General features: G+C 45.4%; 1 protein-coding gene and 1 pseudogene across 2 annotated transcripts; one reads left to right on the top strand and one right to left on the bottom strand.

Moving 5' to 3' along the window:
- Positions 1 to 47,573: 47,573 nt before the first annotated feature.
- On the bottom strand, positions 47,574 to 48,680 carry LOC306663720 (diphthine methyl ester synthase-like; annotated as a pseudogene). Its single transcript has one exon. The product of its transcript is annotated as a diphthine methyl ester synthase-like (transcript).
- An 11,369-nt stretch (positions 48,681 to 60,049) lies between these two features.
- Positions 60,050 to 60,997, top strand: LOC306664285 (olfactory receptor 2V1-like; the record flags this gene model as incomplete). The annotated part of the gene is made up of 1 exon (XM_079145129.1): positions 60,050 to 60,997. The coding sequence occupies one exon, from the start codon at positions 60,050 to 60,052 to the stop codon at positions 60,995 to 60,997; it is 948 nt and encodes a 315-aa protein (XP_079001255.1).
- Between the last annotated feature and the right edge of the window lie 11,092 nt (positions 60,998 to 72,089).

Raw genomic sequence — 72,089 nt, 5'->3', positions numbered from 1 at the left:
TCTTATCGGGAGAGGTGATGGAATCAACACTGGCTCTGAGGGCCAGAAAGTCAGGACTCAAGACTGAGCTTTGTACCTATAGGGACCATCTTTACTTCTCCCTCATTCTGTACCAGCAGCCCTGGGCTAGGCCCTAGAAGCTGTATCCAGTGACTCCAGCAGAGGGCTCTAGTCCTGACAGTCTGGCCAAATTCTGTCCTGGGCCCAGGCCAAAGCATGAACCTGAGGTCCCCACAAACTGGACTCTGTGGTTGCCCTGTATCAGGAACAAGAGAAAAAGAACATAAGGGAAACCAAATTGCAATGCAGGTTGCTCTTCCCAGGGGGACTGTGAATCTGCTCTAACCTCATAGGAGGGGCATTTAAGGTGGAGTCTGCTGTCTGGAGGAGCAGAGAGTAGCTGGGTATTCAGTCCCATGAGTTCTGTGGCCAGGGCTCTCATCCTCAGCATGTGGGCATTGCCTGGCAGAGTCAAGAAGAAGCAGGTCACTGGCACAATGCTTAAGACTGGGAAAAGCTATTTGAGGTTTCTTGAAAATTCCGTTTTAAAGGAACTTGGATGAAATGTAGTCAGGCGCAGAGTTCTTGTCAGATGTGACCTGAGAAACCAGCAGTCTATGGCAAGACCCCAAAGAGCACAAGCCTCCCTATGACCTATCAGGGTCAAAAGCAGGAGAACTCTCAGCAGAGCAGGCACCTGGCAACCAAGCCCTGCCAGCACAACACTGGTCTCTGCCCTGCGGAGATTTAGTGGGAGAGTTCTTCAGAGGAACAACACAGTAAGCCCTCTCTGTCTCTCCTAGGAGATATTGCAGGGGTCTTGTTGGCCAGGGGAGCCTCTGAGTTTATGTTACAGACTGTGGAAGGTAGGCCACCCTGGGGGCTGGCTCTGGGAGGGAAGGAACCAAGCCACAGACATGTCCTCTGCCTACCAGCACCTGCCTGTGCTGAGGGGCCTCCCCACAACTGCCTCTTCCATGTGATCTAACATGAAGAGTCCCATGGAGTGTCTAGGTTGGGCTCTTGGAGGAGGTCTGGGGAGGAAACAGCCCTGTCAGGTTTCCAAAGAATAACAGGAAATCCCTCAAGCTGGCAGAGCTGGGTAGAATCCTGAGGAGTAGGTCTGCTGCCTCTGTTGGGATCCTCTAACTGGGTCACCTGATGCCAGGAGCCTAGATGGTGGTGCATTTTAGAACAGAGACATGATGGTGCAGAACCCAGACAGGAAAGAATTTCTAACTTACCAGCATTCTTTCGCAGCTGCAGAGAGGCCCACCTCAGAGAACCCTCATTGCATGCACTGGGCCTTCCTCCTTTCTGGTGCCCAAGACCAGTGTATGGAGTTTTGTGTGACCAGGCTGACCAGGCCACTCCAGCTTGGAGCTCCCTCTGGTGGGGGCTGAAAGATGGGGTGGCAGCCACTTGAGCCCCTGGAGCTCTGCTAGGGTTGGGTATCTCTTCAGGGTTCTGGGCTCTGATCTCTCAACGTGGGACTGATCCGACTTCAGTCTTAGCACACAAGTGATTATGAGTGTGTGTGACCTTAGACCCACTGTGCTTCCTGGCTGGCTTCAGTGTGGGTCTGCCTCTTATGGCTTCCCTGACACCAGGCCCTTGTGAAGGAAAGTCTCCTGTTAAACAAGAAGGGGGATGAGTCTGGCAGGGTGCCCCACTGATGATACCAGCTACTCAAGAGCCTGAGGCAGAAGGATCAAATTTGAAAACACCCTGGGCATCTTAGAGAGACTATCTTTCAATATAAAACAAAAAGAAGGCTGGGGATAGCTCAGAAGAAGGGGGTCTCAGTCCCAGAGCTCTTCCCACCCTGACAAGGGAAGGAGCAGAATGGGAGAAGTACTTAGGAAAGGGTCCAGGCACAGGCTACCCCTGGGACATAAATATACCGTGAGCTTGGTACTTGAGGATTTGTGGTTTGGAAAAACTGCCCCCCTAATCTTCACCAGGCTTCCTGCACTTCTTGGAAAGTCCCATAATTTCTGAGCGAGGAGGACAGGGAGTGAGGAGGAGAATGTACCTGAACCCCTATGCACCAGGCACCCCAGATGTACTGCTGTCCTGCAGTCACACAGGGTCAATTACCCTACCCAGGGGCCCTTCATATTAGTCTCCTTTAGAACCCCAAGCCTCTGGGGAAGTCTGTGATGGAGATAGGTTGATAATAATGCCATGCCCTGTTCTGTAGCACTGGGGACCCTTTGTGGGTCTATCGTGGAGGGGCAGGCTCACTCTGGTCACTGGTGACCCTTGTGAGGAGCCCTAGGTAAAAGAACATATTCAGGTCCTGTGGTCAGCTTTCTTCCCACCTGTAAATCAGAACCTCACAAGAGCCTGTGGGACTCCTGCTTTCAGGATCAAAAGACCCAGTATATCATGTCTGCATGGGGTTCCAGAGGGCTAGGCACCAAGCAGTGTGTACCTGCCAGGTAAGTGCTGAAAAAGGGGAGGGAGAAGGGGAGACCCAGGGGTCCCAGGGCTGAGCATGAGGAAACAAGTTTTGGAGAGCAAGCCTGGGGTCCCTATGGACAAAGTGGAGCAAAGAGTCCCCTGGATCCAGCAGGTACTGGATGGGAAACTAAGACTCTGTTACCCATTCTCTTTGGTCACATTGTGACATCACCCCTGATGCTTGGAACAGCAGTCCCAAACCAGACATTTGTAAACTCGGGAACGACAGGGTCAGAAACAGAACTAGAGCCAAACTCTTCAGACTTCTGACTGCAGCCAGTGGAGGCAGAGGTCATTAGGTTCAAGAAAAGCTTACACTGGGGGACACAGTTAGTCCTGAGGGCCCCAAACTGTCTCCAAGTCCTTGCAAGCAAATACAAAAGGGTCTGCCCCTCCTCCTAGGCCATTATGACATCAAAAACTTATGGGAGTTAGAGGCTGGGCAGAGCACCACACACTGGTGGATGCTGTTGTGAGACCACAAGAGGGAGAGGATACTCTGGAGCAGAGGAGGCAGAGAAGATCTTCTGAGTCTAAAGATCAGCACCAAGTTCACATCAGAAGAGCAGACAACTGGAGAAGAGTGAATGCTACATTCTCATGAGTAATAAGGACATAAAATGTCCCCAGGCCAGCAGTACTCAGTCTCCTGTGCCCTGTGGTTGAGCACTCCTCACCTAGGAGTTCTCAGTCTTCTCTGTATCATGTGTTTAAGCTCCTCTCACATATCATTGCTCAGGGTATTCTGTATCCTTGGGGACAATGCCCCTCTCTCACCAGTGCTCAGTCTTTTCATATTCCTGTCCTTAATCTCCCTTTCCCACCATTGCTCAGGGTCTTCTGAGTCCTGTGGGTGAGTGCCCCTCTCCCACCAGTGCTCATTTTCCTGTGTGTATTGCAGGTGGGCACATTTGCATCACCAGTGCTCCCTCTCCACTAAGACCTAGGCAACCCAGTTCTATAAGTGAATTCTGTGGGTGAGTCCCATTCTTGTTCATGTCAGTACACTATCTCTGGACTTTTCTGTATGTCTAGGCCAACATTATTGTGGAAATTTTCCAAGGTATGAATACTTCCTCTTTCCAACAACCTCAATAGGCCTTTGGTGCTGCCATGGAGACAGGTTCCTCAGTAATGCTGAAAACCTAAGAAAATTTAAATGGATGTCAATTCTCACAACATTGAGGACCTCGTTCCACACTCATTGTCCATCCTTTCCAGACCATTCCTCGAGTGGCTGAGGTCTTATGGGTGATGTAGCTTGCCCAGAATTTCTGACATCTTTCTGAACAGTGAATGTAAAGCATATATTTAAGTATTTTCAGGATCTTCTCTGGTATGTCATTGACTGCTCTCTTTTGACAAGACAGGAACCCTCCTAGGACCTCTGAGCCAGGCACAATGCACACCTTCAAAACACAGTGTGAAATGTGACCTAGGATAATTTTCCATCATCTTGGAGGATTTCCCCCAGACCTTTGAAAATGCACCACTGTCACACCAGCCCTGAAGTAACTGAGACCATGGCCTGAGGGACTTTCTCCGTAAGGATCCAAAGGCTGTGGGTCATCTTGATGAGCGCCTCTTTTCCAACAGGAGTCTGTCTCCTCTGGCTCCTGTGGTAAAGCACACCTCACATAAATCTGCTCCAGCTTCTTTGGGTCCTGCCCTATGTCTCCACACCCCCACCATTGCTCAAGGTCTTCTGTGTCCTATGGGTGAATGCCCCTCTCCCACTACTGCTCAGTTTTCTCAGGATTCTGCCCAATATCTCCCCTCACCAATCATTGCTGAGGGAGCTCTGAGTTCTGTGGGTGAGCACCCACTAGTGCTTTGATTCCATCGGGTCCTAACATGGCTCAGCCTTCTTTGTTTAAGCTGCTAAATTCACCTAACCTGGCATTTTCAGTCTCCTTTGGGTACTGTGGGTGAGCCCCCCTTACCTAACTGTGCTCAGTCATCTCTGTTTCTTTTTTCTGAGTTCCCTATCAATTCCTTGATCATTCTTCTCTGGGTACTTTGGGTGAACACCCTAACCTAATACTGCTCAGTCTTCTCTCTGTCTTATTCTATTTTCCCAAGGCAATTCTTGCTCAGACTCTTCTGGGTCCTGTGAGTGAGCACCTCTCACATGACCATGCCCACTCTTTTCTATGTCCCATCTTTAATCTCCCTTCACACAACATTGCATGTTGTCATCTGAGTTCTCTGGTGAGTGCCCCTTGCACACAGGTGCTCAATTTTCTCTGAATATTGTTATGGAGTGTCCTTTACCCTCCAGTACCCTGTACCCTCTGTGTCCTCTGGGTGATTGCACCTCTTCCAGCATGGTTCAGTATACTCTGGGACCTCTGGGTGAGTGCCCTCATCCAGCAGTGCTCAGTCTCCTCTGAGCCATGGGCTAAGTTCCCCTACCCAATCTTTTCTCAGCCTCATCTGGCTCCTAAGTGTTAGCATGTATAACCTAACAGTGCTCAGGCTTCTCTGGGTTCTGTCTTAACCTCACTTACCCCACCATTGCTCAGGGTCTTTTGAGTCCTGTGGTGAGTGCCGCTCAAGCACAGTTGCTCATTTTAACTGAATATTACTACCTAGCACCCCTTCACTTTCTTTTCTGTCTTCTCTGCATCATCTGGTAAGGGCCCATTGCCCTCCATTACTCAGACTGCTCTGGGTCTTCTGGGTTTATGCCCCTCATACACCAGTGCTCAGTATCCTCTGGGTCTGGGGTGAACCCTAGCCCAGCAGAGCCCAGGATCCTCCCTGACCTGTGCACAGTCCTATTTGTACTTTATTGCAGTTGATCCTTGGTTGCCTGTTTGTGAGTTCCATCCTCTCTCTAGTGTTACTTCTTTATGAAAATATGGTGAGGATCTTCCTCCAGTTCCCTGGGCACCCTTGGTCTTTGTGGTTGAGCGAGTCTTCCTTTCTTGTCTGTCCCTGGTTCAGCTAGTAGGGGTTGTTTCTGGGCTCCTGTTTGAATTTCTGTGCTGCCTCCTCCATGTGTGGTGCAGAAGTGCTTCTGAACCATGGTGGCCTTCATGACTCAACTTTTGGTAGTTTATGGGGATGCTGTCTGCACTAGCTGGGCTGTTCTGTCCTCTCACTTAGAAGATAGATCTGAGGCTGCTGTCAGTCTTTCTGTATGATGTCTTCCTAGCTGTGCTAGAGCTGGCAGTGCTTAGGTTCAGAAGCCCTGAAACAGAGATGTCCTGCACCCACCTCTGAGCCTCCCTCTGCAAAGGCAGCCTCCATCCCAGAGCTCTCTCTGAGAAAGGCTGGGAGAAGGGTCTCTCTCCTCCTGGCATGTCCTCTTGTGGTCATTCCATGGCTCTGATTCATGCTGATGAGGGCCACTGTCCTCCTCATGACTTGCTTCCTCATTTACCTGAACTCTTTCCCAGATTGGTCAGTTGTTCACTGCAGAAAGTGCTGGGAATTGAGTGCGGGTTCTCCTTTTTCATGGTTAGTTCCAGTATTTTGGAGTCATACCCTTCTTGTTCTGCTCTGTACCCAGTGGTAGGAGAAGAATTGAGGAGAACTACAGAAGTCCAGGCCAAGCAGGTTTGTGGGGGAAAGTTGTGAGTGGGTTGGGCAGAGGCCCTGCTTGGGACCTGGCCATCTCCTTGTGCTGCTCCATATCCCATAGCCCTCCTGGGACATCAGAGGTCCCTAAGGGCTCTCACTGCACCTACCTGGGGGTGCCAGTGAATGGCAATCAGCAGGCTCTCTGAGAGGAGTCACGAGCTCATTATTAACTTCCCTGGTGCAGAAGATGTGTGACCTGTGCTTCACTAATTATCTATAAACACCTTCTCTCCTTGGTGAATTCCATGAATCAAGTGCTACTCATCACCTGCTTTCCTGTTGGCTGGACACCTGAGTCTGTCATCAGTAGATGGTGGCTGTGGACACAACCTGGACAAGTTCAGTTTCCTAGGAAGTTTTCACTGCTCTCTATTTACAGACTTTCCCCAAGTGGTCACTGACTGTTAGGTGAGTTGATGGAAGAATGTTGGTGGGAAATATTGTTCATAAATAACACAATACAAATCAAAGAGAACATTTGTTGTACTAAGCTCCTTTGTGACCACAAGCAGGACAGTGGGTGTTTCTGTTGGAATGGATGCTAGTTTTGAGTACAGGAAGCAAGTTCCACACATACTTGTAGCTCTTCACATGATGGAATGGCTACATAGATACACAACCCTGCATTATCAGTCTTTGCATGTTCACTGCATTAAACTGAGTCAATGGACCAAACAACACACCAGTCCACAGCAGGCAGTGGCTGCCTATTTCTGTGTTATAGATGCCTCATGCGACCTGAGCTAGGCATGGCCAGGAAGGAAACTGGAATAGAGCAGTGCCATGTTTCCCTATGAACATGACTCAGGTGAGTCATGAGCAGGGGTGATAGCAAGACTGGGTGCATATGAACAAGACTCAGGTGAGGCCTGAGCACGGGTGATAGCAAGATTGGGTGCAGTCTTTCTCAGGTCACAGGTGGAAGAATAGCAGTCTAGGGGGCACCTCACTCAGTTCCTGGCTCTGGAAGTCAGGGTGAGTTAACAGGTCCAAGGGCCCAGCCCTGCACATGGACAGCCCTGGCTTATGCACAATGGTTCCCAGGCACATATGGTGCCTAGGAAGGTGCAGCAGAAATGGCATGGTTTGGGGCAGAGCTGGCTCTGTCTACATTCCAGCTGTGGAGTCTCCTCCAGTCACTTCCTTTCCTGCTCCCCTCCAGGACCCAGGCTGCTGTCTTCTCCAGCTCCTCCTGCCCTCTGAACCCTCCCATTGCTCTTCTCCTGTGCTTCCCTATGCATCCCTCTTAAGGAATCCAAACCCCTGGGCAGAGCTGGGCTTTGGCACTTCTCAACTCCTCTGGACCTTAAGTCAGAGCTTTAGGATATCACACTTGCCTCCATGCAGAGCAGTCCACAGGCACTTTAAGGAGTAAGAAAATCCACTGAATGCCAAGAGGGAGGGCACAGGCATCTACCCTTATGAGGACTGTGAACTGGCCCTCAGCAAAATAAATAAAGTCAGGGACTGAAAGTCAGATGACACCCTCCTGGTGGATGAAAACCTTTCTTAAAATGAAAATACCAAGTGCCAGTGAGGAGGAATCGAAAGTGAGGTTTCCAAACATACCACAAGTCCTATGAGACAGTGGGAAGAACTTGGAAAGCTCATTGGAAATGGGACAAGCTCATGCCCCAGACCCAATCTCACCATCCTGGGGTCACTGATGCAGGCTGAGCAATCAGAGGACGCTCTGCTGCTGGACCAATTTAGAAATTGTGAAGCACTTGAAAGGGGAGGAGGAGGTGCTCGTGCAGTAAGGCAGGAGGGGCCCATGAAACATGCAGGGCAACGTGATGTGGAAATTGTTTTTCAGACCAGGTTGGAAGTGTTCCAGTATTCAAGAGTAAAGGTGAAGCAGCAGAGTAGCTGGGCACAGTGAAGGGTCACAGTATAGCTGCAGAGAATGCCTCAAGAGTGGGAGCAGGTGCTGTGGGATGGACTCAACTTAGGTGTACCTGACTCGGCCCCTGTGTGGTTCTAAAGTTTACCATGGGATCATGTGCATTTGTGCACAGGTAGATGATTGTGGAATATTGTGGCATTCCTCAGTTGTGTCTCTGGGAAACATCTGCTTGTGTGCTGAACACTAGTCAACTGTCCTCCCACACAGGGAGGACAGTTCTGCTCTGTCTGCTTGCCTCTTCATGCAGAGCCCTGCACTGCTGCCTCCCCATCTCTGCAGCACTCTCTCAGCAGCCCTTTAGCTTCCTTCACAAGGCCCCTTCCCTCAGCTCTACTCAGGCCAGTCCTGCATGCCAACCCCAAGAGGGCATGGCCACAGACATGGCAACATCACCCTCAGGGCCAGGCTGGGCCCTCTCTGAACTGTAAGAGTCACCTCCTCCCAAAGACCAGCCCAACCAGTGGAACTGAACCTCCTTTGGGGTGTTCTGGAGAGTCCAGGGGGAGCCAGGCTGTGGGGGTTGTGTGGAGAGGCAAAGAATGTGAGTAAACAGCAAGGGGAGTTGTGGGGATGGATGGGCAGGGTGCTGGGAGGAGTCACCCATTTGGGCTCTGACATGAGGGTGTGAGGGCAGGCTGGACTCTTGGATCAATCCTTCTGGGGAGCCAAGAGGGCAGATCTTCCATAGCTGAGAGCACCTGTTCTGTCCTGAGTTCTGCAGGATGCTCCACACACCTGGGATCATGGACCATCTGCCTTAAGTCTGTAAGGGAGCAGTGATCACCTCAGCTTCCAAATGGCACAGGAGGCTTAGGAGGTTGATGTCCCTTGGCCAGTGGTAACCAAGCAATACGGGGCAAGCCAGGTACCAGATCCCAAGCCCATCTGCTCAGGACCATGCTCTGCTTGCTACAGTCAGTACCCTCCATGGGAGATGCAGACAAGAGCCAGTCAAGGAGAGGTCATGTCCAATTCCTGTCCTATGGCCTATGAGGTTGATCTGCCTGGATGTTCCAGTGAGATGACAGGTACAGTCTGCCAAGCAGTTGTCCCTAAGGGAGCTCCATGGGGTGCTAGCCCATTCAGAGACATGGGCATTCTTAGCTTTAACTCCAGAAGCACAGATAAGCCTGTATGTACAGAGGAGATGAGGCACAAGGCCAGGGGTTAGTTCTAGACCTCATCAAGGGCTGAGCCCAGCCACTACAAGATGAGGCAAAAGCCCAAGGCAACCCCATCTAGACACACCTAGCCAAGATCAGGTGGCAGCTGTGTCCCAGGCAGGGTCAGGCATATGAGGCAGGGTGAGGCTGGTGTTTCTGGGAACTCACCTTCTACATAAGAGTTCTGGGATCATCCTGGGTCCTGACGCTGCATTTTTACACACCCATCTATGGGTGTTTCAGTACATACAAACATATGTTGATTTGAGGTACTACGTGTGGAACCCAGGAATTCCCTGCCAGGCTTTTTTTTTTTTTAATTTAAACACAGGGTGTCACTAAGTGGCCCAGGCTGGCTTCAAACATGGAATCATGGAGCCTCAGCCTCCTGGTACCTGGCATTCCAGGCATGGCCACTTCACCAGGCTCTGTGGATATTGTAAACTAATGATCACACTCAGAGGAAGACTAGTGCACACTGCAGGGTAGATCCAAGGTCTCTTCTGCAGTGACCTTCTGGCAGGATCTGGATCTCCTGAGTCTTTGGAGGACAGTGGGGTCGTGGGACAGTTTTTGTCTTTGACTGGGAATACAGCTGCAGATTGTGCTGCTTACTGGGGCTGAGAAGGTGTATCCAGTCCATAGGTAAAAGGTACAGAATGATGGGGAGGAAAAGATCTGACTCTGGTGGTTTGAGTAAGAACCCTGACTTGAGGCACTTCTGCCCCCACAGGGTAGAAAGGATTGTAGTGAACCGTCAATAGAAACATACTTTCTTTCAGGTGAAAGGCAGTATAGGCTATTTAGGAAAACCCAGATGGCAGGTGTATTTGGCCTTCCTTGACAATGGCCTGGCACAGCCCTGCCAAGTGGAGAGGTCAGGTCCATGTCAGCCTGGTTAGAGATGGAGTGAAGGGTCTGCCATATACCATTCTGCTCAATGTTGGCAGTGGAAAGTGTGAGAATTTGCTGTTTCCTCTGGCCTCCATCTCCCTGATGACACACACAGAGGTGTCGCATGGTTCAGGGTGAAATCTTGGGTGGGTTCCATGCAGGCCATCGGTTCCTCCTGCTCTCATCTTCTCCACCTTCCCCAATGCTTCCATGGCAATTGGTGCTGTTTTGTAAAAATATAAAGAAAGAGTTTAATTGCAGGTAGAATGCTTTCCAATGGCCCTGGGCTTGAGGTAGTAGCCAGGGTCATCTGGTCACTGTGTTGATGCCTCATTGTCTCCAAAGGTGGGCCACCTGGGAGCCTGCCCCCATCACAGATGGAGTCCCAACTAGAACTGAATTAGTCACATGATTGAAGGAGTAGATGAGGAACAGGAAATGTGGGAACTCTCAGCTCCACCTGTAGAGAAAGGGTCTGGGTTTTGGGACCATGCCCAGGTGCATGTACAACAGGAGTGAGTGAGGAAGGGGGAGTTCAGGTAGGAAATCTCTTGATGCACACAGGGTCAGGATGATAGGGAGCAAGACAGGAGGTAGTTCTGTGCACTTGCTGTGAGCCCCATGTCCTCACAGATATCCCAGGAAACTTCACCCTGGACACCTACAGAGCCCTGAGAGAAGGGCAGCTCCATAAGGTGAAAGGGGGTCCTGGGAACTTGGACAGGATAGAGACTTCAGCCAGGAAAACTGGAGTCTGAGCTGAGCAGGAAGAAAGTGCTGACCTGGGCTGCTCTCCACTGCAAGCCCACCTGCTGCTTCACCTGGTGCACCCCAGGCACGGGCTTCAGGACTCCAGGTAAAAGTTGATCCAAGGAACCACTCTCTATGAGCATTTTGGTGCTCCCTTTGTCTTAAAGTGTCTTTTCCAATGACTTCTACTTCTCCTTTGAGCAGGGACCCAATAAGACCAAATGACAGTACACATCCAAACTGACAACACAGGTCCAGACAACGTGGTGGACAATCAGCAATGTCTTCTGAAACAGTTCCTCGGAAGGAATTGTCAGAGTGAAGTTGGCCATGTGCCAACCCTATGAAACCAGGAGCTGCCCAGGCTTCCGAACAGTTTCCATTGTTATCCACTATGGAAGCTGATGGGCAGCTCCGCTTGCTGGTTCTTCTCACTCACAAACTTTGGGTGTCCTTGAGGGGATTTCCACACCAATCCCACATACAAGGCCTTATGACAGGGAGCCCCACACCCCTCAAGAATGGGGACTGCACTAGATGGGGGACCATGAGAGGGCCCAATTAAAATGAGAGAATTTCAAAGAAGCTCCAAATTACATTTTTCTCAGTGCCTGCCATTTTCTGCCAAGATCCCAGCTCCCTGCAGGCAGCTGTCCATGCCCACAAGGGGAACTTGGCCAGGCAACAGCCTGGCCCAGGAAGGAATTCAAGGCTGGGGCACTTACCATGTTCCTTCCCTGAGAGTCTCCTGACTCAGTGCCTGTGGATGGCAATGCTGCCATGGATGGTGCTGATGTATCAGCTTCTTCCTTGCTTTGGCCAGACTGCAATAAAATCCATTTTTCCCTTATTTCTGATGCTGGCGAAGGCCCCAGTCCCATCAGCAGGCACTCCAGATTCTTGGGCCCCAGGAAGACAAAAGGTCCTCCCCAGGGCCTACTCCCGTGGGGAGCACTGCTAAGGGTCCCCAGCCTGCTGACACTTGGCCCCTCACTGAGGCACTGTTCATGTCCCCTGCACATGGTGACCATAAGCAGCCTGGGCCTTCCGTGTCCCAGCTGCCAGGGTCTTCTCAGTCACTTCCTGGACTCCCCACCATCCTTCTGTTCTCCCCTGTGTCAGGTCCCACAGCAAGTCCTGCTAAGGACATGGAGCCCCCACCTGCTCAGCCCACCCCAAGCTGCTCCGGGCTTCAGGGCAGGTCACTGGGCACTGTCAAGGCTGTAGAGAGAGTCCAGAGAGGAGGGCCTGTGGGCCTGGAGGCCCACCCCATGTTTAATCTCCCTTCCCCAATTCTGCATTGTGGGAGGCCACAGCTGTAGCCCAGCCCAGGGGAGAAATGGAAGGACTTGGAGCAGAGGCCTTGAGGTGTCCAGTAGATGGACAAGTCATGCAAATGAGCAGTGGAGGGAGCCCACAGTTCTAGGGCCGGGTACACTGAGTCGTGGGGCTTGGCTGCCATCCTGTGGGTGCCCAGGTGTGGCCTGTGCTGAGTGGCAGCACCTGGGCTGAGCCCTGGGCCCTTAGTGTATCATCAGAGACCACTGATGGGGACAGACTCAGTAGGGCCAGGAAGGGAGCCCCAGGGGAGCCAAGCCATTCCTTCAGAGCCCAAGGCCTTCCAGTGCCTCCCTACAGAAAAGGAACCTGGTCTGCAGTCGAGGACACAGGACACATGGCACACATCTTTCCCAACACTGACCATGTAATGAGCCATGAAAATCACCAGTAAAGTCAAAGAATATTTTGGGTGTGTATTGAAGTGTGTGTACATTATGTGCATAAAGTGTGTGAGTGAGTGTGCATGTAGAATGTGTGCTTTGTGAACACATGGGTGCTGTGCATGTTGTATATCATTTGTGTGTAAGGTGTGCTTCCTGTGCAGGGAATTTAGTGTAGTGATTGCCTGTGTGTGATGTGTATGGAGGTATGTGTGTACATGGTGAGTTCAGAGTGTTGTATTATGAGTACATTGTATATGAAAATGTGTTTGCATGTGGGGTATGCTGTGTTTTGGAGTGTGTGCTGTGTGATGTGTAAGGGATGGGTGTACACCTAGTGTGTGCTGTGTGTTATGATGTGTGTTTTGTGATGTGCAAGGTTTGTGTGCACTTGCTGTATGCTGTGTTACATTTTGTGTGTTATGTGATATGTAAGGAGGTTGTTTACATGTGGCGTGTGCTGTGCATTGTGTTATGTGTGTTGTGTGATGTGTAAGGTGTGTGTGTGCTTTGTATTGCATTGGGAGTGTGCTGTGTGATGTATAAAGAGATGTGTGTGCCTGTGGTATGTGGCGTGTTTTGCACTATGTGTGTTTTTTGTGATATGTAAGGAGGTATGTGTGCATATAAGATATGCTGTTTATTGTGTAGTGGTTGTGTCATGTGAGGTATAAGGAGGTTATACATGTGTTGTGTGCTGTGTTGCATTGTGTTTTTTAAAGTGAAGGAAATGTGTGTACATGTGGTGTGTTGTGTGATGTGTAAGAGAGTGTGTGTGGCCATGGTATGTGCTTGTCATGTTGTGGTTGTTGTGTGATATGTAAGGAGGTGTGTGCATGTCATGAGTGCTGTGTTTCATTCTACGTATTGGGTGATGTGTAAGGAGTTGTGCATGCAGATGGTGTGTGCTATGTTGAGTTGTGTGTGTTATGTTATATATAATGAGTTGTGTGTGCTTTTGGAGTGTGCTGTGTGTTGCATGGTATGTTTTGTGTGATGTGTAAAGAGGTGTGTTTGCAAGTGGTGTGGGCTGTGTGTTTTGTCCCTCAATTACAGGTGACTGAGCCTTGCAGAACCAGGCCCTCAGGATCACCCAGTGCTGGTGCCACCCTACCCTCTGAAGGCCAGGGGCAGTTATGGAGACGACATGATCCCTATGTGCATATGACAGACAAGGATGCTTGGGGCATCCTTGGGATAAGGAAACCTTGAGCTTGGCATATAAGCCAAAGCCTGAGCCTCCTCCACAGAATCCCATTGTACAGATGGCAGTGTTGGTGGGGCCTGTTCCCAGCAGAAATCTGCCTAACTGCCCAGTGCAGGACAGGCTGGAAGCTCCATGTCCTCCCTGTGGTAGCCCAAGGAATGACACCCACAGATGGGCTCACACCACATTCAGGGAGCCCAGGAGTCAGCTCATGTGGCACCTGGAAAGCCACAGGGGTGATGACCACGTTGCGTGCTCTGTGGCCATGTTTGTAGTGCATGGATTCTGAGGCTGCAGCCTCGAGTGCCCACACACAGGAGAAAAAGCTGGGGTAGAAAGTCAGGGTGCTTGCCACTGGCCAGTGGCTCTGGCAGAGGCCTTGCACAGACCAGGGGTCTCTCTCCAAATCCTCCTTCTCTTGTTCCACCACTAAAGCCTCCCAGCTGTATGGAGGGTGGTCCTGGTCCAGGTCCCAGGAGGGTGTCCCCCAGGTCTGTCCAGCCTGTAAGTGTTCTCCACAGCGTCCTGGGCAACACCTGCTCAAGGTAAGTATCCTTACCAGGACAGGGCTACATGGTCTCTTTTCTGGGCTTCTGGGCCAGGGTTGTTTCTAATGAAAGCAGTGCCTTTCTTCTCAATGTTTATTCTTGGTGTCTCCTGGGCAGCCCAGAACACCTACATGCTAGGATTACCATGGAGTTTGAAGAAGAGATAGGGTCATGACTCCCTGCCTGACACCTCAACAATGGTTCACCTGCTCTGCATCTTTTCTTTCATGATTTCTGCTGTCTCCAAGGCCTGCAGTCTTCATGTGGCCTTGGCAGAGAGGATGCCCTGGCTGAAAGTGGAGCCATGCTATTGCCCAGAAGAGAGGCTGAGACCCCATCCAGGTGGTAGTGTGGACTCTGGCCCAGACATCACGGTATCCACCCAGGGGCTGCTGGAGCATGATGAGGACAGTGGGTGAGTCAGTGGCCTGGCCACACCCCAGAGGCCTCTGGACCGTCCCTTAGATCCACACCCTCCTGATATGGTGATCCTTTCATCTTGTCCCAGGATGAAGGTGGGGAACCAGACAGACAGCCCTGGGCCTGCCTTGTAGACAGAGTGCAGGTCAGAATGAGTCTCAGGGAAACCTAGTGATTGTCTCAGCATGGGTGTGTTTCATGCAGCACCAGGAGTGAAGCCCAGTAGGACTGCCTGGAGGACAGAGAACCCACAGGCCACCTGTTCAAGGCCAGTCACTGAATGGTACTTCTGGAAAGGGGAGTGATGTAGGAGGTAGGGCACTGTGGGGGTACACAATCCTGAGGTGTGTCCATGAAGAGGACTGTGTGACCCAGTCTTGTCCTGCTTCTCTACTGCATCCCAGACATGAGTTGGGGGAGCTTGTACTTCCATGCACTCCTCTATGATGTATTGCCTCACCCCAGGCCCCAAGCACCCATGGACTGAGGCCTTTTAATCTCAGAAACAAAGCAAACCCTTCCTCCTGCAGGCTTCTGGCATTTTGTTACAGCCTAGGAAGCTGGCTTTTTCCCTTCACAGCAGTCTCCCTTTGTCCAGCACCTGCTGCCCCAGCCACATAGCCAGAAGAAAAGAAAGGACCTGGAGGACCCTTGAAGGTGGGTCATGCTGAATCTATCTATCAACAGGAGAGAGGAGGAGTCTCTGTGACTCACTCTTCATCATCAGGTCACTCAGCAGCACAGAGCAGAGTGTGGACAGGCCCTGGACACAGATGCACAGCACTGAGCCCTCTCTAGTTCAAAGCAGCTCCCACTCCTGAATCTACTCATGAAAGTTTCCAAAATGGAGAAGACATGGGCTGGTGCTAGATCCTGAGAAGGTTTTACTGGGCAGGATTAGCACAGGTACTTCAGGAGACTGTTGCAGGGTGTATCCTGGTGAAGGTGCAGGGTGCCCTTAATGGAGGGTTTTCCAGTGTTTCCCATTCCTTGTTACTATTTCTTCTCCATGGTGAGAAGCAGGAACCATGGCAGCAGCAGAGCATTCAGAGACATGTCCAGAGATGAGGGAAACAGGCTCGGGTCTCAGAGGGGTTTGGAATTTGGAGAGATCCTGGAGTTTTGGCTCATTGTGGTAGGAGGCAGAAATTTTATGGGGAGGAGCCCTGTAGTACAGCAGGGCAGTGACCTGGTCAGAGGTGCCCTGCATCAGAGCCAGGAGGGTGGAGGCAGGACAGATGGCAAGTGGCTGGAGACTTGGCCAGGGCAGCATATTGGAGTGCTGAAGAGAAGGGAGGCCCAGTGCATTAGGATCAGCCCACCAATGGCAGCTCTGAAGCTGGGGCATCAGAGGGCTGCTGCTGAGGTCAGCTCCATAGGTAAGTGAGGGTGCCTGGGGAGCAGCAGGCTTGCAACAGGAGAAAGTCAACACCATTTGTTAGAGTTGATGAGGCCACATGAAAGAGGGGAGGATCTCAGAACAAATTTGGAGGACCTGAAGGACAAGAGACTGATGGAAGGGTCAGATCAGGAGGGGAGAGAGCAGAGTCTCAGGGGCGGTAGGGTCCATACAACAGGGACCCTGGAAAGAGAGAGGGAGAAAGAGGTAGTGAGGAGGGAGGAGCCATGGCTGGGGTGGAAGGGGAAGAAGAGCCTCCATGGTCAACTCTCTGCATCTAGGAACAGCGCCCATGTCCAAGGCTTGAGTTTGCCATGCTCCCTATGGGACGCCTGCTTCTCCAGTCTGCCTAGTCTCCTAGATTCTGTGTCGCCTCCAGTTCCCAAGTGAAACAACACAGTATTCAAGTACACGGGAGCAGTTGACTGTCCAGGATGGGACCCGGGGTGGCCCAATCTCTGTACTCCTGGTCTCTGGACTGCTCTTCTCCTCCAGGAGGTGGGGATGAGTTGTGCAGTGTGGGAAGAAGGTCGGGTAGGCATGAGGGCTCTGTTGTCCTGGAAGGGACTGTGCTATGGTTATGCAGTGGGAACTTTAGGGCCTGTGGTTTGTTGCCTGCTTCCCATGCCTCATTTTTCATCCCAAGGAGAGGGCACATCCCCAGACACATGGAAAGCCCCACTATCTGATGTTCCCTGGACAGACGAGGATGTGCTGAGTTTCCTATGGCACTGCCAGGATCCAGTGTCCTCTGGGCCTGTGCTCAGCAGTAGGATGGTAAGAATGGCCAGGATTCAGAGGAAAAGGGAAAGTGCCTGGGGCAGCTGACCTCAAGTTCTGCCCTGGAGCTGTGAAGAGGCTGTGCCTGTCTGGCACAGAAGTGACTCAGGGGCCAAGGTTGCATGTGAAGATGTTCCATGGACTCTTGGATGCTGCTGGGCATGCAGGGTGGCAGGCTTTTGTGTGGCATGCTGAAGACACTCCTCCAGGGTGAGAGCTGTGCTGGACCTGGAACCTCAAGTGGTTCATTCAGAGTCTGTGCTCATCACAGTGTGACCAGGGCCACAGCAGACAAACCAGCCTGCAACAACCTGGGCAAGCAGGGAGTCCAGGAAGACACTTGCACCACTACAAAGATGGTCAGTCTGCAGCAGACCATCAGAATTTGGGAGACTGTCAGTCACATAGTGGCAAAGGAACTGCAGACCTTGTATAGGGCATACCAGGGGACGGTGACACCCCACGAGGATTTTTTTTTTTTTTTTTTTTTTTGCATCATACATACTTCCCAAACCCTAGGAAGTAGATATTGACATAAGACCCTGTTTACACATAAGGCCGTTGAGGCCCAGGGAAGTTCAATGACCAACCTGAGTTCACACAGTGAATAAGTGGCAGACCTGGTAGAACCAAGCACCCTGGATCTGGGTGTCCATCTCATGAAATGTTCATGAAATGAACCAGAACTTCAAGCATGCAGAAAAAGTGGTGGACCCTGTGCCCTGAATGGGGCACTGGTAGGCTCTGGGCCAGTGTGACTGAGGTCATGGGTCTGTAGTGCAGAAAGAGGCAGGGGTACAGAGACAAAAACAGGAGGGACCCAGCCACACCACACCTGCTCTGAGCAGACCCAGCAGCAGAGTGTGGAGCTGTGATTCCAGGTGGGAGAAATTTTGGAACCAACTTGATGACCAGAGAGTGAGGACCAGGCACATCTGCTAAAATGACATCAGGGCCTCTGGGTCTCCTGGATCACCTCCCATTATCCAGACTCTTTGGTTCATTCCATCTGCAAAGTCCCCTTGTGTTGCCAGGTGATGTACCGCAGGTCCCCAGGATCAGAACCAGGATGTCTGTGGGGCATTTTTCTGCTTGCACAACTGTGAGCTGCCTGCTGTACTGTGCAAGTGACCTGGGGTGAAGCTCAGTCACAACAGAGATGACAAGCAGAACTTGCGGGTTGGTCACTATGACAAGTCCAGTTCTTGTTCTTACTCCCATACAGGAGTGTGCTGTTCCTCCTGGCTGACCCTTGGACTTTTCTGCTGGTCCATACACAGCAGGGTGGATGGAACTCCCTCTTTGGGAAGGCCAGCCCTCCTCCTGGGATACTTGGAAGACTCAGGGAGATGGGTTGGTGCTGGGAGTAGGTCTGCCCATCCCATCACCATTGAGCCTGGCTGCTAGCAAAGGTCAAGGTTCCCTCACGTGAGGTACACCCTGTCTGCTCCCAGGACTCTTGACTGTCCATCAGCACATGGCAGGCTGGGTTGGGGTCTGATACCACCATTGTTCCTATTGCAACTGGGTTCCAGGAGAGTGGTGACTCTCCCCACACAAAACAGACTTGAGCCCATAACACCAAAGAACTCTGTCTTCTTAGAGAGTGGACAATTCAGTCCCCTGAATGGAGGGCAGGCCTCACCACAATGTGACCTGGCTGGTGACATCCCCCAGGTCCTCAGTTTACTTTCCCATGAAATGGGGTCATTGCTCTCATGCAGAATTCTGGTACTTGGAAAGAAATATCAAATTCCCACACTCTGTACCTGTAATATTTGTTTGATTGACAGAACTAGAACCTGGTCAGGCCACATATGACTGGTGGAAACTGAAACACTTCCAGGAACCCTTGCTCCTAGCACCCTAGTCAAGGCTGCCCCACATCCCTATTTACCCTCTCATTGTGGAGGCCATGTGTTCCTGGACTCATCTCAGCCCCTCACTGGCCAGGAGAAATAACCCTGTGTTGGGAGAACTGAGGACCTGGGTTACACAAGTCCACTCACCTCTTCCTGTTGTTGGGCCTAGGGCAAGATCTCAGTCCATGGAGTACTTGGTGAGGTGACAGCACCCAGGGCCAAGGACTCCTTGCTAGGAATTATGACTTCAAGAGGGGACCCTGGAGGTAAGGAGAAAAGACCCTTCAGCAGTCCAGGCAGGTACTTCCTTCCAGCCCTTTGGCACCAAGCAGAACACAGCTTAGGACCCAGCCAGCCTTGAGAGTCTGAGCAAGACCCAAGAGTGTAGAAATACTCAAGGTCACACAGAAAAACAGCCATGATGTGCAGTTCATTCCCAGAGCCTCCAAATGCAGCAAGGGTCCCTGGAGAGAAAGGCTGACTGGGCTCACTGACAGCTTCTACTCTCAGCAGCAGGTAAGCCACCTCTATACTCTAGGCTCCTGAACTGGACTAGATCTGGCCAGTAGTGGTCAGCAGGGTGGCATCAACCAAGATCCTGAACCCTGGGTCCTGAGTCAATGGCTTAGATACCCTTGCAGCCTGTGGAATCCAGGTAAACAACCGAAGTGTTCATCATCTGACAATACCTGGAAGCCACACATGTGGTAGCCAGGAGAAAGCTGGGACCCCAACCCCACCCACGAGAGCTGTGGGCCCTGTGAAAGTCAGCTGAACTCAGGCAGTCCAGACATGTGTTTTGCATAACCACACACCTGCCTGTCCAGACCCAGGTTGAGATGCCTGCTCTGTTTTCTGCCTCTGTTCCAGCTGGGCAGGGTCAGGTGAGCCCTGGGGGGCACTGCCTTGTGTGCCCAGGGCTTCTGAGGACCATTTCTGACATGCTGAGGTTCTGGGTTGACCAAGGTGGACATGTCCCCTAGAATGAAATGCATCTGCTGCCCAGGGGAGGATCAGGGCACAGGATGGGCCTTACTTAGGGACTCAGTTTCCTGCCCTGGAGAGAGGGCAGGCTGCCATGATGGTGACTTGTGGGATCCCAGAATCATCAGCAGACTGTCTACAAGGCAGGCAGGCAGGTGGGTGGGCAGGCAGGTGGGTGGCCAGGACCAATTGGAAGGCTTGGTAGGTTGGTGCTTTCAAACACCAGGGTGCATGCCTGTGGTTGGATGGCTGTGGAATGGGATGCCTGTGTCTCTGAACAAAAGCTTGTCTCTCCCAGCCCAGTGCTGAGGTGTCAAGAGTGCTTGGTGTCAGGTAATCAATTGCTTCCAACTCCTCTTGCCAGCCTGATGTGTGGCATTGCCCAAACACCTGAAAAATTCAGTGCCTGCTCTCCTGGAGGTGGGGACATGTGGTGAGGCATGAAATGTGCATCTGGCACCAGGGCCTCCAGCAGCAGGGCAGGTCCAGGAAGACTCCATTTCTAATCTGGGCAGTGAGATTGGCCATAACTGCTCAGCAAACACTGTATCTGCTGTGGACCTGTTCCCCCCTGCAACATGGGAACAGCAGAGCTGCCTCCTTCCAGAAGGCTTCATAGGGGCAGATGAATCTTCTGTCAACTCCACACACTGCATGGAAATGCTGGACTCAGATTGTTCCCAAGGGCACCATCTACTCAGAAAGGAAAGCAGGGAAATCTGGGTAGCAGGTAGAAGCCATGGTGGTACTCACAGGTGTGCCCTGGCCCAGTCAAAACTGGGCCCTGCCTGGTCACAACAGGGTCCTGACATCGTCAAACACAGGGCCCTGACCTGGTCACAGTGCACCTGACTCTGGTTACATTTGGGCCCTTATCTGGTCATACTCTATATTCTGACATGGTCACACATGGGTCCCTGGCCTTTGTCACCCTCTGGGCCCTTACTCTGGTCATAAATTGGGCCCTGAACTGGTCACAACAGGGCCCTGCACTAGTCACACGCTGGGCACTGACCCTGATCACACTCTATTCCCTTACCTTGGTCACACACTGGCCCCTGACCCTGGTCACATTTTGGGCCCTGATCCTTGTCACATTCTGGGTTCTGACCAAGGACATACTCTGGATTCTGACCTTAGTCACCCTCTAGGCCCAGGCTCTGGTCACAATTTGGGCCTTGACCATGGCCACACTCATGGCTCTTACCCTGGTCACACTCTGTACACTGACCTTGGTCACACCCTGGTTTCTTGTCCAGATCACACTCTGTACACTGGCCCTGGTCACACACTGGGCTGTGACCATGGTCAAAATCTGTACCCTGACCCAGTCACACTCTGTGCACTGGCCCTGGTCACACTCTGGGCCCTGACCAAGGTATAAATCTGGACTCTGGCCCTGGTCACACTCTGGGCCTTGACCTTGGTCACATTTGGGCCCTGGCCCTGTAACATTATGGGCCCTGAACTTGGCCACATTCTGGGGTCTGGCCCTAGTAATCCCTGCTGCATTTCCCCATGGCATGGGAGAATGAGGAGGAAGCATCAAGCAGGCTGTCAGGAGGCCTGAGTGTGCTGGGAGGACAGGAGAGCACCCCACAGGTCTCAATGAACAGCTGTATGTTTTGCTCCTTCCAGGTCCCCCAGAACAGCAAGCACTTGTCATGAAGTTCTTGCTTACACCTGCCCTGGAATCCATGGGAGCCTGGCTGACTCCATAACCTTCCGTTGCAACACATTTCTTTGCATCAGCACTGAAAGACAGTGCCATCTAGGGTGCATCTGGGCACCTGCTTCAACAGGGAGTGGTAGGGCTCAGGACAAGGCATGCTCCAAAGTGCAGGGCTAAGCATCTAGAGCCAGGTCCCCCTGGTAGCCAACATGCTTTGTGGCGCTTGCACACTTCCAACCACAAGGATACCAGGAGAGAACGGACACCCAAGTGGGTCTTTCTGGACACTAGACAGAGTGAAGTGGTCATGGCTGCTGTCCAGGGTTCACCAGCCAAGAGCTGAACCTCTTCAGCCTCCAGGGGCCATGCAATTATTTGGTACTGTTTGTAGATGTGTTGCCAAGCCTGCTGAGACAGGAGCCTCTGGGAATCTCAGTCACTGCTTCACTTGACTGGCATTCCAGGACTCAAGCCCAGAGCACCCTCAGAGAACCTGGGCCTAGGGCACCAGCCCAGATGAGCAGGATCCTGGGTGGACACCAGTGCTGTGTATCAGCACTTGAGAGAGCTAGGGTGAGGGTCAGAGGCCAGAGACCATCAGGTTTCACCAAACCTTCCAGTGGCTAGAGAAGTGTGTTGCCCATGTAGGGACAGACATACCCTGACTGTCACAGGGGTCATGGTCACAGGGGTCATGGTCACAGAGGAAGCACAGGTGGCACATGCAGCCCCAGCATCCCCTGTGCTTCAGACTGGGCCTGCCCAACCCCAACAGAATTTCAGCTGCCAGGAATCCATTACAAACTGGATCTAAGGACTTTAGGATAAGGAGGGCAAGGGCCACTTGGCTGAGAGGCCCCTTCAAAGCCAGCCTGAGGTCTCCCTCCCTCAGGTTCTGCAGATGTGGTGATGCCTGGATCAGCTTATCCACCCTCAGGAACCATCCCAGCCTCAGGAACAATCCCAGCCAACCATGTAGTCAGCTCTCTTGTCAGAGACCTGAAGGCCCCGACAGCACCTGCCCTAATCCCTCCACTGGGTCCTCCAAGGCTTTGATCAGAACAACAGGCCAGGGAGGAAGTTTTGGAAGACCCCAGCATGCCCAGTGGTCCCTAGCTTCTCACTGACTCTCCTCACCACCTACCTTCCCTTTTTCTCCTCTCAGGGAGGGATGGGTGCACAGACTCCTCACTTGCTGCTATCATGGGGCTAGGCTGGGGTCACTCAGACACAGAGCGCTTACCAGCACCTCCTTCCTAGCAAAGTTGGGTTCTTTTGCAACCAGGTCTCTCACTTCACCCATCCTGGGGACCTAGCCTGGAAAGACTGGAATCTGCAGCCATCTCTCAACCACGGTTGACCCTCACCCAAGGGCAGGCCTCAAGATCAGCTTTGTTCCATCATCCCAGAGGTGGGACATCTATAAAAACATAAATTGAGCAAGAAATATAACCCTCGTCATACATTCAAAATGCCATTTGAGTTTTTATTGTGTTCACAGAATTGGAAATTTATTGGGTTAAAGAGACTTTCCAACCTTCAATACCTAGGGAGTAATCAGTGCCCAGCCCAGCCTTCAGCCAACATTCACTCCTCTTTTCCCCAAGAGTTGTGAAATTCTCTTGCCCTGAGACCAACAAGCGGGGCACTTCAGGTGTCAACAGTGACCATCTTGTGAATCCAGTGTGTGCCCATGGGTGGCAGGTGCAGAAAACATCCCATAGTACACTGTCTGTGAATGCCAGGTGCTGATGTTCAGGTCCCTGGCTCCAGCCACAGGGCCAAGCTGGGTGGTGGGGAGGGGTGGGCTCACCTGTTTGCAGGTGCCCTCTGAACTCACCTATCAGAAGTCAGGACTTCCTGGGAAGTTGACAGCAGATTCCCCCAGGATGGCTTCCCATTGCACCCAGTCAGGGGCACAGACCCACCTAATCTAGCCCCATAGGGGAGGCAGAAGATGTGCCCAGCCTCAGACACAGCCTGTAATGAGTAATACCCTCTGCTCTGGGTCAGAAGTGGCCCTTGGTGAGTGTGCAACCTGGTACAAGGTCACTGTAGCCTGTGCCCCAGCTCCAAGCTCAGTGTTGGGGGTCAGCAAGTCATGCAGAATGTTGTGGGCTCATGTAGGGTAAGCCACTAGCACATAGGGAGCATCCAGGCCTTGGGGGACAAGCTAGCAAGCGTCATGACCTCCTCTGGATCAGTTCAGACTCATTACGGGCCTGAGAACAACAGTGTGGCAGGATTTGTGGACACCCTCCTTCAGGAAGTTTAGTCTCAGGGGTGAATACTGGAGACTGGCAAAGAATATCTGGCACTGATCCTGTTTTAGAGCAGAAGGCCTGGCACCAGGGGTCAAAAGGACACAACCTTCTCAACTATACATTGTCTGCTGTGAAGGTCCTGCCCTGGCCTGCCTGGCCTGGAAGCCCCAGGTCAATGTGTGTTAGAAAAAAACATTTGGTTTCAAAGTCAGCCTATGCCCAGCATGCCTGATGGCTCTGGCATCCTCTCTATATCTCACAAATGAACAAGTCATATTCAAAGAGTAGCTAAGCAAATGAGAAAGAGGAATAAATTAAACATTAGAAATAAATCAAAATGGAAGGAATCAATAAACACTTCTTTACATTAACATGTAATGTAAATGGCCTCAACCTGCCAATTAAAAGGCACAGAGTGCCAGAATAAAGAAAGTTAACAGAAAATAAGTCCCAACTATGTATTATTTTCAAGGGATGCACTTTAGAGGTAGAGTCACACACAAAAAATGAAGGATGGAAATTTGTATACCATATGAAGAGAACTCCAAAGAAACAGGAGTATCTACTCTCCTATCTGACAAACAGATTTCAAACCAAAATTAAACAGAAGAGTCAAGGAAGATCATTTCATACAGTAGAGGGAACAATACAACAAAATGATATAACAATAAGACATATTTATGGCCCACGCATGGGTGCAGTTAAGTACCTAAAAGATACACTGCTTGCATCATAGCCTCGGCCAGACCCCAGTACAATACCACTGGGCAATTTCAGCACCCCTCTCTCACCAATAGCTTGATTATCCAGAAATAATACAGCAAAAACTCTTGGACATGAAAAATATTATGAATCAAAAGATTTAACAGACCTCTAAAAATATTTCATCCTAAAATGGCTCTAAAAATACTGCCTTCTCAAAACTCATGGTACTTTCTCCAAAATAGACCATATTTTATGTGATAAGGCAACATTTAGGAAATGCAAAATACTGATGTAATTTCTTGCATCCCTGGCTCTGCACATGTGTGTTTCTGCAGTTTATCATGGGGTGGTGTGCATTTGTGCACAGGTATGTGATCATGGAATACTGTGGCATTCACAGGTGGGTCTTTGGGGAACATCTGTGTGCTGGATGTTAGACAGTGGTCTTCCACATGAGGCTCTGCTCTGGCTGCTTGCCTCTTCCTGCAGTGCCCTGCACTACTGTCTCCCAGTCCCTGCAGCACTCTCCCAGCAGCCCTGTACCTTCCTCCAGAAGGCCCCATCCCTCAGCCCTGCCTGAGACAGGCCTGCGTGCCAACCTCCAGGGGCACAGCAACAGAGCTGGCACCTTCACCTTCGAGGCCAGGCTGGGCCCTCTCTGAGCTGTAAGACTAGCCTCCTCCCTAGAACCAGCACAAGCAGTGGGACTGAGCCTTCTTTGGTGTGTTCTGGAGGCTCCAGGGGGAGCCAAGTTGTGAAGGTTGGGTGAAAAGGCAGAGAAGGTGAGTAAACAGCACGTGGGTGGTATGGAGCAGGATGGGCAGGGTGCTGAGAGTGGGTCACCAATGTGGAGTCCATCCTGAGGGTGTGAGGGCAGAAGGGTCTCCTGGCTTCAACCTGCTGGGTAGCCAGGAGGGAAGAGCTTCCTAAGAGCATCTGTTCTGCTCTGAGTCCTGCAGGATGCTTCACACACCTGGGATCATGGACAATGTGCTTCAAGTCTGTAAGGGTGCAGTGACCATCTCAGCTTCCAAATGGCACAGGAGGCTCAGGGAGTTGACGTCCCTTGGACAGTGGTACCCAAGCAATGAGGGGCAGGCCAGGTACCAGATCTCAGGCCCATCTGCCATGGGGCCATGCTCTGCCTGCTGCAGCCAGCACCCGCCAGGGGAGGATGCAGACAGGAACCAGTCAAGGAGGAACCAGGTCCTGTCCTATGGCCTGTGAGGCTGTTCTACCTGGGTGTTTCAAGTGAGATGACAGAAACAGTCTACCAAGCAGTTGTCCTAAAGGAAGCCCCACTGGGTGGTGGGCTCATTCAGAGACTTTGACGTTCCTAACTTTATCTCCAGGAGCACAGATAAGCCTGTGTGTACAGAGGAGATGAGGCACAAGGCCAGTGGTCAGTTCCAGACCTCATCCAGGGCTGAGTCCAGCCAGGAAAAGATGAGGGGAAGGCCAAGATAAAGACCAGGCCAACTCCATCTAGACATACCTAGCCAAGCTCAGGTGACAGATGTGTTAGTGACAGGGCCAGGCTTGAGAAGCAGGGTGAGGCTGGTGCTGCCAAAACTCACCTTTTCCACAGGAAGTCTGGGATCATCCCGGGCCCTGATGTTGGCTCTTGGCACATCCATTTATGGATGTTTAAAAACATGCATACGTTTGTTGATTTGAGGAACCCAGGGGAATGTGGAACCCAGGGGTTCTTCTCTTCCAGGCTTTTTTTTTTTTTTTTTTAATTTAAACATAGGGTCTCACTTAATGACTCAGACTGGCTTCAAATATGGGATTCTGGAGCCTCAGCCTCCCAGTAGTTGGCATTCCACGTGTGGCCACTTCACCAGGCCCTGTGGATATTGTAACCCAGTGACCTCACTCAGGGAAAGACTCATGTACTCTGTGGGGTTAGGTTCAAGATTTCTTCTGTAGTGACCTTCTGGTAGGTTCAGAATCTCCTGAGTCTTTGGAGGACAGTGGAGGCCTGGGGTAGTTTTTGTGTTTGCCTGGGAATGTGCAAGCTGCCAATTGTGCTGCTGACTAAGGCTGAGATGATGTGTCCAGTCCATAGGTGAAAGGGACAGAATGATAGAGACTGTAACTGGAGAAAAGAATCTGACCCTGGTTTGAGGGATGACCCTGACCTGAGGAACTTCTGTCCCTGCAGGGAGGAAAGGGTTGTAGTGAAAGGTCAACAAAAATATATGCTTCCTTCCAGGAGCAAAGCAGCATGGGCTCTTTTGGAAAACCCAGATGGCAGGTGTACTTGGCTCTCCGTGACAATGGTCTGGCTCAGCCCTGCCACGTGTAGAGGTAAGGTCTTTGTCCAGCCTAGTCAGAGGTGGAGTGGAGGGTCTGCCTTGTGCCTTTCTGCTCAGCGTTGGCAGTGGAATGTGTAAGGCTTTGCTGCTTCCACTGGCCTCCATCTCCCTGCTCCCAGATCACAGAGATGCTGTGTGGTTCAGGAAGAAGGTCTTGGGTGGGTTTCATTAAGGCCATCTGTTCCTCCTGCCCTTCTTCACCTTCTTCAAGGCTTCCATGGCAATGGGTTTTATAACAAAATAAAGAAAGAATTTAATTGAAGGTAGAATGCTTTCCAACCACCCTGGGCATGTGGTTGCAGCCAGTGTCACCTGGTCACTGTGCTGATGCCTCATTGATCCCACAGATGGGCCACCTGTGAGCCTGTCCCCATCACAGAGGGACTTGAAACTAGAACTGCAGGAGTCACATGATTGAAGGGGTCGATGAGGAAGAGGAAATGTGGGAACTCTCAGCTCCACCTTTAGAGAAAGGGTCTGTGTATTTGTACCCTAGTGGTAGATGAGGAGAGGTGAGAGCTGGGACAGCAAATGTTTGTACACATATGGGGTCAGGAGGATTGGGAGTGAGACAGGAGGTAGGTCTGAGCACCTTCTATGAGCCCCATTTCCTCACAGACATCCCAGAGACCTCCATGCTGGACACCAATAGAGCCCTGGGAGAAGGGCAGCCACATGAGGTGAAAGGGGGTCTTGGGAACTTGGACAGGAGAGCAACTGCAGCCAGTGAACCTGGAGTCCGGGCTAGGCAGGAAGCAGGTGCTGACCTGGGCCACTCTCCACTGCAAAACTACCTGCTGCACCTGGTGCACCCCAGGCAGGTTCTTCAGGACTCCAGGTGAAGCTCAGCTGAAGAATCACTCTCCCTGAGCCTGTTTTGGTTCTCACTTTGGCTCAAAGTGTCTTTTCCACTGACTCCTATAGTCTGTCGCTTCCCCTCTGAGCAGGGAACTGATTAGACCAAAGGATGGGACATGTTCAACCTGGCAACTTGGGCCCAGATCACTTGGTGGACAATCAGCAATGTCTTCCGAAAGAGTTGCTCAGGAGGGAGGAATTTTCAGAGTGAGGCTGACCAGGTGACAACCCTACCAAACCAGGCCCTGCCTAGGCTTCTAAGCAGGTTCTGCTGTCGTCCACTAGGGGAGCCAATGGGCAGTTCTGCATGCAGACTCTTCTCACTGGTGGGGATCTCCACAGCAAAGCCACATACAGGGCCAGAAACAGGGAGCCCCACACCCCTCAAGACTGCAGAATACACTAGACACAGTGTCATGCAGAATACACTAGACACAGACTAGGAACAGTGCCATGGCTCAATGGTGGCTGGAGACACTGACCACACTCCCTCCAGGGGTCTGAGTCTCCACCTGCTTGTCTCCTGGCTCAGTGCCTATGAAGGGCAGTGCTGCTGTGCATGGTGTTGGTAGATCTGCTTCCTCCTCCTCAAATTACATTAAGTTCATTTTCTCTTATTTCTGATGCTGGCAAAGGCCCCAGCCTCATCAGCAGGCACTCCAGATTCTTGGACCTCAGGAAGACAAAATGTCCTCCTCGGTGCCTGCTCCCCTGGGAGCACTCCCAAGGGTCCCCAGCCTGCTGACCCTGGACCCCTCACTAAGGCACTGTCCATGTCCCCTTCACAGTGGTGGTCATAAGCAGACTGGGCTTGGGGTGCCCCATCTGCCAGGATCTCCTCAGTACCCTCCTGGACTCCCACCATCCTTCCCTTCTCTCCTGTTCCAGGCCACATAGCAAGTCCTGCTAAGAACATGGAGCCCCCACCTCAAGCTGCTCCTAGGGAGGTCACTGGGCACAGTCAGGGCTGTAGAGAGAGTCCAGAAGGGAGGGTCTATAAGCATGGAGGCCCACCCCATGCTTAATCTCCTCTCCCCAATTCTGTATTGTGGGAGACCACAGCTGGAGCCCAGTCCAGGGGAGAAATGGAAGGACTCAGGGCAGAGTCTTAGGTGGGAATTTCCTGGACATGACCAGCAGATGGACATGCCAAAAGGGTGAGAGGTAAAGGAAGCCCACAGCTCTAGTGTGTGGATATGCTGAGTCATGGGGCATGGCTTCTGTCTTGTGGGTACCTAGATGTGTCCTGGTCTGAGTGGCATCTCCTGGACTTAGCCCTGGGCCCTCAGTGTATCATCAGAGGCCACTGTAGGGAAGAGGCTCAGTAGGGCCTGGAGGGGATCCCCAAGGGAGCCGAGCCATTCCTAGAGCCCAAGGCCCCCCAGAGCCTCCCCACAGAAAAGGATCCTGGTCTGCAGCTGAGGGCACAGAACACACGGCGCACACCTTTCCCAACACTGACCATGTACAGAGCCATGAAAATCTCTAGTAAAATCAAAGAACACTGTGGGTGTATAATGAAGTGTGTGTACATGATGTGTGTAAAGTCTGTGAGTGAGTGTGCGTGTGGTGTGTGTGCTATGTGTATGGGCACGTGGGTACTGCACATGTCATGTGTCATTTGTTTGTAAGGTGTGTTTCCTGTGTGGAGGTTTTAGTGTGTTGAGTGCCTGTATGTGATGTGTAAGGAGGTGTTTGTACACAGGGTAAGTTCAGAGTGTTGTGTTGTATGTTTTGTGATGTGTAAGTGTGTGTACATGAAGCAGGTACTGTGTTTTCTGTTGTGTGTTATATGATACGTAAGGAATATGTGTGTACCCGGTGTGTACTGTGTGTTTTGATGTCTGTTGTGTGATGTGCAAGGAAATTTGTGTGCATATGCTGTGTGCTGTGTTGCATTTTGTGTTTTATGTGATGTGTAAGGAGGTTGTTACATGTGCTGTGTGCTGTGAATTGCATTGCGTGCATTTTTTAAAGTAAAGGAGGTGTTTGTACACATGGTGTGCACTTATATTGTGTTGTTTGTGTTGTGTGATGTGTAACAGAGTGTGTGTGACTGTGGTATGTGTTGCGTCAAGTTGTGGTTGTTGTATGATGTGTAAGAAGGTATGTGTACACATGGTGAGTGCTATGTTGTGTTGTGTATATTTGTTGATGTGTAAGGAGGTGTGTGTGCACGTGGTGTGTGTTGTGAGTTTTGTCTCTCAATTCCAGGTGTCTGAGCCTTACAGATTCAGGCCCTCAAAATCACGCAGGGTGCCACCCTGCCCTCTGGTGGTCAGGGGCAGTTATGGTGCACAGGACTGCTTGGGGCAGACAAGGAAGCCTTGAGCCTGACATATAAGCCAAGGCCCTAGCCTCCTCCACAGAATTCCAGTGTCCAGACGACAGTGTCCAGGTGCCAAGCAGGAGCCTGCCTACCTTTGCCCAGTGGAGGACATGCTGGAAGCACCCTGTCCTGCCTGTGGAATTCCCTGGAAATCCACCCATGGCTGTGCTCATGCAATGTTCAGGGACCCCAGGAGCCAGTTCATGTGGCACTGGGAAGACCACAAGGGGAGCATCACTCCATGGACTCCGTGTCCATGTTTGTAGTGCATTGATCCTGAGGTGTGGCCTCCAGTGCCCACACACAGGAGAGAAGGCTTGGGTAGGAAGCCAGCATGCTGGCCACTGGAAAATGCCACTCTACACCCTCCCTTTCTTGTTCCACCACTAAAGCCTTCCAACTGAAATGGAGAGTGGCCCTGCTCCAGGCAGACATCACTGGAGCCAGTCCAGCCTGGTGGCTTCCACTAGAGCTTCCAGGGTGACACCTGCTCAAGGGAAGGTTCCTGACCAGGACAGAGTTGCAGGGTTCCTTCTCTGGGCTGCTGGGCCAGGGTGCTCTCTAATGAAAGGAATGCCTTCCTTCTTGATGTTTATACTTGGTGTCCCCTTGGCAGCCCCAGAACACCTACACGCTAGGATTACCATTGGGTTTGAAGAAGAGATAGGGTCATGACTCCCCTACTAACACCTCAACAGCTGCTCACCTGCTCCACATTCTTCCCTGCACCCTTTCCTGCTGTCTCCAAGGCCTGCAGTCTTCCTGTGTCCTTGGCAGGGAGCGTACCATGGCTTAGGGCAGCGCCACAATACTACCCAGAGGAGAGGCTGAGCCCCTATCCAGGAAGTGAGGTGGACTTTGACCCAAACAGCAGGGAATCCACCCAGGGGCAGCTGGGGTATGGCAAGGACAGCAGGTAAGTGAGAGTCTGGCCATACACCAGAGGCCTCTGTCCAGCCCCTTAGATCCACTACCCTCTGAAGACGTGGCACTCCCACTTTGATACAGGATGAAGCTGGTCCACAAGACAGATGGCCCTGGGTCTGCCTTGTAGACAGGGTGCTGGTCAGACTGGGCCTCAGAGAAACTTAGTGATTGTCTCAGCATGGGTGTGTCTCATGCAGCACCAGGAGTGAAACACAGCAGGACTTTGTGGAGGACAGGGTGCCCACAGGTCAAATGTTCAAGGTCAGTACCTGGATGGTGCTCCTGAGAAGGGGAGCAATGTAGGAGTTTAGGCCCTGTGGGGGTTCAGGACCCTGAGGTATGTCCTTGAAGAGGACTGTGAGACCCCGGCTCATACTGCTTCTCTCTTGCAACCCAGACATGAGGTGCAGAGTTTGTCCTGCCATGCACTCCTCCACGATGTGCTGCCTCACCCCATGCCCCAAGAAACCTGGAACTGAGGCCATTAAAACTCGAAGCTAGAGGAAACCCTTCCTCCTGCAGGCTTCTGGCATTTTGTTACAGCCTAGGTTGGTGGCTTTCATCCTCCACAGCAGACTTCCTGTGCCTAGCGCTTACTGCCCCAGGCACACAACCAGGAGGAAGAAAAGAACCTGGGGGACCCTTGAATGTGGGTCACACCCAATGTGTCCAACAATAGGAGAGAGGAGGAGCCTCTGTGAAACACTCACACAGCCGTCACTCAGCATCACAGAACAGAGACTGGACAGGCCCTCAACAGAGATGCACAGCACCAAGTCCCCTTGAATTCAGAGTAGTGTCTCCTCCTGATTCTACTAATGGATGTTTCCAGAATGGAGAAGTCTGTGACCTGGTGCTAGAACCCTAAGGATGGATTAATGGGCAAGGGCAACCCAGGGACTTCAGAAGAGCATTGCAGGTCTATCCTGGTGAAGGTCCAGGGTGCCCTTAACGGAGGGCTTTCCAGTGTTTTCCGTTCCTGTTATTCTTTGTTCTCAGTGGTGAGAAGCAAGAACCATGGCAGCATCTGAGCATTCCCAGAAACATCCAGAGATGAGGTAAGCAGGCTCAGGTCTCAGAGGGGCTAGGAGCTTGGACAGAGACCTGGGAGTTGGGGCTTATTCTGGTGAGAGGCAGGAGCCCCCTGGGGAGAAGTCCCTGAAGTAGAGCAGGGCAGTGGCTTTGTCAGAGGTACCCTGTAGCAGAGGCAGGAGGGTGGAGGCAGGACAGAGGGCAAATGGCTGGAGGCTTGGCCAGGGCAGCAGGTTGGAGTGTTGGACAGGAGGGAGGCTGCATGGGTTAGGACCAACCCACCAATGGCAGCTCTGCAGTTGGGGCAGCAGAGGTTTGCTGCTGAGGCCAGGTCAGTGGGTAAGTAAAGGGGCTCAGAGAGTGGCAGGCTTGCAACTGGAGAAAGTCGCCACCATTGGGAGAGATGATGGGGCCACATGAAGGAGGGAGGATCTCAGGACAGATTGGGAGAACATGGAAGACAAGAGGCTGATGACAGCATCAAATGGGGAGGGGAAAGGGCAGAGTCTCAGGGGCAGTAGGATCGATAGAGCAGGGAGCCTGAAAAGAGAGAGGGAAGAAGAGATGGCAGAGACTCTGCTGTGGTTGTGCCTGGGCTTCTTCTTATGCTTCTTGATTCATCCCCAGGGAGAGGGAAAATCCCCAGCCATAAGCCAGACCCACTGATCAACATCCCTGGGAAGTGCTGAATTTCTTATAGCACTTCCGGGATCCAGAGTCCTCTGGGCCTATACTCAGCAGTGGGGTGGTAGAAATGGCCAGGAGCCAGAGGAACAGGAAGGATGCCTGAAGCTCATGAGCTCTAGTCCTGCCATGAAGCTGTGGAAAGGCTGTGAGTCACATGAAGTGACTCAGGGGCCAAGGTTGTGTGTGAATATGCTCCAGGGATCCTCAGATGCTGCTGGACATACAGGGTGGCAGGCTGTGTTGTGGCATTCTCTGAAGGCACTCCTCCCAGCAGAGGGCTTTGCTGGGCCTGGAGCCTCAGGTGACCCATCCAGAGCCTGTGCTCATCACAGTGCTGCCAACCAAGTGCCAGGGCCACAACAGACCAACTGGCCTGCACTGCCTGACCAGCAGGGGGTACAGGAAGGCCCTCGCACTCCTACCCAGACTGTTAGCCTGCAGCAGACTGTCAGAATTTGGAAGATGGTCACACTGTGGTGCAGGAACTGCAGACATTGTCTAGGATGCTCCAGGGGACAGTGACACCCAACAATGATTTGTGTGCATCAAACTTACTTCCCAAACCCTAGGAAGTAGATGCTGTCATGAGACTCCATTTACACATAAGGCCATTGAGGCCCAGGGAAGTTCAATGACCAACCCGAGTTCACACAGCAAATAAGTGGCAGAGCTGGGAAGAACCAGGTACCCTGGATCTGGGTTTCCATCTCCTCATCATAACCAAAGAACCAGGACCTCCAGCACACAGAACAAGGAGTAGACACTGTGTCCTGGGTGGGGCACCAGGAGACTCTGGGCCAGTGTGGCTGAGGGCACAAGTCTGCAGTGCAGAAGGTGGCAGGGGCACAGAGACAAAAGCAGGAGGGGCCCTGCCATATCACAGTTGCTCTGAACAGACACAGCAGCAGAGTCTGAAGCTATGATTCTGGCTGGGAGGAACTTTGGGACTAAGTTGATGGGGGGAGAGAGGCCTGGGCACATCTGGTTAATTTGGGCTTCCTGTCCTTATGGACCTGAGGACACAGGTGTGGGAAAGACCATCTTGGGATAAGGACAGCAGTTAACTGGTCTGTCTCTGACCCCTGGCCTCTTGCTTCCATCTGCTAAGAAGCTGGGATGACATCAGGGCCCCTGGGCCTCCTGGATCACCTCCCCTCATCCACATCTTTATGTTCATCCCATCTGCAAAGTCCCCTTATGATGACAGGTGATGTACCACAGGTCCCTAGGATAAGAACCAGGATGTCTCTAGGGCATTTTTCTGTTTGCACATCTGTGAGCTTCCTGCTGTACTGTGCCGGTGACCTGGGGTGAAGCTTAGTCACAACAAGCAGAATTTGCAGGTTGATTACCGTGACAAGTCCAGCTCTCGTTTTGACTATCTTAGAGGGGTTTTGCTGCTCCTCCTGGCTGATCCCAGCCTTTTGCACTGGCCCATAAATAGGACAGCGTGGCTGCAACTCCCTTTCGGGGGAGGCAGTAGAACAAGCTCTCTCCTGGGATACTGGGAGGACTCAGGGAGCTGGGGTTTTGCTGGGAGTAGGTCTGCTCCTCCTGTCACTGCTGAACCTGGCTGCTGTCCAAGGTAAAGGCTCCATCATGTGGGGCACTCCCAGGCTGCTCCCAGGAGTCTTGATCAGTCCATCAGCATGTGGCATGCTGGGATGTATCTCAGGACACCAGTGTTTCTATTGCAGCTGGGTTTCAGGAGGGTGGTGACTCTACCAACACAGAAAAGACATGAGCTCACAACACCAGGAAATCTATCACCTCAGAGGCAGGAGAATACAGTCCCCTGAGTGGAGGGCAGGCCTCACCTTGGGTGTGACTTGGCTGGTCATGTCCCACCAGGTCCTCGGTTTACTTTCCCATGAAATGGGGCCATTACTCCCATGCAGAATCCTGATGTTGAGAAGAAAGACCAAATTCCCACACTCAGCACCTGGAATATTTATTTGATTGACAGAACCATGTCCTGGTCAGGCCACACAGGACTGAAAGTGTAAAGTTAAAAGCCTTCCAGGGACCCTTGCCCCCAGCACCCCAGGCGAGGCAGCCCCTCACTCTTGTCTTCCATCTAGTTGTGGAGGTCATGTGTTCCTGGGCTCATCTTCAGCCCCTCACCAAACAGGAAATATAGCCTTAAAGGCTGTGTTGGGGGATGTGAGGACCTGGGTTTCACCAACCCACCTACCTCTGTCTGTTGCATTGCCTAAGGTAGGGTCTGGATACATGGGGTACTTGGTGAGGTGACAGCACCCAGGGCCAAGGACTCCTGGCTATGATTTGTAATGTTAAGAGAACACCCTGGATGCAGGGAGGAAAGACCCTTTAGCAGTCCAGGCAGGCACTACCTTCTAGTCCTCTGGCACCAAGCAGAACACAGCTCAGTTCTCAGTCAACCTTGAGAGTCTGGGTAGGACCCAAGAGTGTAGAGCTGCTCAGGTCACACAGAAAAAGAGCATGCTGTGCAGATCATTCTCAGAGCCCCCAACTGGGGTGTAGGTCCCTGGAGAGTCTGTGTGGGCTCACTGACAGCCTCCATGCTCAGCTTCAGGCATGCCACCTCTGTCCTCTGTGTTCCTGAGCTGGAATGGATCTGTCCAGTATTAGTCAGCAGGGTGGCATCCCCCAAGGTTCTGAGCCCTTGGTCCTGATTCCATAACTTATGTCCCCTAGCAGCCTGTGGAATCCAGGTGAACTGCAGAAGTGTTCATCATCTGAGAACACCTGGTAGCACACATGTGGTAGCCAGCAGAGAGCTAGGACCCCAACACCACCCACGAGAGCTGTGGGACCTGTGAAAGTCAGATGAGCTCAGGCAGACTAGACATGTGCTATGCATACCCACCCAACCTGCCTGCCTGGACCAGGGTTGAGATGCCTGCTCTGTTTGCTGCCTTTGTTGCACCTGGGCAGGGCCAGGTGAGCCCCTGGGTACCTGAACTTGTGTGCTTAGGGTCCCTGAGGACAATTTTGCCATGCTGAGGTTCTGGATTGACCTAGGTTGTCATGTCCCCAGAATCACATGCATCTGCTGCTCAGGGGAGGAACAGGGCACAGGATGGGTCTTACTCAGGGCCTCAGTTTCCTGCCCTGGTGAGGGGCAGACTGCCATAATGGTGACTTGTGGGCTCCCAGAATCATCAGCAGGCTGTCTGCCAGGTGGGCAGGCAGGTGGGTGGCCAGGACCAATTGGAGGGCTTGGTAGATTGGTGCTTCCAAACACCAGGGTGCATGCCTGTGGGTGGATGTCTATGAAGTAGGAATCTTGGATCCCTGAACTGAGACAAATCTCCCCAAATTCAGTGCCGAGGTGTCAAGAGTGCTTGACACTAACTAATCAATTGCTTCCCATCATCCCTTGCCAGACTGAGGTATGATAAAATGAGGGCTTGCCTTCCTGGATGTAGGGGGACATGTGATGGAGATGAAATGTGCATCTGGCACCAGGGCCTCAAGCAGCAGAGCAGGCCCAGGAAGACCCCGTCTAATCTGGGCCCTGAGATTGGCCATAACTGCTCAGCAAACACTGTGACTGCTCTGGCTCTGCCCCCACCCACCACAGGGGAACAGCAGGACTGCCTTCTTCCAGAGGACCTCTAAGGGGCAGACGGATCTTCTATCAACTCCACACACTGCATGTTAAACTCTGGACTCAAATTGTTCCCTAGGGCACCAGCTATTCAGAAAGGAAGGCAGGGTAAGGAAGGTAGCAGGTAGAAGCCCTGTTGTTATTCACAGGTGTGCCCTGGCCTGGTCACAACTGGGTCCTGCCTGGTAAAAACTGGGTCCTGACCTGGTCAAACACAGGGCCCTGACTCTGGGCACAATTTGGACCCTGATATAGTCACATTCTATATCCTGACCATGGTTACACTCGGGACCCTGGCCTTTGTCACACTCTAAGCCCTTACCTGGTCATATACTGAGCCTTGATCTTAGTCATGCACTGGGCCTTCACCTGTTCACACTCTGTACCCTGACCTGGTCCCATATGGACCCTGACCTGGTCAAACACAGGGCCCTGAACTATTCACACTCTGGGCCTTGACTTGGTCAAACACTGGGCCTGGATGTTGGTTACACACTGGGCCCCGACTCTGGTCACCCTCTTGTCCCTGGCCCTGGTCATACTGTGCAACCTGACCATGGCCACACTCTGGGCCCTGGTCACACTCTGGACCCTGACCCTGATCACTCTCTGGACTGTGACACAGATCATACTCTGTACCTTGGTTACACTCTGGGCCATGGCCCTGCTAACTCTCTGGGCCCTGGACTTGGTCATACTCTGGGTCCTGACCAAGGTCAGAATCTAGGCCCTGACCTTAGTAACACTCTGGGTCCTGGCCCTGGTCACACACTGGGCCCCAGTCCTGGTCACACTCTGGGCCCTGGCCTTCATCACATGCTGGGCCCTGGCCCTGGTCACCCCTGCTTCACTTCCCTGTGGGGTGGGAGAGTGAGGAGGAAGCAACAAGCAGACTTTCAGGAAACCTGAGTGTGCTGAGATGGTGGACATGTAAATTTTTTTAGAATACTCCTGTTTTTTAAAATTCAACATAAAATTACGTGTATTTTTCTGATCAGCATCATTTTATCTAACTAATAAGGTTTTTACACTCTGTCTTCATTCAGTAGCCAATTTCTCCAGGGTTAGCTTTTAAATACATTCAAAAATTCTTTTTAATAAATCCTAAGGAGGACGTAGACATGATGATGTTGGGAATAAGTCTGATAACCATCAAGGACAAATAACCAGCTACCTGAAAACTTTGATTTCAGTGTCTGTCATGGGTGTTAGATTTTATACCTGGCATTTCCAAATTGAACAGGCCTGTCCTATATTTAACTCATATATAAAAGTCTGATGGGCTCTATTTTAATTTCTAATAGGTTTAATCTAATAAAGGCTTTTGATAACATTGCCTTCTACCTGTGGCGCTCCACTTACAAAAAGTTGTGAAATTTTTGTTTCTTGTCTGTTTTATGTATGTGTGCACAACTGTATATTGTGTTATTGGGTCTATATATTATGTACCTGATATCAAAATTGGCATTTTCACAAATGAGTGTTCAACAATAAAAATTTAAATAAAGAGATGGATCCAAATATCTTAATTCAAATTAAACAAACAGATAAAAATAAAGATATCTTTAAAATTATAACTCACGATTTTTTCTAGGCAGTCAGAGAATTTAAGAAGTGTTGATTTTTACAAAATGTCTATAAAGTAATGCAATATCCATTGCTTCTAGGATTTTTCTTCAACAGTAAAGAGATGGTTAATACTGATAACTATATTTGTCTAATATTTTGATTTTTACAGTTAAAATGAGTAAATTAGATTTAACGTAAATGGGATTAATCTTCATAAATATGTTTCTTAAATGGATAAATTTAAAAAAGAGTTTAGGATTGCTATCTTTCTGAATCTTTACTAAAGCAAGATTTCTAAGAGTTAAAGTTCTAACAGGTGCAATTCTATACACAAAAGGTCCAAAAAGTTTCAGCTGTGCTTCAATTAAAGTACTGTAAGCAGCATAAAGTTTTTCATCTTATTAAGAGGAGTAAATGAAAAAAAATTCAGAAATTTCATAAGGATTGTTTCAGAATGTGAATTTAAAAGAGGCTCAACAGCTAGGAAAGAGATTTATGATGGGAAACAGATATAAGGTTTGTGAAGGGAGATAGAAGGCTGAGCATGTGACAAGAAGGTCTGAGTACATGACAGGAAGGTTTGTGCAAATGACAAAAAGATTTGTGTCAGTTGTAAGTTTGTAAGGGTGATCCCTTCTCCAGACACAGGTAAAATATTCATGTTTTGATGTGAACCAAAGGTTAATCCTCTACATGTTAAAGTATTAAGGATTTCTTAAAAAATAACTTTCTCTTGCTTATCAAGATAATTTCTTAAGTCTGTGAAGTTTTATTTAAAAATAAATAAGTAGGTAAGCCAGTCTTTAAAAATTATTGTTTATCCAACTCGGCTTAAACAATAACTATCATTTTAGAATATTATGCTACATTCCAGATTCTAAATCTTCTTCAAAGTTAAACTTGGATGAGCAAAATCCTAAGAGAAGCAGGGTAAATTGAAGTATATTTTGTCCATAAGAATTGGTCACAATCAGGATATAATGGTGGCGGGAAGTCTTAGACTATTTCTGGCAGAACAAGGAGGAAGAAATTCCTGAGAGGAGCAGAACAGTTTCTGCAGTGGTGGTCTTGGCTTGGCCATGGCTTGTTGGCTGACTTCTGTGGAAACCTACAACCAGTCTGCTGTCCCAGAAGCCATAATTCATTAGGGTCCTTCTTGACTGTGAGTTGGAGCATTAAATAAACATCCCATAGCCATTTTTGGGAAAATAAGTAATTGCCAGCTGATAACCCAGGGCATGGAATGAAAAGCCCTGTGCCTCTTGAACCTCTAGTTCCAAGTCATAGCACAACAAAAGGTATAAAGCCTAGATTGTACCCTAAGCCCTGGAGGAACAGTTTTGATGGTGACAGTGAGTCAGCCTTGGCCCCATCCTTTGCAGAAGACCTGTGTTGAGGTACATGCTGAAGTGTGACACTGGCCAGCACCCTTAGTAGCTCTGCTGGTGTCTGCCTAGCCAAGGCTACCAGAAAGCATAGAAAGTGTCTCGAGATGCACTTGGATGTTGGGTAGTTGCCATAAAGTTCAGCAGCTCTCCTGAAGACCCTCACCCGTGTGGTCTCTGCCTTCCATGTAAGGTCTTGTGATATCACAAGAACCACACCCAGCTGAACCTATGGTCCATGAAAATTCCCACTGCTTTGCCTTCCCTTTCCATTACCCTGTACTTGAGAAGAGAGTTCAGATCCTGGGTTTCTGACAAGCCCCTGATCTCTGCCCTGTGACTAGGACTTGCCTCCTCAGTTCCCCCATGAAAATTTCCCCTAAGCAGTATGGCACTGTGCATGCATGTGATACCCCATGACCTGAATATACCATGAGGTACATAAAGCTTCCTGTCTGCCCCTAGGCTTTGCCTTTCTAGCAACTCGTTTTTACTTGTTAACACATTGATCTACATCTAAGGCCAGGGGAGGTATTATTTCCCCATCTACCTCTTCCATTCCAACCTCTTTGAACTCTTGATGGTTTTATTGTGCATGTACCAAAGTGAAGCTAATGCAAATATACTGAAGTACTTCTATCCAATATTCAGAAATTGCACTCTGCCTGGTGTGATTGTACACACCTATAATCTCAGTGGTTTGGAGGTCTGAGGCAGGAAGATTGGGAGTTCAAAGTCAGCCTAAACAACTTAGTGAGGTGTTGGGACTAATGACACGTTAACTAACTCAGGCTGACTCCTTACTCCCTGGCGAGTGAGCAAGATCAAGGCCTCAAAGGCGGTTTCAATAGTTAATGACGATGAATTGGACCACCGTCAGGGATTGGTTAACAATAGTTCCGTGAACGTGATCAGCTCGTGCTTGCCATATAGTCCTATGGGACTTTTGCCTGCGTGAACACCCCATGCCTTGCTGACCTTTAAGCTGATTGGTTCCCGCCTAGCCCCTACCCTACATAAAAGCTGTGTGATTTCCTCAATAAACGAGTTCCTGCTGTGACGGGTCTCCCTGACGTGTCTGATTGTCCTCTGCACGGAGGGCTGGGAGCAGGCGGTCAGTCGGCCTTACCTATCCCGGTCTGACCTTGTTGGGGAGTGTCCCCTTCCCTTGCCGCTGGTCGAGAAGAGCAAGGGGGCTTAAGACCCCAACATCTGGCGCCCAACGTCGGGTCCCTCAAGGCTGAACCGCAGCCAAAGCAAAGAGGCAGTTTTGAAACCGAAAGTACCGGCAGATCGGGCCAAGTGAGTTCCGAGGTAAGGCATCCCTGAAAAGATGGGGCAAACACACACCACACATGGTGACGCTGCGCTCTCGGCTCTTAGACTCTTGCTGAAGACTAGGGGCCTTGAGTGGTCTGATACACAGGCGGAAAAAGCCTGGGACACCTTTACTCGGGTGGCCTCTTGGCTTCCCGCCGCTAATCTTTTTGACTGGTCCACATGGGATCGTGTAAAACGACTTGTTAAGAAGAGGGAAATCAATTTAGGGGAGGGTCCCCCATTGGGAGTCTGCCCTACATTATCCGCCCTTAAGGCCTGCTTCTCTCCAGGACCTCCCAAAGGGGGCTCCAAGTTTCTCCCCAAAGAGCCACCACCTAAAGAACCGCCGGCTCCTCCCATTACATCTCCTCCCAGAAACTTGCCACATAGTAAACAATGTTGGGAGACCTTTAATGAGGAGCCCAATCCATCTCCATCCGCTCCTCCCGAGGTTGAGGAACCACGAGGGCAGCCAGCCTCTACATGTAGAGAGGGCCCACTACTGCCCCGGGGAGGCTCATTGCTGCCATTTGTATTCTGGGGCCACATCAGACTCCAATGAAAGCCCTCGCCCTCCTCCTTCCGGATGGCGGGAAATCTTCCCGGCGGCCATTTTATGATACTGGGGGAGAACGCACTGACTCTCCCCTCCCCCCTCCCTGTATGGCCTTCCTAGTAAATGCTAATCCAGGGGTTAACCAGCCTGCTATATGGTACCCATGGGAGGCACAAGATTTAAAGGAACTAAAGAAAGCTGTTTCAGAGGATGGGCCCAATTCCCTTGGGCTGAAACCATCCTCCAGGGCCTCGCCCACCAGCAGTGCACCACTCAGGATTGGAAGAACCTAACTAAAGCTGTCCTTCCTGGTCCTTTATATCTAAAGTGGTGTGCCTTTTTTAATGAAGAATGTCATGCTCAGGCTGAACGGAACCAGGCCGCTAACCCTCCCATCTCAATTACTTATGGGATGCTCTCAGGGTCCAGTGACCAATTCTCTACTGACCTCTTACAGGCTGCCATCCCAGCCCCATATCAAGAACAAGTAAGAGTCCTAGGGTTGGTGGCATGGAAAAAGCTAGAGGAGGGCCCCTCAGAACCCCCCTCGCAGGAATTACCCAGAAGGCAACTGAGACCTAGCAACCTTCATTGAAAGGGTAGAAAGAAGCCTTCAGAGAAAATTTCCTCCAGGGCCCCTAAGAGATCAATTTGTTAAAATGTCAGTTTGGGAAGGAATGACTACCGATCACAAATTGGCCTGTGCAGGGATGAAAGATCGCTCCATGGGAAGGTGGATAGTGGCTACCAAAGATATTGGCACGCAAGCACATCAGTCTCAATCTTTGGTTGCAACCCTACAGGTCCAAACTGCCTCACTTGCTGAGGCTCTCACGGCAGCATTGTCACCAGTCAGGGTTAAGGGCAAAGGAGTATGTTATGACTGCGGGCAACCAGGCCACTTCAAGAAGGATTGCCCCACTGGTCGACTGTATTCTGAGGCTCTGCCTGGATGCTCTAAGGGTTCAGCTCAAAGTCCGGCCAGTTCAGCTCAAAGTCTAGCCACCCCCAAAACGCCTTGCCCAAGATGCAGAAAGGGATTCCATTGGCAGAAGGATTGCAAATCTAAATTCGACACTGAGGGGAAACCTTTAAACTAATCAGGGGGCACCCTCCAGCCCCGTCACACAAAGGAGGTTTCTCCCCCAATAGCCCCCCTGAGGCACATTGGACTGTTCCCATTGTCCCCCGGGTCAGTAAGGTCTATGCTTGTCTACCAATTGGCTGACCTTATAATTAAAGGCAGGGATACTGCCCTTAGGCACTATGGAAAAGAGCCTAATGTTTTGACAGTGCCCTATCGCCTGTCGGATTTTCAATGGGTTCAAAGGAATAACAATAAAGTATCCTGTGCATTGGAGGGTTTCTTAGGGAAGATTGATTGCCATTATGGGTCTACCAAATGGGTGTCCTCATTTTCAAAACTAAAATGGGCACCCCCCTATACTTTTTTCCACTAAACCCCTCCCTAAAGCTGTAAATGTATTCACAGATGGAGGAAAAAAAGGGATCTGCTGTAGTAATTTACCCCCCCCCCAGATTAGTGAAACAGGAAGTAATTACCCATTTTGAACCAGTTATTGGGTCAGCACAATTTAAGGAGTTATATGCAATTGCTATGGCCCTAACCCAAGTACAAGAACCCATGAATCTTTTCTCAGACAGCTTATATGTGGTAAACCTGCTACCTACATTGGTTTCTTTACATATCAAGTTAGATAAAAATCCTATTACTGCCTTGATGATCCAGGTGCGGTCCTTGTTAAAGGAGCGTGCTGAACCCATATTCTTACAGCATCTAAGAGAACATCAAAATCTACCTGGCTCCCTTGCACAAGGCAATGCTGTGGCCGACCAGTTAGCCACATCAGGGACCTCAATCGCTACGGCCCAACCTCAACAGGACTTACAACTAGCCCAAGGCCTTCATGACCTGACCCATTTAAATTGGAGAGGGTTACATCATAAGTTTCCTTTGGTCCCTGTAAAGAACTTAAAAAAGATTGTAAGAACCTGCAAATCTTGCCTACCTTTCTTACAGGTTCCACCTCTCCAATCCCCTGGGGTAAACCCCAGAGGTCTAAAACCTAACATTATCTGGCAAACTGATGTAACTCATTATGTACCATTTGGAAAATTAAAATATATATTCATGTCTATTGATACTTACTCCCATGCCTGCTGGGCCACTGCTCACTCTGGTGAAAAGGCCAAGCACGCTGAAAGCCATTTCTTACAATGTTTTGCCATTTTAGGCTTGCCTCAACAAATCAAAACAGATAATGGACCCTGTTTTACAAGTAAATCATTACAAGAATTTTTCAACAATTGGCATATTAAACACACTACAGGAACCCCATATAATCCAAAAGGACAAGCCATAATTGAAAGACATAATAAAACTTTAAAAAATCAACTAATATAAAACAAAAAGGGGAAAATAGCCCCCATGATCAATTAAGGACAGCAATGCTTACATTAAATATTTTAAATTTCTCAAAAAAATCAGCCTTTAAGTATTGGGAGATAATTGTTTCACAATTTTCTGTGTCCAAACCTGAATTGATTACTATTCAGGAATAAGGGTTAAAATGCCCTAGGCATCAAGTTTCTGCTGGAGCATTTTGGCCCCTTTCAGATCCAAATCTCAGTCAAGGCTTACATTGAAATGTAAATAGAGAAAGACTGAAGGCTCACTAGGAGACCGGTCTCAAACCCAAAGGGGGGGGGGGGGGGGAAGAGCAAAAAGAGTCTTACCTGAACTCCAGCAAAAGTAAATGTTGTGGTGCTTTACTAAAGTAATTAACGGCCATATCATTTTTCCAGGACTCTTGTTTTTTTTGAATTCTACATTTTTTTTTGAGCTCATGACCTTTTTGATCAGTTCTATTTTTTTTATTCAACTAGAGTTTTTGAACATCTGTTACATTGCAATGGAGAGTCACCTATAAGTTACAAGGCCTTTGATGTTGTGTTATGTGTATGTTGTGCTGTCTGGTGTCATGTTTTGTCTGTATCAAAACTGAGCGCTCCTAAAATTAAAATTTAAAAATGGATCCAAATACTTTTAATTCACATGATTTAAAAAGGTTCAATTTAAATTGGGTAAACTAATAGAAGTAAAATGTCTTTAAAATTAACTCACAAGTCTCTAGGTGGTCGAACTAATAAAATGTTGATGTTTATAAAACGTCTACTTTCCTCCAACAAGAAAAAGCTGGCAAATACTGTTCAGGACACTTGTGTGTTATCTTGGTTTTTAAAAAATAAATGAGTTAGAGTTGACATACATGGGATTACTCAAATGTGTTTATAGAGAAAATTGTTTTCTGTCATCACTAAACTAAAAACAAGGTTACTAAGAGTTATGTCCTAACCGGTATAATTCTATATACAAAGGGTTCTAAAGGTTTCAACTGTGTTTCAAATTTCATAAGAGTTATTTCAGAATGTGAACAAAAAGGGGTCAACAGGAAAAAAAAATAAAAGGTTCTAGATATGGAAATATATTTAGTGAAAAACAAAATGTTTCTGGGTAAGAAAGTGCTTATGTGATAAAATACATGAGGGTCTAAATAAGTGCTAGGAAAGTCTATAAAGGGCAAGGTTCAATAAGTTTGCATGTAACTAAGTTGGTTGTATGCATATGACACATTTAAAGCTATTTAAGGTTTTTTCCTAAGGTGAAATACTAATGTTCTGATTTAAACCAAAGTTTAATCTATATGGTAAAATGACAAGGATTTCTTAGAAACACTAATTTACTCTCAACTTTGTGTCTATTAAGTTTTATTCTTTAGAACAATTAGTCTTAAAAATTGGGGTATACAATTATGGTTAAGCAACTGTTAAGAGTATTGTACTATGTTACAGAGTCTAAATTTTTTCTTTAAAAACTAAATTTGGTAAGATAAAAATGTCAAGGTAATTGTGAAATGGTCACTCTTTATATATTAAATGTGTTCATATTTTCCAGGTATACAAGTTTTTAAAGCAGGGAATTTATCAAACTGCTATTCTCCAAACTAAACTTACCTGTAATAGTAATTTTAAACTTAAAAAGAGTAAATTTTATTGGGGATTTATTTCTATCATTTAATGTTCTATTATAGGACCTGTCATCAATAGGGTATATGTAAAATTTGTTAAATGTATTTCTGAAGGTTATTGAGAGCCTGATTTGTTTAAAGGTTAAACATAAAAACATTTTGTCACTTTGCTACACAAAAGGAATGTTAAAAGCTCTCTCAGCATTTCTTTAGTTCACGTTTAGATACAATGTTAAATTGTGTTAACTAATGTTCATATAGACTCAGGAGTCAATATATGTAAACTGCTTAAAATGACATTTGAGAATGTAATGCGCGGTAGCAAAAATGGGACAACAGTGATTGAGATTGGGGTCTCTGACCTCATGACTTTGGACAGTAGACTTCTTTGAGAGCTACACAGAGCTCCTAACATTGCTACTTTTGTGCATTATGATTATGTAATAACAAATCCCATCATTATGCACAACTATAATGCACCAAATTTAAAATGTGCAAAGAGAAAAAATATATAAATATAAACTGAATGAAAATATCCATTAGCTGTAATAAAATTTTAACTCTAATGAGTGAATAAAGTTATTGAAATCTCCCCAAAGGGTGTGTTTTTGAGTTGAGATGATAATGCTCTTGAATAGTATGGCTGATATCCTAAGAAACTTCTTCAAGGCTCAGTGTTCTTCACTCTGCTTGCCCTTAGATGAAAACAGAGAATAAACCAAAAATCAGGATATTTACTGAGTTATAGGATACTTGAACTTGTAAAGCATAAATTTCTAGTGTTTTCTGGATAATAACAGAGAGTAAAACATTTTTCAGTTTGTTGTTGGATATCATCACAATAGATGCAGAAAAAAGACTTTGTGAAAATCCAACACCCATCATGATAAAAACAATGATGAAACTAGGGGTAAAAGGAATGTATTTAACATTGTAGAAGCTATATATGAGAAACCCTAAGCCAACATCACACTATATGGGGAAAAACTGAAAGTTTTGCCTCTAAACTCAGGAATGAGACAAGGAAGTCCACCTCACCTCTCCTATTCAATATAACTCTTATAACCTCAACCAGAGTATTAGGAGGAGAAAATAATTAAATAAGGGATACAAATAGGAAAGGGAGGAGTCAAATTGTCCCTTTTGCACATGATATCTTAATCATATAAGATACTGAAAGTTCCAAAAATAGACTTTAGATAGCTGATAAAACAAATTCAGCAAAGTACGCAGGATACAAAATTAACAAGCAAAAATCATTAGCTTTCTGTACACCAATAATGAATCTGCTGAGAAAGAATTCAGGAAAACAATGCAATCACAACAGCCTCAAAAAAACAAAACATTTAGGAATAAATCTGAACAAAAGGTAAAGATCCTCCAGAAGGAAAATTACCAAATACTGAAAAAAGAAGTTGAAGAACTCTCATGCTTTTGAGTGGACAGAATTAATGTTTTTCAAGTGGTCTGTACTTCTGATACTGTTGGTTATCAGTGATGAGTTCTCCTTTCTCAATGTTGAAGTTTGAGCATTGAGAATCATGCCAAGGTAGGTAAGAAGGTTTTATTTAAAGATAGTAACACAGACGTTCTGGGAGAGAGAGAGAACAGGGGCATGGCTGGTATTCTGGTATCCTAAGAAGTGAGAGCACTCTGCCCTCTTTAAGATTAAAGTTTCCTTTGTTCTCCTTCTCTTCCCCACTTATCTCTCTCTTTCCTGACTAGGCCAGGATGATGCCAATGGATGACCAAAGGTGAGAAGCAGATGGTCAGGGGGAAGGACTAAATGGAGTGATCCAGGCTTGTAGCAGCCCAAGGGCATTTAATTAGCAATTTCCTGCCTGCAACCTTTGGGAAGGGTAGTATAGACAGGTAATCTTGATGATCAAAGGGCTCCAGAGGCACTGACATTCCAATATCTCAGGGGTGCAATCTCCCAGGGGTCGGTCTCCCCATCTTCCAGATCCAAACTGGCCTCTATTTCCTTGATTCAACCTGATTGCCTATCTACTTTAACTGCCTGTCATTAATTCTGCTTTATTTCCCTCTTATTTTGACTCCTTACTGCTGTAAGGAAATGGGACAAAGACTGCTCTGGTCGCTTTGAGCTTAAAGGGGCAAGAAGTTTGGAGTTCCCTTTTAGAAATCAGGTTGGTTGAGGGGTCCACAGTAAAAGTCTGATTGGAGAAAAACAGGTTGTAAAGTTATCTGGGAGTGGGTGCTTCTATGAGAGAGAAACAAAAAGACATAAGTACTGAAATGAGATTACTACAGCATCAATGAATATCATGAAGATGATAGAAGTCAATAATATTTCACGAGGAGGTAGAAGAGCTGAGAAGTTGTTTCCATAAAAAGGCTGGAGAGGACAAGGCCTTTATTTGGAATATAAATCTTTGACATTGTCATAGTTATCAGTAATGTAAACACAACATTTAATTTTTTTAATGTTACCAATCTTTTATTTGCTTTACTTGCCACCCTACATTTCTTACCCTTTAAAACCAGATTCAAGTGATTCACATTCCACTTACCTCTAAGTCATACTCTGAACCAACCACCTTGTATTAACTGCTTTCATAAATAAAATCTGCTTTCAAATGATTCTGTCTGTCAATTTACAAGTTTTTTAGCTTAACCTGCTCCATGTGTGTACAATCTCATAAAGTTGCCAAAATAGCAACAATTGATGATATCATGGGAAAAAAACTTACTGCCACAGGAAACCAAGCACTGTTGAGCCAACTTCTTTCTTTTCTGGTCCCTTGTTTTATACTTATTAGCTAAAACAAAAGACCTACTCAATTTCTTATACAAAGATGTGTATATCCATATCTAACTGAAATTAATGTGCCACAGTAGAAAATGTCCATGCTCACAGTTCATCAATGCTTTGGGATTCCGAACTATTTTCTGGTATGGAAATAGTAGCATCTCCAACTCGAGCGGATGCATGCTGCTCCTGTAATAACCAAGGAATGCAATGGTTCTCCCAAGTCCACAGTACATACACATTTGTTGTAAAGTGCCTGCTACAATTTTCTGGTCCTCAGCTCCAACCCTGGCTAAACCAACACAGAGAGTCTCCTCAGTGATTGCTGGTTCTTCTCATATTCTTTGATTCTGAACAATTTCCAGAAGTTGCTGGGCTGCTTGGTTTACACGGATATACTGAGGAGGTTCATAGCTCTTCCTGCCCTTGATTAGATTTTCCAAAGACTGCTTCTTTACTTTGATGTCTAGTAAGCAAATGTGTGCATGCCATTCTGTCTGTTCTTTTTTACTTTGTCAAACAAGCTTTCTGGTCTCCAAGTGTCTGTCCAAAAAACAATAGAAACTGTCTCACTAAATTTATATAACTATAAACCACAGCACCCTACAGCATTCATTATGGAGGCATTATGAATAACATGATAAGGGATTCCCAACTTTGCTGTTCTCAGAATAAGATCGCTGTGTGTCATAGCTCGGGGCTTCCTTCCCTACAGTCAGGACTGAGGTGTAGGCTTCCAAGTACACTTGACTGCAGCATCTTATAATTTCCAGTGAAGACTGTGATGTCTGGCATCTCCCAGGCCCAAGCCGATCAAGTAAAGCATTTCGAACTCCCAGGGGAGGTGACCGATGAGAGAATGTGAGCTGGTCCCCTGTGCTCCGCCAAGTAATAATCACAGCCAGCTTTTACAGTGAAGCAGCTCTTAAGCAGCAGAGCCATGCCAACCAGGTCCCAACATTTAATTTTTAATGTCCATCGATGTCCCCATAAAATATAGTTAAGCTACTTAATGTCATCTGATTTTTGTAAAATATCCTTTTTATTGATATGACCTCTGTGTTTAGTAGAGATCACTATATTTCTGTTACTTAGGGCTAAATAATCACACCAGCAAACATTGATTAAGCCTACTTGTGTAGGAAGTTTGGAAGATCTGTAGGCCTTAAACTGACTAAATATTTTTGACTCTGGAAGTTTCTCTTGTTATCAGACACTTCTGCCTAAAAATCTCTATTTTATAGCCTTCAGTCTTACTTATTCTTGGGGGCTAACACAAGTGTGTATCTTAAGTTGCATTTAATTATTGTTTCTTTTTTTAAATGCCCAGGAATGGCTAAGTTTTAGGTTTAACTGTTTCACTAGGTGTTTGAGATCAAGCTGGTCAAATGGACTTGTTCCTGTCTGTTGTTAAGAGACAGCTGAGTTCCCACAGGGGTCACTCATGGGGAACTTGAGAGTAGTTTTTTAGCTATATTAGTGCCATTTTCTAGGTAGGGTCTTCTTGATGAGGTGTGTCTTCCTTTAAAAAACATTAGGGATGTCTCCCTTTTCTAATGACCCTCCTCTTTGTAGCAGGTGTGCTGATAGGCTTCTTCTGCAGTGGCCTCATTAATCTTACTGATCAGGAGGTCATGTGGCCCAGAATTGCAAAGCTCCTTAGAGAAGTTCTCTTGTTCCCTGGATTTAGGCTGATTCTGAGGGCAAGAGACAAATATTGGTTTTCTTGGCCCCTTTATTTTAATCTCAGTCTTTAAATTTTAATCTTAAACATCCAGCAAACCAGCTCACCAGTCATAAAATAAGAGTACTGGGCTTTAACTTCAATGTGTATAACTTTACAATCACTTACCCCCTTTATTTAATTGGGTCATATTATCTGTTCTATAGGTGATGGCTTATTATCTCAAGTTAATTTAGGTTGTTTGTTCTTGAAGCAGTACCTCTGCAAAATATTAACTGGCAACAGTTTTGGAGTTTACAAGAAAAATACAAACTGGAATTAACAAGAGTAAAAACATACTTAGTGTGTGTAATGTCTATCTTGAATTTTGGCTGAGTTATACATTATATCCTCTATTTAAGATCACAGTAATTTTGCAACAAAAATTAATTTTTTGAATAAGACGGGAGGCAGAGCCTTATCTCAGATAAGGCCCAGCTCTCTACAAATCTTAGGTTAAGTGTTCTTGTTCTAAAGTTGATTGTCTCTTTTTTAAAAATATCATTTTACAAAAGTTTACATATATTCTTTCCTGAGTCTATACACAATATGACATTACATCTAAAACATGAATCAAGGAAAGGATAAGATAAATTTTAACATTCATTTTGTGGAAAAAGAGGCAAAATGCTTTTAGGATTCACAATATTAACCTTTAAATACATCAGGCTCATCTTTTTTCAAATTTTTAAAAAATTTTATCTGTTCTAATTAATCATACATGACATTAGAATGCACTTGTATGTTTTGACAGATCACATATAAATGAAGTATAATCTCTCATTTTTCTGATTATACATATTGTAGGATCACATCAGTCATGCAATCATACATGTACATGAGTTAATAGTGTCTGTTTTGCTCTACTATTGTTTTTCCCTTATACCCCTTCCCTTCCCTTCACTCCCCTCTATCTAATATAAAGTAACTCCTTTCTTACCTATTCCTCCACCCTTATTGTAAATTAGTATCTGCATATCAGAGGAAATATTTGGCCTTTTATTTGGGGGTTAGGCTTATTTCACTTAGCATGATATTCTCTAATTCAATCCATTTACCACAAATGCCAGAATTTCATTCTTCTTTAAAGCTAAGTAACATTCCATCATATGTATGTGCCACATTTTATTTATCCACTCATCTGTTGAATGGCATCTAGGTTGGTTCCATAGTTTACCTATTGTTAATTGAACTGCTATAAATATTGATGTGGCTGTGTCACTGTAGTGTGCTGATTGTAAGTCCTTTGGGTATAGGCTAAGGAGTGGGATAGCTGGGTCAAATGGTTCCCTTCCAAGTTTTCTCAGGAATCTCTATACTGCTTTCCAGAGTGGCTGCACCAATTTGCAAACCCACCAGCAATGTATGAGTGTACCTTTTTCGCCACAGCCTCACCAACACCTATTGTTGCTTGTATTCTTGATAATCACCATTCTAATTGAGGTGAGATGAAATCATGGGGTAGTTTTGAATTGCATTTCTCATTACTAGAGATGTTGAACATTTTTTCTTTTATCTATTGATTGCTTGTATATCTTCCTCTGTGAAGTGTCTGTTCAGTTCCTTAGCCCATTTATTGATTAGAGTTTGGGTTAGGGTTAGAGATCTTTATTTCAGATATTGTACATTTCAGCTTCAGAATTTCAATTTGTGCTATTTTTATAATTTATCTTTATTGGCATTCTGTGTATTTATACATTGGTCTCCTGGTTTCCTCTACTTCTTTATACTTCTTTATATGGTCTTCTTTTTCCTCTACTTCTGGTTTACTTTAGGTCTTTGAGTATATTTAAGTCAGTTGATTTAAAGTCTTTATCTAGTAAACCTAACGTTTACTGTTCATCTCTTCTATAATGGGCTACACTTTCTTAATTCTCTTATGCTTTGTAATGGAGAGAACCGGACATTTTGAATATTATAATGTGGTGACTCTGTAAAGCAGATTCTTCCTATCCTCAGCACTTGTTTTGTTCTTTCTATACGCTGTAGTTGTTCCTTCAGTGAGTTTCCTAAATTATTTTTCTCAAGTGTGTATTTTTGTTTCTGTTTCCAGCCTTTGGAGAGAACGAAGGGCAGTGACACCAGTAACTAAAATTCTTAGAACCTATAATGATGGGATGAGTTTATATAGTCCATTCATTTTAATACTCACAACACTTTGCAATGAACACCATTATTCATTTTACAGATAAGAAAAGTGAGACTCAAATAGGTTAAGTTCTTTGCACAAAGACAAGTCTAAATAAGATTCCCATCCAACTTTATTTCACTCTAAAGCCTATTGTCTCTGTGTTATGCTATCTTTATTTATTTATTTTTTAAATTCTTAGTATAAGAGAAGCCATTCTGTTTGTGAGCCAACAGGAGAGTGGGAAAAAGGATGTCATCACCAGGGACAAATAACCTTTGGTGTGTTTGTTGTACTTTGTAGTCAGCTTTCTGTCACTGTGACCAACAAACCTGACAAAAACAACTTAGTAAAGAGAAAGTTTATTTTGGTTCATGGTTTCAGGAGTTTAGTCCATAGTTTTCCAACTCCAATACTCTGGGCCCAAGGTGAGGCATAACATTATGGTGGAGGGCATGGTAGAGGGAAGCTGTTTACCTTACTGCAACCAAAAGCAGAAAGTGGAGAGGGGTTGCAGGGAAGAATGACCCTTCTAGGGCATGCCCTCTGTGACCCACTTCTTCTCGTCACACCCACCTGCCTATAATTACCACACAGTTTATTCAAACTAGTATAGACTGATTAGGATATAGCTTTAACAATCCAATCATTTTACCTCCAAACATTCCTGCATTACCACAGGAGATTTGGGGGAACACCTCATGTTCAAACCATAGCATATACATTCTTAGGGACTATACTGAATTCTAGCATAATTGAACTTGGAGTTAAGAAGTGTCAGTGTAATCTTACACAGAAATCTCCTCACTTAGCCTAGATAATGGGAACAGGCAGAAGGACACAGAGGGATGCGATTCTGGAATATTCCAGAAGATGCCCTATTGATGTCACCTACATATATTATTTAATGACTGCCACCAAGGTGGACCGCAAACACAGAGCTGAGGTCAATATTTCCCATTTACTTTTAAAATGGAAGCAAAGCCAATTTTTCCCAGATTGGCCCATAGAAACCTCCTTTTCATCTCCACATTCCCCTGGGAAAGACTTTGTTTGTTGAAATAGCTGAGATGATCAGAGAACTTTTCAGAAAGCTCTCTTCCTTGGAGGTTTAATTGCCAGAGACTGGGGACAAAGGTTTGGCAGAGGAAGGGTCTCCAAGGATTTGTGAAAACAAGTGACTTTCCTGAGTCACAGCAGAGGCAATAACAGTTGGTGGGAGTAAGGGGTGGCAATGAGTAAAACTTCTTGGTCAGGCACTGGACCTAACCCAGCAAAGGATTTCATCAACAGGTGAGAAACTCTGCCCTCACTCCCTGAGAGCGACTTTTCCCCTCCTGATCCAGCTCACTCCCACTCTGCGCTCCTTTTGGTTGAAGGATGAATAATCTCTCTGTGCTACAATGATTATTTCTAGAAAGATTTTACTTACCCCTAAAGATTCTGCCAGGGTTTTAGGATGGAGTTCTCTTTTCCAGATTTTCTTTTTCTTAGCATCCATGTTCTCCCCCCATTTTAACCAAACAATTCACTTCTCAAAATTTTTCTATGAGCCTCATGGAAGGCATTGAGTATTTCCTCAGTGAGGATTGTGCTTCAAACAACTCCATCAACTCCTATTTTCACAACATAGAAGGAGATTCTAGAGTAGATTTGAATATGAACATTTCTTTCTCCACAAATTTCTCTTCTCTATTTCTCTTAGGTCCCTCCTGCTTTCTTTTCAGATCAATTTCATTTAATGATATAGAGGTACATTGGCTTCCCTTTGCTCAGAGTAATCTTGCAAACTTACTTATTGATCAGAGCAGCCATCTTGGGTGATGCTGAACTCTGTGCACCATCAATTGGGCTGCCCACCTCCTGATTCCCAGCTCATCCTGGTGTCACTGGTTCTGTGATTTCAGGTAAAGCTCTCCCTCTTTATGTCTTATATCCTCCCTCTTACCACATGCTTAGTAACATTTGCTTGCTCTACAACTATCCTTGATATTCTTTTGCTTATTATTTCTTAAGGTAGAAAGTTCTTGTATGGTTATATCTGGTTTCTAAAACATTGAATCCTTTTTCATAATCCTTATTCTTTGGGTAGAATTAGAGAAAATTGGAAGTGTTGTTTTTCCATCCAGTCATTTTATAGCTGAGGAGACTATGGTAAGAGTGGACACTATTTTTTTCTTTTCAAGTAAGGGAGGATTGAACAATGACTGGATTCTCTAAACCTGATACATGTTTTTCCTACACCCCACAGGGCCTGGGAGAGTTATCTGTTCCCTGTTAATACATGATTTAGATTTACATTTTGCCTGAAAAAATAGTAATTAAATTCACTTCTGCCCACCATCGATCTATATTTCTCATTCTCAGAAACAAGTTGCTGCTTGCTATTCCTCTGCCAACATATATTTTTTACCTTCTCATATTCTCTTCTATACACCTTCTTCTTGAAAGATAGTCAGGGTTCTGATCTTATTTAGAAAAACATGTTTTGGTGCATCTACACTCTTTTTCCCACTTTATAGGTTTTTTTCTTCTCTGTGGGAAAGTACTCCTTTGAATCTTATTTCTGTCCTTTTTGGTGCAGAGCTCTCCAACAAAACTCCCAGCTGTGCTTCTTCAGGAATTTCTTATGTACAGCCTTGGGCTTTGGTGAGGTCTGATCTGAAAGGTTCAGTAAGATCTCTCACTGGTGCCCAACTGAAAGTATATGTGTTGTAGTTACCTGGTAAAGTTTTACTGGTGACAAATTGTGTGTCATCTTGTATCAAGGGATATATTACACTAGAACGGGGCTTCCTTTATTAGTAAAGATAAATGTGTCTGATCACTTTATTTAAAGCATTTATAGAAAACCAATCATTTCATCAAATATAAGTCAGAGTAAACAGTGTTCAAGTTCCCTTTCAAACCAGAAATTTTGACTACCTATGCCACATGCTTCATAAAAAATCCCCTCATCTTTTATATTCTTCCAACTACCACCCTTGTCCAGAGCTTAATAAATGATGGAGGTTGTGATAACATAATAGCTGCCATGATATAATGGGTATTTCCTAGGCACCAGGCAAGCAGTAGGGCCTTTTATATACATTATTTAATTTATCCTCAGTTGCCATATGAGGAAATATTTCTTATAAAGTTATTACCCTAATTGTATAGATGATGAAACTGAACCTCAAAATTGGTTAAGGACTCTACCCAGTGTCACTCAGTGAGTAGCTAACTCCTGCTTGGGCTATCACAGTTGCTTCTGAACAGTTTCTCCTCTTCTTCAGTCTCCATGTCTGTCAACCATCTGTTGAATGGTCTTAGACCTGTCCTTTGATCAAGTCTGACAATGATCTCTGTTTGTTGAGTTTTTTGCATGAGAAGCAGCCAAGTGTCTGGAGCTTTTGAACACAGTAACTATTTTAATCTTCATAACTACCTGGAATTGATTATCCTTGTCTTCATTTAGCAGGTGACAGCCCAAGCCTCAGATATAATAATTGGATAAGTCCTAACTTTTAACCATTTCCTGGTAATATGGAAGGTCCCAACTCCTCAGCCTGGCATTAGTTCCAGGTGCCCTCCATGACTCCCTGTGTAGATCCTCTGTTGATTGGTCCAACTGGCCTTCCCATGAACACTGAAAGGATCAGAGGTTTCATAGGAGTGAGAGGGTTTGACGGCAATGCAGGCTTCTCACAGCCTTTCCCAGCAGAATGGGAATAGGTAGAGAGATGGCAGTTCTCACTGCATCTCTGAAGTCCTGGGGCAGGGCTCTTTACCATATTGACAAGAGGAGTGCTCTGTCCCTCTTCCTGGTTGCCCCTTCACCCAGCTATCCTTCCCCTTGTTTCTGGTCCCATCTGTATTGTTCTCCTTTCTCATGATGCCTATGTTTCTGCACTCTGTCACACTGTCTTCTTATTTTCCTTCTGTGCCTTCTAGGTAAAAGTAATTTCTGATATTTTAACATTTTCCTTCTTTTATTTTTCTCCATTGTTTCATGTCTCTTTCTCTTGTCTCCTTTTCCCTTTACTCTTTTAATCTCTCCCTTCCCCTCTTGATGTACTGTTAGTGTTTCTCCTCTTTCCTTTCCATTCTGATTTTCCCTCTTTCTCCTGTTTATTCTCTCTTAATTGCATTCTGTTTTGTTGCTCTCTGAGGTTCATGATTGTTCCCTAGGATGGGACTCTTGATTTGCTTCTAGAGGCTATGACTGATTGTGTGTGCTTTGGCAACAAAGAAATCACCTCCCACACTCCAGAGATTATACTTGGATTAGTATGCAATCAAGGTTAACTTTTCCTATGAAAATATGAACTTATTACTTTTACTTTTTTCAAAATATTTTCTAATCATTATTGTTTATGTGCTTAAAAAATGTTGTAATACAGGGTGAAATATATATCGGTTGTAGAGTACTTGCCTAACCTGTGCAAGTTCCTGGCTTTTATCTCCAACAAGAAAGAAAGAAAGGAAGGAAAGAAGAAAGAGAGAAAAGAAAGAGAAATTAATGTAGCATCATACTGTATTTTGAGAAGGTAATTTCCCCAAAGTTATTTTAACCATTTGTTCAGTAGATATTTACTCAGCAACTACAATGTGCTGTACATACATGTTGGTTCTTATCAATTTTTACAACAAATTCTATTGGATATCACTTCTACATTATATTTATTAAAGATTAAAATTCTAAAAGTGAAAATGTGTATACCATCTAGACTCTCTTTTCTACCCTAATCACAGTAATCTGATTCTTCTGATTCTTTCCTCTGAGGTAGTTTTATTAGTTTCTTCTATTTTATTTCAGAAATTTATATTTATGGACATATGTATATATGCATATACACACACTCTTTTACAAATATATGTGTAAAATGAAATATTATGTATTAGTACATGAAATATAGTTTAATATAATTATATTCTCTTTGTATTGCTATGAATGGAAACAGGGCCTCATGCTTTCTACAATCTACCACTGAGCTACACCTCCAATCCAGTACAATTATATGATTATTTGATTTATAATTTGTATAATGTGCAATCTATAATTTTGATTAACTCTCTAGAATCTGATATAACATGTTATATAAATTGCACATATATACATATTACACACACTTCTGTATAATGCCTCTTTCATATCATTATATTTTTAAATGATATTATTTAAGATTCTATATCAATACATAAGAAGCAATCTCATTCTGTTTCTAATTTTTGTCCTTACATTGTTTATTCAGTCATTTCTCTGTTGGTTAGATTTTTAAAGCTTTTTCTACTTTGAGTAGAAAATAAATCTATGCCTTGTAAGTCATTTTGCATATGGGCAAATATATTCATAAGATGAATTCCTGGAAGTAGAACTGCTCAAAATGTACTTTTATTTTGAAAAGATATCTTTGTCCTCTGAATGCTGGCTTTTCTATAGCATCTTATTCTTGTTTTTTCAAATATTATCTTCCTTATCTCATTCGTGTTGAAAAGAATTTTTTTTTGAAATCTTCTTGTTTCCTTGAAGATTCTCTTTCTTCATCCATATTGCTTTGTTGGCTTTCCTTCTCTTCACTGTGGAAAATTTTTTGATTGTCAGCTGCCCCTTGGTTATCTGCTCATATTAAAATGTGGGGTAATAAAAAACTAGGGTTCTCTGAGTATGTGGGTTAGGCATGTTAATTAAGGCTCCACTTTGAGTGATATAAGCTTTTTAGAAAGTTTTCCAACATTAATATCTTTAGATATTTCCTGGACCAGATCCCTGGCTGTAGAAAGTGGTTCTTTTCATTTCCCTTCAGAAGAAAATAGATCTGGTAATGAGAGCTAAGAGGGAGAAGAGGGCAGGCACCCCACATTTATCACTTTTCCACTAATGTTCAGGGCATCGCCACCTTCCCTGAGTCTCCCACGGTCTTGAATTCTGTTTCACCTTCCCTAGGGAATCTGTCTTATGGTTTTTGCCAGGGTAAGGGAGGGGCAAGACCCCCTGTGTGGAATGAAAAGAGATCTCTACATCAATGTGTTTCTATAGTAGACTTTCAAGCAATTCATATTTTGGTCTCATCTTCACCTCAACTTATATTGTTGCCTCCTGCCACAAGTTCTTAAGCCCTTGTACCAATTCTGTGGTTATTTTTCTTTTTGGCCACTGTCAGTATAGAACTTAGCCTTTAAAGGTCTGCAAGTCAGTTACCAAGTGTCCACATGCTTCTACTGTCTCAAACAATGTTTTAATTATCTTTTTATTGTATCTGTGGTTACTGTCATTCTAGTGGGATTTTTGGAAGTAAGAGTGACAGGTATGTCCAATCATTCATTTTAACCCAGAACCAGAGTTTTTTAGACTCTCAGTATTTAGGTTAACTGTTTTAATTCTCAGGCTAATGAGATGGGAAACTCTAGGGTTATCATTAATGCAAGTCCTCTCTCCTTTCCCTAACACAAAGACAGAATTCCTCCTGCAAATATTGTTTTATCTGTGTGATTCTTTGCTCCAATTCTTCCCCTCTGCTGCTTGGAGTAAATCAGGAGGTCCTGAGAGATTTCTTGTGTAGCCTTTGCACCTGTTTTGGCTAGTATAAGACAGCAATTTTCATTTTGCCCCTCTCTTCGGGGAGGGTGCCATGGTGATCTTTTTCCACTTTCTCCTTCATCCCTGCTCAGTCTCTACTAGTTTTGTTCCTTCCAGATATGTTGTGTGTTTAGTTTTAAGTATTGCAATTTTGTGCAACAAGGACCATACATCTGCTCTTGATCTCCCTACTGCTTTGGGGGATTTCTGAAAGAACTCCAATTCTATCCCTCCATTTTCAAAATATAAATGTCTTATTGGTATTTGAAATGTGATCACATGACTTTTACAAATCAATTTTTTTTAAAATTTAAAACCACATAGTGTTGAGCCAGGAATAGGCATAGTTTTCCTCAACCTTTAAAAATTTTTTCACTAAAGTTTCATAATGTTTAGCTTTACGGTTGGCATATTTTCTTCCAGTCTTTAGAAATACTTAAGAATGCTCAGTAAAATTTTTTGTGAGTTATGAAAAAGCATATATATTCCATTGACTAAATATTATTTTACCATGTGACCTTATCATAATTTACTTAGTTATTTATTTATGTTGGGCATTTGGATTGTTGCCAGGGTTCAGCTCTAGCAGGGGTTGGGGGTCCTAGGGTGGATGGGAAGTGTTGGCATGATGGAGAAACAGCACACAGAGACACCAAGTGTTCTGAGGCTGAATCTTTTTCTGCCAGCCTTTTTATAGATATTTTTATTTAGTAATGATTATATCATTTTATGGTTAGTTTAAAATAAGTATAATTCATATAATGGCAGACTACAATCTTATTTTGATTCTCAAAGAATTAGACTAAACATAGGAAAAGCACAAATTATATTTATGACTAACCTAAATGTTTTTATTATGTAAAGTATCTCTAGAATCAACTATTAAAACTGGGAAAGCAACAAAGGCTAAACACTGCACCCAAGCTCAGAGGAATGCCTCTTTATCCATCTATTATTATACTAAAGCAATCACAGGCTTCTTTAAACTCAAGCACAGCCACGATTGTTTATTTTCATATATTTTATCCTTGTATTACTGCTAAATTTTCATTGTGCACTATTTTGTGTCCCAATACAGTAAAACCTTCCCAATGTTTTCCCAATAAGTTTCTAATGACATATTGATTATTAATATTAAAAAGCAACTACACATGGAGACATGCCACACCTATGGCCCCCAAGAGGGAGGACGATCAACAGAACCGTGTCAGTGTTGAGTCCTCTATTCCAACAGACCATGTCAAGTGTTGGAGTGGCAGGAAATAGATACAGCAGATTATCTCCAATTTTTCTTTTACTATGTTTCTTTAAAAATACTTTAAACTTTCATATCTGAAAGATTACCTCTGCTTCAGTTTCTCCATTTGTGAATTGGAAATGTTGATCATCCCTTAATTTATGAAGATTAGGTGCGAGGATGTAGCAGTGTGCTAATCTTGATGTCTGACATGTGAGAAATACTACAGTAATGTCAGTTGTTATCGATTTTAAACTGCTAAGCATTGCTTGTGTTCCCAATTCAATTTTTACTATCATCCTATATTATAATATTGTTATTTCAATTTAAGACAAAGAAACTGAAATGCCCAGTTCATGTGACTAAAAATATTTGATGCTTACGTACTAGTCCCAAAAAGAACAAATCTTTGATTTGTTCTCATCAGAGGCAGGAGCAGTTTCCCACAGATTGAAGAGCTTAAAATTAATTTCTTAACTATTGCAGAACATCCTAAAACTTAGCAACCACTGTCATCTGCATTTTTCTTAAAGACCCCACACATTATTTCCCTAAACCAAGTCACATTTAAAAAGGACAACATATTGTGCAAAGATAAACCTTCCTTGATATTCTAAGTGTAAACCTTCTGCTTCCAGATCCCTACCATCTCTCCAGTGCCTTGTAGGAACAATGGCCTGGGCGGGAAACCAGACTCTCATCTCCCACTTCATCCTCCTGGGCCTCTTCACCCACACGCCATTACACCTCTTCCTCTTCTCCATCATCATGATCATGTTTCTGGTGGCCCTCTCTGGCAACGGGCTCATGATCCTCCTCATCAATGTGGACTCCAGCCTCCACAGTCCCATGTACTTCTTCCTCAGCTGGCTGTCGCTCATGGACCTCATGCTCATTTCCACCATTGTGCCACGGATGGCCGCTGACTTCCTGCTGGGCAGTGGTTCCATCTCCTTTACAGGCTGCGGACTCCAGATCCTCTTCTTCCTCACCCTCCTGGGGGATGAATGCTTCCTGCTGGCCTTCATGGCCTATGACCGCTATGTGGCCATCAGCAACCCACTGAGGTACTCGGTGGTGATGAGCCGCCGCATCTGCTGGCTCATGGTGGCATGGTCCTGGCTCTTTGGACTGGTGGATGGGCTGATCCAGGCTGTCTTCACACTGCACTTTCCCTACTGTGGTTCCCAAGAGATTGACCACTTTTTCTGTGAGATCCCCTCAGTGCTCAAGCTGGCCTGTGCTGACACCTCCCTTTATGAGACCATGATCTACGTCTGCTGTGTCCTCATGCTGCTCCTGCCTTTCTCTGTCATCTCTGCCTCCTACCTGCGGATCCTGGTGGCAGTGCTCCGCATGCGCTCTGTGGAAGGCCGGCAGAAGGCCTTTGCTACCTGCTCCTCCCATATGATGGTTGTCTCCCTCTTCTATGGGGCAGCCATGATCACCTACATGCGACCCCAGGCCTACCACTCCTCCAAGCAGGACAAGGTGGTCTCTGCCTTCTACACCATGATCACCCCCATGCTCAATCCTCTCATCTATAGTCTGAGGAACAAGGAAGTGGCCAGGGCTTTGAGGAAACTCCTGGGAAAGTGTCCCTGTGGTGGAGGACATTAAGTTGATGCTGCCATCTGATGATGTGGGCTCTGCAGCCAGGGGACCTGGGTCAGCCAATTGTAGTTTGATTAGAGGAGAAACAAATGTGCCCTACTGAAAACAAAACACCTTTCTGACCAGAGTTAATCAAATTAACAGGTCAATTTAATCCATCATGCTCATGCTGAGTGAAAGGCTGGGCTTATCAGGTTACAAAGAGTAGAAGAGAGAAGTCTTCATTCCACAGCTACTGGGAGAGTCAGCAGGTGAGAGCTGTTTTGTCCCTCTCCAGGAAATGCTCATTACTAAGGAAAGTCAACTTGCCCCAAGTCCTGCCCTCTTCTTTGGGGCTTTCTGCATTCCATTACTTTAGTTCTTAAATAGCTGGAATTACAGGCATAAACCACTATGCCTGGTGGAATCTATTTATTTTTGATAACACTTCTAATGCTTTTCTGATATTAAAACAGTCTCATCAAATTTTTTATGATTAATATTTGCAATGTATATCTTTGTTATTTTCTCTAATATCATTTTTAAATATTTTCTTTTATTCATTATACACAAATAGGGTACAGCTTTTCTTTTCTCTGGCTGTGCATGATGCAGAATCACACCATTTATGTAATCATACATATATGTAGCATACTGATACTTGTCTCATTCCATTATCTTTCCTTCTCACTGCCTCTTCCCTAACTGCCATTTCCCTCTACACAATCCAAGGTTGATCTATTCTTTCCTTACCTCTTCCTCCCCCACCCCCACTGTCTTTTGTATAATCATCCACTTATCAGAGAAAACATTTGGCCTTTGGGTTTGAGGATTGGTTTAATTTACTTAGCATTATATTCTCTAATTCCATCCATTTACCTGCAAATGCCATAATTTTATTCTTCTTTATGATTGAGTAATATTTTATTGTGAATATATACCACAGTTTCTTTATCCATTCATCAATTGAAGGGCATCTAGGTTGGTTCTACTATTGTAAATTAAGCTGCTAAAAACACTGATGTGGCTGTGTCTTATGCTGATTTTAAGTCCTTTGGGTATAGGCCAAGGAGTGGGATACCTGGGTCAAATGGTGCTGCCATTCCAAGTTTTCTAGGGAATTTCCGTACTGCTTTCCAGAGTGGCTGCATCAATTTACAATCCCACCAGCAGTGTATGAGTGTACCTTTTCCCACACATCCTAGCCAACACCTATTGCTGCTTGTATTCTTGATAATAGCCATTCTAATTGGGGTGAGATGAAATCTTAGGGTAGTTTTTATTTGCATTTCTCTTATTACTAGAGATGTTGAACATTTTTTTCATGTATCTGTTGATCCCTTGTATATCTTATTCTGTGAAGTGTCTGCTCAGTTCCTTAGCCCATTTATTGACCGGGTTCTTCGTATTTTTGGTGTAAAGTTTTTTGTGTTCTCTATATATTCCGGAGATTAGTGCTCTATCTGAAGTGTTTATGGTAAAGATGTTCTCCCACTCTGTAGGCTGTCTCTTCACATTGTTAATTGTTTCTTTGCTGAGAAAAAACTTTTTAGTTTGAATCCATCCCATTTATTGATTCCTGTTTTTATTTCTTGTGATTTGGGAGTCTTTTCAAGAAATCTGATCCTACGCCAACATGATGAATATTTGAGCCTACTTTTTCTTCTATTTGGTGCAGGGACTCTGGTCTAATTCCTAGGTCCTTTTTGTGTTGAATTTTGTGCAGGGTGAGAAAGAGGGGTTTAATTTCATTTTGCTGTAAATGGGTTTTCAGTTTTCCCAGCCCCATTTGTTGAAGAGACTGTCTTTTCTCCATTGTATGTTTTGGCACCTTTGTCTACTATAAGATAACTGTATTTATGTTGATTTGTCTCTGTGTCCTCTATTCTGTACCATTGGTCTACCTGTCTATTTTGGTGCAAATAGCCTGCTGGTTTTGTTCCTACTGTTCTGTAATATAGTTTAGTTTCCAGTATTCTGATACCTCCTGCTTCTTTCTTCTTGCTAAGGATTGCTTTGGTTATTCTGGGTCTCTTTTATTTTTCCAAATGAATTTCATTTTTGCTTTCTCTGTTTCTGTGAGGTATGTCATTGGGATTTTAATTGTAATTGCATTGAATCTTTATAGTACATTTGGTAGTATGACCATTTTGACAACATTAATTCTCCCTATCCCAGATTGTGGGAGATCTTTCCATCTTCTAAAATTCTCTTTAATTTCTTTCTTTAGTGTTCTATAGTTTTCATTGTAAAGATCTTTCACCTCTTTTGTTAGATTGATTCCCAAGGTTTTTTGTTTGTTTGTTTGTTTGTTTGTTTTAGGCGATTGTGAATGGAGTAGTTTTCCTAATTTCTTTTTCAGAGGATTCATCACTTATGATTAGAAATGCATTCGATTTATGACTGTTGATTTTATATCCTGCTATTTTGCTGAATTTATTTATTAGTTCTAGAAGCTTTCTGGTGAAATTTTTTGGATCCCTAAATGTAGAATCATTTCACCAACAATAGAGATAGTTTGAGTTCTTCTTTTCTATTCGTATCTCTTTAATTTCTTTGGTCTGTCTAATTGCTCTGGCTAGAGTTTCAAGGACAATGTTGAATACAAGTAGTGAAAGAGGGCATCACTGAATTGTTGCAGTTTTTAGAGTGGATACTTTCAGTTTTTCTCCATTTAGAATGATGTTGGCCTTGGGCTTAGTGTAGATAGCTTTTACAATGTTGGGTATATTCCCACTATCCCTATTTTTTCTAGTGTTTTGAACATGAAAAGGTGCTGTATTTTGTCAAATGCTTACTCTGCATCTATTGAGATGACCATATAATTCTTTATTTGTATCTATTGATATGATAAATTATGTTTCTTGATTTACATATGTTGAACCAAACCTGCATCCCTGGGATGAACTCCACTTGATTGTGGTGCACTATCTTTTTAATATGATTTTGTATGTGAGATGCCAGGATTTTAATGATAATTTTTCCATCTATGTTCATCAGGTATATTGGTCTGAAGTTTTCTTTTCGTTTGTTTGTTATTTCCACAATCCCATAGTGCTGGGGACTCCAGCATGAGAGGCAGGCACTCTACGAGATGGGTTAAATGGCCTGCACATGAAGTTTTCTTTTCTTGCTTTGTCTTTGTCTGATTTGGTAGCAGGGTGATCTTAGCTTCATAGAATGGGTTTGGAAGGATTCTCTCCTTTTCTATTTCATGGAATACATTAAGTAGTATTGGAATTAGTTCTTCTTTGAAGGTCTTGTAGAACTCAGCTGAGAATCCATCTGGTCCTGGGTTTTTCTTGGTTGATAGGCTTTTGATGGTTTCTTCTATCTTATTGCTTGAAATTGATCTGTTTAAATTGTGTATGTCCTCTTGATTCAGTTTGGGTGCAACATATATCTCTAGAAATTTGTCAGTGTCTTTGAGTTCTATTTTGTTGCAGTATAGATTTTCAAAATAGTTTCTAATTATGTTTTTTACCTCAATAGTGTCCATCGTGATATTTCCCTTCTCATAACACATTTTAGAAATTTGAGTTTTCTCTTTCCTTTTCATTAGTATGGCTAAGGGTTTATCCATTTTATTTATTTTTTCAAAGAACCAACTTTTTGGTGTGTCAGTTTCTTGAATTATTTCTTTTGTTTCAATTTTAATTATTTCACTCTGATTTTAATTGTTTACTGTCTTCCATACTTTTGGTGTTGATCTGTTCTTCTTTATCTAGGGCTTTGAGCTATAGTGTTAGTTTATTTGTTAACTTTTTCTTCTTTTATTGAATGCACTCCATGCAATGAATTTTCCTTAGTATGGCTTTCATAGCATCCCAGAGAATTTGATATGTTGTATCATCATTCTCATTTACCTCTAAGAATTTTTTTATCTTCTCCCTGATGTTTTCTGTTACCCATGCTTCATTCAATAACATATTATTTAGTCTCCAGGTGTTGGAGTAATTTCTGTTTTTTATTTTGTCTTTGATTTCTAATTTCATTCCATTATGATCTGATAGAACACAAGGCAGTATCTCTATTTTTTTGCATTTCCTAAGGGCTGCTTTGTGGCATAACATATGGTCTATTTTTGAGAAGGTTCCATGTGCTGCTGAGAAGAAAGTGAATTTGCTCATTGATGGATGGAATATTATATATATGTCTGTTAAATCTAAATTATTGATTGTGTTATTGAGTTCTATGGTTTCTTTGTTCAGTTTTTGTTTGGAAGATCTATCCAGTGGTAAAAGAGGTATGTTAAAGTCCCCCTGTATTCTTGTATTGTGGTCTATTTGATTCCTGAAATTGGAAGGATTTGTTTGATGTACATAGATGCTCCACTGTTTAAGGCATAAATATTTATGATTGTTATGTCTTATTGATGTATGGTTCCCTTAAGCACTATGAAATGTCCTTCCTTATCCCTTCTGACTAATTTTGACTTGAAGTTCACTTTATCTCATATGGGGATGGAAACCCCTGCTTTTTCACTTAGTCCATGTGCATGGCATGTTTTTTCCCTTCCTTTCACCTTCAGTCTATAGATGTCTTTTCTTATAAAATGAGCCTTTTGAAGGCAGCATATTGTTTGATCTTTTTTAAAATCCAATATGACAGTCTATGTCCTTTGATTAATGAGCTTAGGCCATCAACATTCATTATTATTATTGAGATATTATTTGTTTCCAGTCATTTTACTTATTTTTGGTTTTTAACTTGACTGTTTCTCCTTTGATTGGCTTTTCCTTTAGTGTAGTTCCTCCCTTTGCTGACTTTCATTGTTGCTTTTCATTTCCTCTTTATGGAATATTTTGCTGAGAATGTTCTTTGGTGCAGATTTTTGTAAATTCTTTTGACATTTGTTTATCATGGAAGAATTTCATTTCACCATCAAATCTAAAGGTTAGTTTTGCTGGGTATAAGATTCTTTGTTGGCTTCCATGTTCTTCTAGAGATTAAAATATGTCATTCCAGACCCTCCTAGCTTTTATGGTCTGGCCTGAGAAATCTGCTGATATCCATATTGGTTTCTCTCTATATGTACACTGGTACTTTTCTCTAGTGGCCTTTAAGATTCTATCATTATTTTGTATGTTGGGCATTTTCATTACATGGTGACTTGCTGTGGCTCTGTTGTAATTTTGTGAATTTGGTGTCCTATAAACCTTTGTATTTGATTTTTTCATTTCACTCTGCAGATTTGAGAAATTTTCTGATATTATTTCATTGAATAGATTGATCATTCCTTTGATTTTTATCTCTGTGCCTTCCTCAATTCCAATAATTCTTAATTTTGGTCTTTTCATGTTATTCCGTAATTCCTAGAGGTTCTGTTCATGATTTCTTACCATCTTCTCTGTGGTCAACTTTATTTTCAAGATTAAATGTTTTATCTTCATTGTTTGAGGTTCTGTCTTCCAAGAGATCTAGTCTGTTGGTGATGTTTCTAATGAATTTTTAATTTGGTTTATTGTTTCCTTCATTTCAAGAATTTCTGGCTTTTTTCAGAATCTTTTTCTCTTTATTGGAGTGATCTTTTGCTGTATTTGCTCTTTTAACTCTTTATTGGAATGATTGTTCATTGACTGCATTTGCTCTCTTATATCATCCTTTACTTTACAGATCATTTCAAATATGTACATTCTGAACTCTCTTTCTGACACATCTTCTACCATGCTGTCAATTGATTCTATTAATATAGCATCTTGGTTTGTTTGGGGCATTTTCTTCCCTTGTTTTTTTATGCTGTTCATGATTCTTTTCCTCTAGCAGTGGAGATCAGAGGTATTACAGTTTCCCCCCTGAAGGTTTATAGTATCCCTTCAGGTTTCTAATACCTCACCCTTAAGGGGGAGATCAATATTAGCAGCACAAACAATATGCAGCCTTAAACCAAATAGCCCCTATTAAGATGTTAAAGTATTGTCATAATAAAGAGAGATGATGAGTTTTATTATTATCTACAGCATAAACAATAGGTTTGCAATAAGGTCTATGATTTCTAATGGTGGACAAAGAGGATGGGGAGGGGTGTAGGATGTAATGTTAATGAGATAAGAAATGAATATATAGAAGTACTAGATCATAGGGAGAGTGAAATAAGAGTCAAAATAAGTTGGTTGTTAGCATGAAAAAAAGGAGAAAGAGACTCCAGGGAAACAGATAAATAAGAGGAAAATAGAGAAAAATAATTTTTAAAATAGAAAGGAATAATAATAATTTTTAAAGCTCTACAAAAATGAAATATATTATTCAAACCTTCCAGTCTTCAGTGGCCTGATGCATGAGAGGTACTTGATAATGTGGTGTCCCAGGATGGGAACTGCCCCAAGTAAAGATGGTGACATCAGTGTTAGGGACTCTGATGGTGGACAGAGTCATTCCCCACTTGTTGGTAGATGGGGAGCTGCATCCTGGGCCCCACATTGCTGAACCCAAGTGGGTCGAGGCATTGGAGATTCCCCTGGTGGGTGTGGCAGCATGCTGGAGATCCACACAGGTGAGCTGAGCCTGGGGGGCCCAGTACTCCAAACCTTCATTTCTTGGAGACAAATTGCTCTAAAGAATAAAACATAATAGACACAGTGTTAAGAGTAAATTAATGGAGCTGAAGAAATGGCTTGCTTTGGAGAGCACTCACCTAGCATGCTCAAGGGCCATGGTTTGAATCCCAGGAGCCTCAGAGGGGAAAAAAAAAATTAACAAAGACCCTCTGGTCGCTGGAAATTCCTAGGGATTTTAAAACTGTGCACTAGGGACCAAGGACATAGAGCAGACATATTCTTTGCTACCCATAGAGGCTGGTTGTGGAGGTTTCATAGGCAGGACCTGAGTAACATTTGCCCAGGACTCTGATTTATGTTTTCTAAATCCAAATTTGGATGCTCCCTGACTTGAAGCCAGGGGTTGGTTGGAATGACTCCTCCTGTGAGATCCCATGCCTGAGTTATCCTCTGCTTTCCACTCAGCTATCTTACCAAAAGCATGCAAAATCCTTGACTATGGTTTCTTTCACTTTCAATGCCTAACAAAGTCTCTATTGCAGGGAAGAGAAGATTACAGATATTTGGTTTCACTTTTCAGTTCCTGGAAATGGTGCTCTACAGTGTTGGGCTTCTTCCTTCTGTGCTGTTGGCCAGATTCCTGGGAGGGCAAGCAAACACCAAAGATAATTTAAGCCCCACAGCTCCTCACACACAGTCCAGGGTGAAGTACAGCCTATTTTTACCTGTGGGAGCCACACAAGCACACAGGACCAGGACTGCAAGGGGAGAACAGGTCTACACAGCAGTTACTTCCTATATTCGGCTGCAGGGACCCCTTCTCCAAACCCAACTTTTTTTGATCTTCCAGTAGAGGACTAGGAGCTCAACTGTGACACTTTTTCTCTACAGAACTGGTGAGTGGAAAATATTATGGAATTAATTCAGCTTAAAAAGGGAATTGTAAATCTGTGGTTCTGAGGGTAGGATCTCCTAGTTGCTCAATATGAGGTGCCATGGACTGAAAGGCTGAAAGGCAGGATGGTTGATGGATATCTAAAAGCCATTCAGAGAATTTAAATATTTGGGACATTTTTCAGAGGCCAGTCACAGGAAAACTCCATTCCTCTTCATCGTAGAAAGACCACAAAAAGTCAGGGTGCCAATAGATATTGACTTTCACTGAGAACATCTGAAATCTAACATTCCTCATCTAATATCCAAATATTTTTCACTCAGAATAAGGGGCATGTCATGTAAACATAGAAACACAGGAGCCCCTATGTCTTCAATTCAGCCCTGACTTTACCTCTCCTTACCAAATTGTGGTCTTGACCTTTGCCTCTATCTATGCAAGAGCTCTGCATTTAAAAGGAGGAGTTTTACTTTGAATCCCAGTTCTGAGTTTTGCTAATAGCAGGATTCTACTGTTCTCTCAACCTGTCTCATTTTTTCATAACTTGAAGGTGAGAATCATTATAATGTCCTAATGGGGCTGTTAGGATGAAGTGAGGAATGTACAGATGCATCACTTAGTTTTATTTAATGTATATTTTCACATCCCCCCCCCCGCATTTCTTCTCTGCTTACACTCAGTGGACACACTCTGAATACCTGGAAGATAAGGTCATAGCAATTCTATATAGTGCTCTGCCCCAGCTACTACCACCTAATTCCTGTAGCAGAAAACAGTATTTAAGAAGCTTGTGCACAACTTTAGGCAAGGTAAGGGATCTGAACAAGAGGACATGGCTTTTGTGTGTTGAAAGTTTCTCAGGACACAGAAGTTTGATCACTCCAACAAAGGCCTCCAGCCTTTGTCACTGGGGTTCCATTCTCTTTATCTGCTCAACTCCTCAGGACCTATCTCCATGATTTTCATGACATCCTGTATTATTTGCCCTGGCATCCTTTGTAAATGCACTAGTCCAAATCAACATCTGTTGGGATTCAAGTCTCACTCTGTTGAATCCTCTTCAAGTCTCTGGCTGTTTTCCACTTTAAAACTCACTTTACTTATTCTGCTTTGCCAGACCTTATATTTTCCAGAGGGAGGTGCAGGATGGGCTGCTTTCTGCACAATAATAGGTTGGCCCCATACATACTAGATGCACAAGATTTCATGCCAAGCAGTCAGAGTACTGACACCAGACCCATGAGTGACTGATACCTCCCCACCCACCCAGTGACAACTCGGTCATCTCAATTCTTCCATGGAGAATGCTTGCCATCCCTAGTCATGTATACACCAACCCAGGTCTTGTATAGATGCTCAGAAAAATTCCTTCCAAAATATTTCTTATCATTTCTTTTCCTGCTGGACTATATTCAATGACTTCCAGGAAGCTCCTGAAGGATGTGCCTAATCCCTCACTTGCAGCCAGATAGCATCTCTTTGACCTGCCTTCCTCTCAGACATTCACCTGAGTTGAGGTGCCTCGGTTCCTAGTCTAAAAATTCTGCCCTTTCTCTCTATGACATTCAGTATAGTGGTCTTGCACATCATTCATCATATTTGGTTCTGGGTGTGTGATTTCATCTGGTGCCTTATCTCAAGGTATAAGTCTTCTTTAATCAAAAATATCCGGTCTCCAGAACCGGGTTAATTTCATCAATATCAGGAAAGGTGACAGAGGCACCTCCATGGCATGGCTGATTTGTACAAGAACCCCTTCTGACCGTACTATAGTCTTTGATCATACCATCTCTTCTACTGATGACAGTTTCTACACTAGTCAGTTCCCCAGGTATCTGATCTTCCACCCTCATTGTGGGCCCATTTCACACACCAGCTTGAGGTAGGTGAAGGTTAGAGTCTCAATACAGGTGGACTGACTCTTACAAAATCATATGTTAACTTCCTTTTTTAGTCAAGTTTTAATTTCACAGAAAAAATAAGAGAAAGATAAACATTTCCCATATGCTCACTGCCCCTACATATGCATAGTATCCCCCCTTATAAACCCATACACACACTCTTGGTATGTTTGTTACAACTGACATGTTTGTTCATTGACACATGCTAATCGCCCTGTGTTAGTCAACTTTCCATTACTGTGACAAGATACCTGAGAAAATCAACTTAAAAGATAAAAAATTATTTTGGTTCATGGTTATAGAGGTTTTAACTCATGATAATTTAGCTCCGTAGCTTCTGGGACTCTGGGGAGGAAGAATGTCATGGAAAGGGGGCACATGGAAGAGCAAAGCTGCTTACCTAATGGGTCCCAGGAAGAAGAGGGTGAGAGAGGAAGGGGCCAGGTACAAAATATACCCTTCAAGATGACCTACCTTTTCCAACTAGGGCCACCTCTTAAATTTTCTACCACCATCAAATAGCACATTAGCAATGAATGGATAAATTAACTAATCCATGATGAGGTCAGAGCCCTCATTATTTCATCCCCTCTGAAAGCTCTACCTCTGAACATTGCTGCATTGAGGACCAAACCTTCAACACATGTGCCTTTAGGGGACTTTCCAGATCCAAACCCTAATGCAACCATGGTTCCTAGTGTTCTATATGCTAAAGGTTTGGACAAATGTATAATGGCATGTATCCACTTTGATAGTATCATACAAAATTTTTTGTTGTCCAAAAAAATCCACTGTACTTTGCCTTTTCATACCCCCTAAAGTTCCTGGCAACCACTGCTCTTTTGACTTTTTCCAAAATTCGACTTTTCAAGAATATCATATAGGTTGAAGTCATACAATATGTAGCCTTTTTAGATGGTCTTCTTTTGCTTAATATTAGACATTTAAGATTTAAGCTTTTCAACTTCTTTTAATTGCTTGATAGTTTGTTTAGTGCTGAATAGTATTCCATTTTTTTATATTCCATAGTTTATTAATCCACTCACCTACTGAAACTTGTCCTGGTTGTTTCCAAGTTTTGGCGAATAAAGCTTGTAGAAACACCATGTACAGGTTTTTGTTCAAAAAAATGCTTTCAGTTCCTTTGGGTAAATATCAATATATATATCAAATATACCAAGCTGTGTTCCAAAACAGATGTACATTTTGCATTCCTACCTGCAATAAAGGAGAGTGCCTGATGGTCCACATTCTTGCTGTCATTTGATAGTGTCACTGTTCCGGCTTTGGCCATTCTAGTGTGTAATCATACAAAATTGATGTTTTTATTTGTACTTCCCTGATAATGTATGATGTTGAGCATATTTTCATTTGAGAGCAAAGGAGACCTTAACCTATGAAAGATGTAGGGTGCGCTCACTTCTTGGGACTTTGGAACATCAGCCATGGCCCCCTTCTTCCTGCTGGGAGAAGTCTGTATTATTACCTTTAAATAAAACCTGCTTAATATGCTTGCCTTGGCTGCTTCTCTAGTGTTCAATCTTCAACATTAGAAGGAGCAGAACTGGTCACTGGTAAATGATGGTATCAAAAGCACCCAGAAAACCACTCTAAACACGGGAACTCAGACAAGAGATTTTATGAAGCAGATGAACAGAGTGTCTGTCCTTGAGATGCGGGGAGGAGGAGGTGGGGAAACAGGGAGAGAGGGAGAGGGGAAGAGGGGCAGAGGGGCAGAGGGGGAGAAGGGGAGAAGGGGAGAGGGGGAGCGGGGGAGAGAGGTAGAGGGGGAGAGGGGGAGAGGGGGAGAGGGGGAAAGGGCACAA

Source organism: Sciurus vulgaris, assembly GCF_902686455.1.
Source record: "Sciurus vulgaris genome assembly, chromosome: 6".
NCBI lineage: Eukaryota > Metazoa > Chordata > Mammalia > Rodentia > Sciuridae > Sciurus > Sciurus vulgaris.
Note: the sequence above shows the minus strand (reverse complement) of the source record. Positions and strands in the feature narration are given on the sequence as shown.